Source organism: Scyliorhinus torazame, chromosome 5, assembly GCF_047496885.1.
Source record: "Scyliorhinus torazame isolate Kashiwa2021f chromosome 5, sScyTor2.1, whole genome shotgun sequence".
In the NCBI taxonomy this organism is placed as follows: domain Eukaryota; kingdom Metazoa; phylum Chordata; class Chondrichthyes; order Carcharhiniformes; family Scyliorhinidae; genus Scyliorhinus; species Scyliorhinus torazame.
In genome coordinates this window covers 179,946,457-180,004,769 of record NC_092711.1, presented here as the reverse complement: position 1 = coordinate 180,004,769, position 58,313 = coordinate 179,946,457, and the positions used below count along the sequence as shown (strand labels likewise).

The 58,313-nt window shown below is 48.1% G+C and overlaps 1 protein-coding gene, 1 long non-coding RNA gene and 1 other non-coding gene across 3 annotated transcripts; 2 read left to right on the top strand and 1 right to left on the bottom strand.

The window, feature by feature from the left end:
* Nucleotides 1-25,199: 25,199 nt before the first annotated feature.
* LOC140422548 (uncharacterized) lies at nt 25,200-29,742 on the bottom strand. The gene is made up of 2 exons (XR_011947514.1): nt 29,364-29,742; nt 25,200-28,539 (listed from the first exon to the last, which is right to left on the bottom strand). It is a non-coding gene; the product is annotated as an uncharacterized lncRNA (long non-coding RNA).
* Nucleotides 29,743-30,063: 321 nt separating this feature from the next.
* On the top strand, nt 30,064-55,685 carry LOC140418070 (uncharacterized). The gene is made up of 2 exons (XM_072501495.1): nt 30,064-31,579; nt 51,967-55,685. Exons 1-2 carry the CDS (start codon nt 30,716-30,718, stop codon nt 52,870-52,872), a joined length of 1,770 nt encoding a protein of 589 aa, XP_072357596.1. The 5' UTR covers nt 30,064-30,715; the 3' UTR covers nt 52,873-55,685.
* trnav-aac (transfer RNA valine (anticodon AAC)) lies at nt 32,826-32,898 on the top strand. Its single transcript has one exon. It is a non-coding gene; the product is annotated as a tRNA-Val (tRNA).
* Nucleotides 55,686-58,313: the final 2,628 nt, after the last annotated feature.

Genomic DNA, 58,313 nt, shown 5'->3' with positions numbered 1-58,313 from the left:
TACATGAGAGAATATCTTTCTGACAAATTTCCTTCAAATCCCTTTCGTCTGTCATCATTTCTCTTACAACATGAAGTGTATATTTTCCACAACAACATTTGCAACATAATAAGCCAACAGTATTCGCAAAACCACATCGAACTATCACTTTTCTTTTTCCAAGTAAATTCTCCCTATTGTTAAATACACAGTTAAAAATTAAGTCTTTTCTTAACACATTACTCATTACCTAACCACACAAATAGACTGTGTGTTACAACTTTACATATTTGCAAATGTTATCACAATTTCAACACTAAAAATAAAGTGCAATATCAACACATCCCTTCATGGCTTTGGGACCAATAGTCATTACATATAAAATATGGCGTGTTAACAACATCAATATTATTTGTGATGTTCTATGCAGTTAAATCAAGAAAACACACAAAACTACCACTATTCCCCTCTATTAAAATATTCACAAAGTTTAGAAATGCTGATCAAGTTTTTGAACGGCACACATACCCCCATTATCATACATACATAACAGTGCCTAACAATTTACATGACATTTCTTCCTTAATAACTATGCCAGCTCTTCAATGCAATATTGTTTGCTGCATTGGTAACAATTTTCCCGCCGTGGCATCAAGCTACAAAAATTCTTAAACTATTGTCATTTATCATGCTGGGGTTCCTCGTCAATCATTGCAGTCTGCCGAGACCCTTAATAACTCCACCGCGTAATACACACCCCGTGGAGACCGCAGACCATCCATCAGCTGATGTCCAGTTCGAGATATCTGACCGCAGGTTTCATTGCTCAGTAATAATTTGATATTTTGATTTGTTTCTAACCCGTAAAGTTTTCCTACGGGCTCTTGTCATTTAATTCTCTCAAATATGTAGCCAATTGTATCATTAGTCCCCCCCCCCCCCCCCCCCCGCCCCCAATCCAGTCTAAAACATTCTTCCCTGTAGTGTAGTTCTCTTCCTTCTTGTGAACTGCTTTGTCTGTTATTTATTTTCTTTTTTTTTCCCATCTGAAAAATCAAATGAACAGGTCAAGGGTGGAGAGGGCCCTATTCTTTAATTTGTACTTTCTATTTTCGTTTGGATACTCCAGAAGTGCCCTCTCCAGGACTTCCGGATTTCTTTTGCCACCATTTCTTTCCTTTTTCTTTTTGAACTGGTTTATTTTCCTTACCATTGATGTACATCCTACAATTGAGGCCTGTTAAGCCTCCTCCTTCTGTCATTGCACCCCTGAGTGAGATTCGAAGAATCTCAAACTCCTCCTCTTTTGCTCGCTCAGTGATCCAATCTGGTCAAAACCTTACCCTGATACATTTCGGGTTTTGCTACTGCTTTTACTTCAATTTCTTTATGTTTTATTATGACCGGATTTTTATGAAAGGTAAGTTCCGAACATGACATTTTAACTTTACCATCTGTCCTATCAATGCTGCTAACGGGTTTTAATTCGCTGTCTTCCCACCAATTGGGTCATATGTTATAATCGTGATACAATTTATTTTGCTCCAGACACCATGCTTCTCTAATTCAACTGTATGTTTACCCAGGTTCTGAATGATCTTACCTTTAAATTTTACAGCTTCAGTGATTATTTTTCCTGCAGTTTTAATTGGTAGCTTCACCCAAACTTCCTCTGTGTTATCAATTGGTTTTAATACCTTAATTTTACCTGCATCTATTTTTTATCAAATCTTTTCCTGCTATCAGATTCTCATTTCCTGATACTGCAAGAAATTCTCTTGATCTAACTGTCGGTCCAATATCTTTATTCTCCAAAGCTCCTTCTTCGATGTATTTAACATTCTAAACATCATTTTTTTTTTGCTGGTGACATTATTGTGATCATCGGGCACTAGATCCCTGCCGAGCCAAGCAATGTCAATTTCAACGCATCAGTTTCAAAGTAATTTCCTGCACACAGCTGACTGCTGCCCAGTACAAACTTCTTTATCTGTTTATTCTAAGACCAATTTCGTTCTGAACATACTGATTTACTGCCTCATAATACTGATCACATTTCTGCTTGCCATTTATAACTTCTAATTTGTGTGAAACTCGGTTCTGCAAAACACAATCATTTTTTAAAATACAAACACCAAAGGAAATTCACAAACCCTTATTGAACATACACACACACTCATTCATCCACTCAGATCTTGGTCTCTACTCTGTAGGGCTTCACAAATCCTTATTTTTTTTTTTTTTAATAAATATTTTATTGAAAATTTTTGGTCAACCAACACAGTACATTGTGCACCCTTTACACAATATTATAACAACACAGATAACAATGACCTATTTTATATAAACAAAAAACAAAAAATGAATAAATATTAAATAACAAAAATGAAAACTAGCCCTAATTGGCAACTGCCTTGTCACAAGCTACACCCCCCCGCCCCCCCCCCCCACCCCTCCCCCCCCCCAAAAACCTGGGCTGCTGCTGCTGCCTTCTTTTTCCCCCCATCTATCTATCCGCAAGATATTTGACGAACGGTTGCCACCGCCTGGTGAACCCTTGAGCCGACCCCCTTAGGACGAACTTAATCCGCTCTAGCTTTATGAACCCCGCCATGTCATTTATCCAGGTCTCCACCCCCGGGGGCTTGGCTTCTTTCCACATTAACAATATCCTGCGCCGGGCTACTAGGGACGCAAAGGCCAAAACATCGGCCTCTCTCGCCTCCTGCACTCCCGGCTCTTGTGCAACCCCAAATATAGCCAACCCCCAGCTTGGTTCGACCCGGACCCCCACTACTTTTGAAAGCACCTTTGTCACCCCCGTCCAAAACCCCCGTAGCGCCGGGCATGTCCAAAACATATGGGTATGATTCACTGGGCTTCTCGAGCACCTCGCACACCTATCCTCCACCCAAAAAAATTTACTGAGCCGCGCTCCAGTCATATGCGCCCTGTGTAATACCTTAAACTGGATCAGGCTTAGCCTGGCACACGAGGACGATGAGTTTACCCTACTTAGGGCATCTGTCCACAGCCCCTCCTCGATCTCCTCCCCCAGCTCTTCTTCCCATTTCCCTTTTAGTTCATCCACCATAGTCTCCCCTTCGTCCCTCATTTCCCTATATATATCTGACACCTTACCATCCCCCACCCATGTCTTTGAGATCACTCTGTCCTGCACCTCTTGTGTCAGGAGCTGCGGAAATTCCCTCACCTGTTGCCTCGCAAAAGCCCTCAATTGCATATACCTGAATGCATTCCCTTGGGGCAACCCATATTTCTCGGTCAGCGCTCCCAGACTCGCGAACTTCCCATCCACAAATAGATCTTTCAGTTGCGTTATTCCTGCTCTTTGCCACATTCCATATCCCCCATCCATTCCCCCCGGGGCAAACCTATGGTTGTTTCTTATCGGGGACCCCCCCAATGCTCCAGTCTTTCCCCTATGTCGTCTCCACTGTCCCCAAATCTTCAGTGTAGCTACCACCACCGGGCTTGTGGTGTAGTTCCTCGGTGAGAACGGCAATGGGGCTGTCACCATAGCCTGCAGGCTAGTCCCCCTACAGGACGCCCTCTCTAATCTCTTCCACGCCGCTCCCTCCTCCTCTCCCATCCACTTACTCACCATTGAAATATTAGCGGCCCAATAGTACTCACTTAGGCTCGGTAGTGCCAGCCCCCCCCTATCCCTACTACGCTGTAAGAATCCCTTCCTCACTCTCGGAGTCTTCCCGGCCCAAACAAAACCCATGATGCTCTTTTCAATCCTTTTAAAAAAAGCCTTCGTGATCACTACCGGGAGGCACTGAAACACAAAGAGGAATCTCGGGAGGACCACCATCTTAACCGCCTGCACCCTCCCTGCCATTGACAGGGCTACCATATCTCATCTCTTGAAATCTTCCTCCATCTGTTCCACCAACCGCGTTAAATTTAACCTGTGCAATGTGCCCCAATTCTTAGCTATCTGGATCCCCAGGTAACGAAAGTCTCTTGTTACCTTCCTCAACGGTAGGTCCTCTATTTCTCTACTCTGCTCCCCTGGATGCACCACAAACAGCTCACTCTTCCCCATGTTCAATTTATACCATGAAAAATCCCCAAACTCCCCAAGTATCCGCATTATTTCTGGCATCCCCTCCGCCGGATCCGCCACATATAGTAGCAAATCATCCGCATACAAAGATACCCGGTGTTCTTCTCCTCCCCTAAGTACTCCCCTCCACCTCTTGGAACCCCTCAGCGCTATCGCCAGGGGCTCAATCGCCAGTGCAAACAGTAATGGGGACAGAGGACATCCCTGCCTTGTCCCTCTATGGAGCCGAAAATATGCCGATCCCCGTCCATTCGTGACCACACTCGCCACTGGGGCCCTATACAATAGCTGCACCTATCTAACATACCCCTCTCCAAAACCAAATCTCCTCAACACCTCCCATAAATAATCCCATTCCACTCTATCAAATGCTTTCTCGGCATCCATCGCCACTACTATCTCCGTTTCACCCTCTGGTGGGGCCATCATCATTACCCCTAACAGCCTCCGTATATTCGTGTTCAGCTGTCTCCCCTTCACAAACCCAGTTTGGTCCTCGTGAACCACCCCCGGGACACATTCCTCTATTCTCATTGCCATTACCTTGGCCAGGACCTTGGCATCCACATTTAGGAGGGAAATTGGTCTGTAGGACCCGCATTGTAGCGGGTCCTTTTCCTTCTTTAAGAGAAGCGATATCGTTGCTTCAGACATAGTCGGGGGCAATTGTCCCCTTTCCTTTGCCTCATTAAAGGTCCTCGTCAGTACCGGGGCGAGCAAGTCCAAATATTTTCTATAGAATTCAACTGGGAATCCGTCCGGTCCCGGGGCCTTTCCCGTCTGCATGCTCCTAATTCCTTTCATCACTTCTTCTACCTCGATCTGTGCTCCCAGTCCCACCCTTTCCTGCTCTTTCACCTTGGGAATTTCCAGCCGATCCAAAAAGTCCATCATTCTCTCCCTCCCATCCGGGGGTTGAGCTTCATATAATTTTTTATAAAATGTCTTGAACACTTCATTCACTCTCTCCGCTCCCCGCTCCATCTCTCCTTCCTCGTCCCTCACTCCCCCTATTTCCCTCGCTGCTCCCCTTTTCCTCAATTGGTGTGCCAGCAATCTGCTCGCCTTCTCCCCATATTCATACTGTACACCCTGCGCCTTCCTCCATTGTGCCTCTGCAGTGCCTGTAGTCAGCAAGTCAAATTCCACATGCAGCCTTTGCCTTTCCCTGTACAATCCCTCCTCCGGTGCTTCCGCATATTGTCTGTCCACCCTCAAAAGTTCTTGCAGCAACCGCTCCCGTTCCTTACTCTCCTGCTTCCCTTTATGTGCCCTTATTGATATCAGCTCCCCCCTAACCACCGCCTTCAACGCCTCCCAGACCACTCCCACCTGGACCTCCCCATTGTCATTGAGTTCCAAGTACTTTTCAATACATCCCCTCACCCTTAGACACACCCCCTCATCCGCCATTAGTCCCATGTCCATTCTCCAGGGTGTGCGCCCTCCTGTTTCCTCCCCTATCTCCAAGTCCACCCAGTGTGGGGCATGATCCGAAATGGCTATAGCCGTATATTCCGTTCCCCTCACCTTCGGGATCAATGCCCTACCCAGCACAAAAAAGTCTATGCGCGAATAGACTTTATGGACATAGGAGAAAAACGAGAACTCCTTACTCCTAGGTCTACTGAATCTCCAGGGGTCCACACCTCCCATCTGCTCCATAAAATCTTTAAGCACCTTGGCTGCTGCCGGCCTCCTACCAGTCCTGGACTTCGACCTATCCAGCCCTGGTTCCAACACCGTGTTAAAGTCTCCCCCCATTATCAGCTTTCCCGTCTCTAGGTCCGGAATGCGTCCTAGCATCCGCCTCATAAAATTGGCATCATCCCAGTTCGGGGCATACACGTTTACCAAAACCACCATCTCTCCCTGTAGTTTGCCACTCACCATCACGTATCTGCCCCCGTTATCCGCCACTATAGTCTTTGCCTCGAACATTACCCGCTTCCCCACTAATATAGCCACCCCCCTGTTTTTCGCATCCAGCCCCGAATGGAACACCTGCCCCACCCATCCTTTGCGCAGCCTAACCTGGTCTATCAGTTTCAGGTGCGTTTCCTGTAACATAACCACATCTGCTTTAAGTTTCTTAAGGTGTGCGAGTACCCGTGCCCTCTTTATCGGCCCGTTGAGCCCTCTCACGTTCCACGTGATCAGCCGAGTTGGGGGGCTTCCCACCCCCCCCCCCTTGCCGATTAGCCATCATCTTTTTCCAGCTTCTCACCCAGTTCCCACGCAGCTGTATCTCCCCCAGGCGGTGCCCCCCGCCCATCCTCTCCCGTACCCGCTCCCCCCTTTCCCTAGCAGCAGCAACCCAGTAATTCCCCCCTCCCACCCCCCCCGCTAGACCCCCCGCTAGCGTAATTACTCCCCCCATGTTGCTCCCAGAAGTCAGCAAACTCTGGCTGACCTCGGCTTCCCCCCGTGACCACGGCTCGCACCGTGCGACGCCCCCTCCTTCCTGCTTCTCTATTCCCGCCATAATTATCATAGCGCGGGCGCCAAGCCCGCGCTTCTCCCTTGGCCCCGCCCCCCATGGCCAACGCCCCATCTCCTCTCCCTCCCCACCTCCCCCCATCACCACCTGTGGGAGAGAGAAAAGTTACCACACCGCAGGATTAAAACATAAAACCCCTCTTCGCCCCCCACATTCGCCCCACCACTTTGTCCAAACGTTCTTTTTAATAATCCACTCATTCCAGTTTTTCTTCTACAATAAAAGTCCACGCTTCATCCGCCGTCTCAAAGTAGTGGTGCCTCCCTTGATATGTGACCCACAGTCTTGCCGGTTGCAGCATTCCAAATTTTATCTTCCTTTTATGAAGCACCGCCTTGGCCCGATTAAAGCTCGCCCTCCTTCTCGCCACCTCCGCACTCCAGTCTTGATAAACGCGGATCACCGTGTTCTCCCATTTACTGCACCGAGTTTTCTTCGCCCATCTAAGGACCATTTCTCTTTCCTTAAAACGGAGGAATCTCACCACTATGGCTCTGGGAGTTTCTCCTGCTCTCGGTCCTCGCGCCATAACTCGGTATGCTCCCTCCACCTCCAACGGACCCGTCGGGGCCTCCGCTCCCATTAACGAGTGCAGCATCGTGCTCACATATGCCCCGACGTCCGCCCCCTCCACACCTTCAGGAAGACCAAGAATCCTCAGGTTGTTCCTCCTTGCGTTGTTTTCCAGTGCCTCCAACCTCTCCACACATCGTTTCTGATGTGCCTCCTGTATCTCCGTCTTCACCACCAGGCCCTGTATATCGTCCTCATTCTCGGCTGCCTTCGCCTTCACGACCCGAAGCTCCCGCTCCTGGGTCTTTTGTTCCTCCTTTAGCCCTTCGATCGCCTGTGGTATCGTGGCCAACAGCTCTTTCTTCATTTCCTTTTTTATCTCTTCCACGCAGCATTTCAAGAACTCTTGTTGTTCAGGGCCCCATGTGAAACTGCCACCTTCCGACGCCATCTTGGTTTTTGCTTGCCTTCCTTGCCGCTGTTCCAAAGGATCCGCTGCAATCCGGCCACTTTCCTCTCCTTTTTCCATCCGTGTCCAGGGGGAATTCCCTTCTGGTTTACCGCACGGTGTTTTTAGCCGTTAAAATTGCCGTTGGGGCTCCTATCAAGAGCCCAAAAGTCCGTTCCACCGGGAGCTGCCGAAACGTGCGACTTAGCTGGTCATCGCCGCACCCGGAAGTCTCCACAAATCCTTATTAAACACACACACACATTTATCCACTGAGATCTTGGACCTCTATTCTGTAGGGCTTTAGGTACTCTTAACAAAAATTGAGACCCCCACCTTGCTGATAAGTCTCTCTTATGCAAGAGTTTTTTTGCCTCTGTTAATCTTTTCCACTCTTGTTTCATTGCTTCAACTCTCTTGACCGTGTTTCAAAGCAAGAGGATTATATTTCTAACTCCTGTTCCTGGTTGTCCCTTTCAGGTCGACTCTGAAATGAAGGATAAGTGCACTTTCTAGGCCCTATCCAAGGCTGACTAAGGCACTATCTTCCTGTTTTAGTTAAGGGTCGATTGGTTATTGGTTTCTAAAAATTCCAGGCGTCCCTATTTCTCTAGGCTTTCCCTCATAATCTGCCTCACTCTAGGGATGATTTATTTTTTGGCCTCCTTTTACCAGTAATGGATGCAAGATTTTTAGTGCTGTCACCAAGATGTCTTGCAGACTTTTTCTCAGGGTCAGTATCTTCTAATCTACTGATTTTCACACCCAACCTGAGTTTTATGTCCCCTCGATCCACAGAATATCCTTACAAAAGTCAATCACATATGACTTTCCAAACTAAACTCAGCAGGTAAAGTTTGACTCACACATTGACTAGAAACTTCTAATATTCCAGCCTTTGTGCCGGTTAGAAACTTCTAATATTCTAACCTTTGTTTGGGAACTAGAAACTTCTAATATTCTAACCCCTGTGTCGGTTAGAAACTTCTAATATTCTAGCCTCCACTCTGCTTAACTAGAAACTTCTAATATTCTAACCTTTGTTTGGGAACTAGAAACTTCTAATATTCTAACCCCTGTGTCGGTTAGAAACTTCTAATATTCTAGCCTCCACTCTGTTTAACTAGAAACTTCTAATATTCTAGCCTTGCTTTACCTAGAAACTTCTAATATTCCAGGCCTCCACGTTGGCGCCATGAAGTTAAAAACTCACCACTATTCTTAGAAGTCCCCCTATACCAAAAAGGGTCGACATTCTAAATGGTGAACAGGGATTCTCACTCCCTGACTCCTGTGCAGGCTTAGGTGGGTGCTATTCAGGTCAAACTATGTTTTCAAGTTATCCCTCGGTATACCCCATACCTTCACAGAAGAAATTTACCTACTTACCACTTAGTAGCATCGATATCCTGGGTCCTGCGTTGCTAAGTAAGTAAAGTAGGCTTTGTAATAACCACTGTTTCAGGTTAAAACTTTAAAGTTATTTTATTATTTTATTTTTTCTTTTAAAAGATGCATTCACTGTCTTTACAGGGAAGTAAAACGATCTTGCTTCTGGATTCTCCTTGTTGGTTGAAGAGACCTTCAGGTCCACCTAGACAATCAATTTTCTTTAACTTTTGCTCTTCCTCAGAGGGATTCGCTGTTTTGCTCGGTTGCTGTGCTCTATCTTTCCCATGTACCGAGCTGTGAGAGCTGACTCTGCTGGCTCTGAGTTGATTCTGCCTCCTCTTTAAATTCTGGTCTTCCTTAGATGTATTCGCTGTTTTAGCTCGGCTGCTTTGCTCTTTCCCATGACCGAGCTGACTTTAAGCTGACTTTGCTTGCTTCTCTTGTTCCTTCTCTGCTTCTCTGCCTACCGTTCCCTTTCTCAGGGTTTATATATCTTTCTAACAGTTATTAGGTTTTTATGACTTTATTGTAAAGTAACTTTTATTTCACTTGGATTGTAAAAGGTACCTTTAATCCAAATTTTTCTAACACAACTAAGTATTCATTGTGAGCTTGACCTCATCTCATAGATCTCTGATTACATTGTTTCCTTTGTGATGTTCAAAAATACTTTGATTTCAAAGGTGGTGTGACTTCTGGTTCCTGTCATTTCTCTCGTTTGATTATTATCAAATTGTGTCCCCAGCTCATAATTTTGACTTTGATTTGGGTCTAATTTGTGTTCTCGTAGACACGTTGCCTCCAGCTTTCCATATTCACCTGGTGTCAGCAAAATTTCACACCTAGAATTGTCACTTAATTCAACTGAACCTCATCCATTCTTTTCCAGCTGCTTACTTAACTTCAATGAAGGTGAGAAATATTGCTTTTAGCTTTATACTAAAATTCACTCAATTGGGACTTGAAAGACCTGCTGTTTTGTTTGCTAAGCCTGCTTGACTAAGGCTATCTGCATTTTACAATCCTCTCCTGGCAGCTGCTGTTAACCCTTCGTGGGATTTTCCCCTACATTCTCCCATGTTTCTTAAATCAGTTATTACCAGACTTCCATGTTTCAAATGACATATCTTTCCATATTTTCAATCACAGTATGTCCTATGTTTTTTCATGTATGGAACGATCTGTCTGGACTGTACGCAGCATAATACCTTTCACTGTACCTCGGTACACGTGACAATAAATCAAATCCAAGGTGCTTCAAAATGTCGCAGGCACTGATGGAAAACCAGTGTATTCAAACTGAAGAGAGACCGTTTCCATGACATTGCTTCCAGTGGGCTGGTGGTCTTTCAGCCTGGGAGAGCACATTTCCACTGAAATGATCCACAAAAGCTGATGAAGGATATTTATTTTATCCTGGAGAGCAAATAGCGTTTTCCCCCGCCCCACCTTCAGATCGATCTAAAATAAATACAGAAAGTACTGGAAAACGCAGCAGGTCTGGCAGCATCTGTGGAGAGAGAAACTGAGATAACGTTTCACGTCTAATGTAACTCTACTTCAGAACTAAAGAGAGGGAGAAATGTGATGGGTTTGATGCTGGTGAGAAAGGGGGAGGGTCAGGTAGAACAAAAGAGAAAGCCAGGGATTGGTTAGAGGGTGGGTGAGATTAAATGACAAAAATGTCCTGGAACAAAAGGCAAAGGGAGAGGTAATGGTTGTGGTAAAGAAACAAGCAGCACGGTAGCATTGTGGATAGCACAATTACTTCACAGCTCCAGGGTCCCAGGTTCGATTCCGGCTTGGGTCGCTGTCTGCGGAGTCTGCACATCCTCCCCGTGTGTGCGTGGGTTTCCTCCGGGTGCTCCGGTTTCCTCCCACATTCCAAAGATGTGCAGGTTAGGTGGATTGACCATGATAAATTGCCCTCAGTGTGCAAAATTGCCCTTAGTGTTGGGTGGGGTTACTGGGTTATGGGGATAGGGTGGAGGTGTTGACCTTGGGTAGGGTGCTCTTTCCAAGAGCTGGTGCAGACTCGATGGGCCAAATGGCCTCCTTCTGCCCTGTAAATTCTATGAAAGCATTGGCCCAGAGTAAGTGTTGATGGCAGAATAAAGGACAGCTCCGCCTGGAAGCAAAAAAACATGAAAACAAGATGCAGACTGGCACTCGGCAAAAAAACAAATCTAAATGGAGGAGAGAGTTCAGGGTCTAAAGTTGTTCTGATCTGCCTGAAAGCAGATTCAATAGTATCTTTCCAAAGGGGAAATACTTGAAAGGGAAGAATTTGCAGGGCTGTGGGGAAAGAGCAGAGCAGTTGGATGAATCAGAGAATCTTTTCAAAGAGATAGCAGGAGCACGATGGGCTGAATGGACTCCTCCCGCACCCTGTGAATCTGAGCCTCCTGCTTTTGTGCAGGTTAAAAGGGACAGATTTCATTGCAGCCTCTTCCCTGTATATGTATTTAAAGAGACGGGTTTCTCTTTAGCTCTGAGTGACCGATGTAACAATTGGTTGGAGGCTCATTTCCCAGTCAGCCCTCCAGCACCTTCCTGTCTCTAATAGTGCGACGCCCATGGCAGTTTCCCAACTGGGGCACAGGCCCCGTTATTCTCAGTTAAATTCAGCCTCAGCTCCGTCGCCTGGCTGTCATTGACACGAGCAATAGAGACAGAAAGGTGCCCGAGGCTCAAATGGGAAGTGGAAACCTGTGGCTCTAAACCAACACTTCAACATTTGTCAGTCAAATCCATGTTATTTATACTGGGGTTTTTATTATTAGATTTAGGAGGCAAAGGGATTTAAAGGATAACGTTCCCTTTCTAACTTCGGATGTCCCGAAGCGTGGTACATTGACGAGACGATGCAGAAGCTGCGACAACGAATGAACGGACATCGCGCAACAATCACCAGGCAGGAATGTTCCCTTCCAGTCGGGGAACACCTCAGCAGTCAAGGGCATTCAGCCTCTGATCTCCGGGTAAGCGTTCTCCAAGGCGGCCTTCAGGACGCGCGACAACGCAGAATCGCCGAGCAGAAACTTATAGCCAAGTTCCGCACACACACACAAGAGTGCGGCCTCAACCGGGACCTGGGATTCATGTTGCATTACATTCATCCCCCACCATCTGGCCTGCAAAATCCTACCAACTGTCCTGGCTTGACACAATTCACACCTCTTTCACCTGGGGTTACCCCCATCTCTGGATCTGTAAAGATTTAATCACCTGCTAATGTTCGCATTCCAAGCATTGTCTGGCATCTTTGAATTTGTCTATATATATGTTTCTGGAACAGACCTCTTCATTCACCTGAGGAAGGAGCAGCGCTCCGAAAGCTAGTGATTCGAAACAAACCTGTTGGACTTTAACCTGGTGTTGTAAGACTTCTTACTGTGCTCACCCCAGTCCAACGCCGGCATCTCCACATCATAACATTGTATTGATTATAGTATCAGCCATGGCTCAGTGGGCAGTTTGGGCAGCATGGTAGCGCAGTGGTTAGCACTGTTGTTTCACAGCGCCAGGGTCCCAGGTTCGGGTTACTGTCTGTGCAGAGTCTGCATGTTCTCCCTGTGTCTGCGTGGGTTTCCTCTGGGTGTTCCGGTTTCCACCCACAAGTCCCGAAAAACGTGCTGTGAACATTCTGAATTCTCCCTCAGTGTACCTAAACAGGCGCCGGAATGTGGTGACAAGGGGCTTTTCACAGTAACTTCATTGCAGTGTCAATGTAAGCCTACTTGTGACAATAAAGATTATCACATTGCTGTGTGTAAATTGGCTGCTACTTTTCCTACATTACCTACATTTGGGCAGCACGGTAACACAAGTGGATAGCACTGTGGCTTCACAGCGCCAGGTTCAATTCCTCACTGGGTCACTGTCTGTGCGGAGTCTGCACATTCTCCCCGTGCCTGCGCGAGTTTCCTCCGGGTGCTCCGGTTTCCTCCAACAGTCCAAAGATGTGCAGGTTACGTGGATTGGTTAAGATAAATTGCCCTCGGTGACCAAAAAAGGTTAGGAGGGGTTATTGGGTGACAGGGATAGGGTGGAATTGAGGGCTTAAGTGGGTCGGTGCAGACTCGATGGGCCGAAGTCCCGCTGCTAGAATGCCTGTCCCGCCGGCATGGATTAAACCACCTCTCTTACCGGCGGGACAAAGCGGCGCGGGCGGGCTCTGGGGCCCTGGGGGCTCGCGGGGCGATCTGGCCCCGGGGGGTGCCCCCACGGTGGCCTGGCCCGTGATCGGGGCCCACCGATCTGCGGGCGGGCCTGTGCCGTGGGGGCACTCTTTTCCTTCCGTCTTCGCCACGGTCTCCACCATGGCAGAGGCGGAAGAGACCCTCTCCACTGTGCATGCGTGGGGATGCCGTGAGCGGCCGCTGACGCTCCCGCGCATGCGCCACCCAGCAATGTCATTTCCGCGCCAGCTGGCGGGGCACCAAAGGCCTTTCCTGCCAGCTGGAGGGACGGAAATCAGTCCGGCGCGGGCCTAGCCCCTCAAGGTTAGGGCTCGGTCGGTCAAGATGCGGAGGATTCCGCACCTTTGGGACGGCGCGATGCCAGACTGATTTGCGCTGTTTTTGGCGCCGGTCGTCGGACATCGCGCCGATTACGGAGAATTTCGCCCCTGATCTTGTTATCTGGATATTAATTGACTTCAGCCACCCCCAACTTACCATTTGATAAATTCACTTTGGTTCAGACAAGACTTTAACCAATTAAGGCAAAAACGGAATTCATTGGATAGTAAATTTAAAAATAAGTTTATTAAATGAAGGTTTACTGAACAACTTTAAGACATTGACTTTTCCAACTTCATGCGGGTGATCAGTCTGTAGAACCTTAACCCTCTCTGGCTCCTCCTTTGACAGTAATTCTTGTGGAATTCAGCCTCGTTCCTTAAAGCGCACTCAGTAAGCGTTGCACAGGTCAAAGAGACACAGCCTGAGTGAGTAAGTCACATCCAGAGAGGTAACCAGGAAAGTTTCGGGAGCTGTTCGGAGGAGGAGGAGCAGTCTCTGTGAGTATAAAAACCTAACGGTAACTTCCTGTTTTCCAGTTTTTTTTTTCAAAAGTGACATCAGAGGGAAGCTGTGATCTGATTGGTTGATAGCAAATTTGCCCCAAATTTAAAAGAAACACAGCTAAACTCGTAAACTTAAATTAAACTAATTAATTAATTAGCGATGGCTGATCAGGTGATGTGCTTGCGCTGCTTGATGTGGGAGCTGGCAGATCCCATTGCGAGCTGCAGCGACCTCATCTGCAGTAAGTGTTGGCTGCTCGAAGAGCTCCGGCTCAGAGTTGATGAGCTGGAGTCTGAGCTTCAAACACTGAGGCACATCCGGGAGGGGGAGACTTACCTGGACACTGTGTTTCAGGAGGCAGTCACACCTGTCAGAGTAAGTAGTTTAAATCCTGCCAGTGGCCAGGGACAGCAGGGTGTGACTGCAAGTCAGGCAGGTAAAGGGAACCAGCAGTCAGAAACTCAGGAGCCTCAGCCCTTGACCCTGTCCAACAGGTACGAGGCACTTGCTCCCTGTGTGGATGGCGAACAGGGCTGCAGGAAGGATGAGTCAGCTGACCAAGGCACCATGGTTCAGCAGGCCATTCAAGGGGAGGGAGTAAATAGGCAAGTTGTAGTTGTAGGGGATTCTATTATCAGGGGGATAGATAGTATCCTTTGTGAGCAGGATAAAGAGTCCCGCATGGTATGTTGCCTGCCTGGTGCTAGGGTGCGGGACATCTCTGACCGGCTTGAAAGGATACTAGAGACGGAGGGGGAGGATCCAGTTGTTGTGGTACATGTCGGTACCAACAACATAGGCAAGTCTAGGAAAGAGGACATGTTTAGACATTCTAAAGAGCTAGGATTCAAATTAAAAAACAGGTCCTGGCGGTGGTGCTGGTGAACGTATATGCCCCGAACTGGGATGACGCAAACTTTATGAAGCGTATGTTGGGGCGCATCCCGGACCTGGAGATGGGAAAGTTGGTAATGGGGGGGGGGACGACTTCAACACGGTGCTGGACCCAGGGCTGGACCGGTCCAGATCTAGGACCGGGAGGAGGCCGGCAGCGGCAAAGGTGCTTAAGGGATTTATGGAGCAGATGGGAGGAGTGGATCCCTGGAGATTTACTAGACCAAGGAGTAAAGAGTTTTCCTTCTTCTCCCATGTCCACAGTGTACTCCCGGATAGACTTCTTTGTCCTGGGAAGGGCGCTGATCCCGAAGGTGGCAGGAACGGAGTATTCGGCCATAGCCATTTCAGATCATGCCCCACATTGGGTAGATCTGGAAGTAGGAGAGGAAAAGGAGCAGCGCCCACTCTGGAGATTAGATATGGGACTGTTGGCGGACGAGGGGGTATGTGTAAGGGTGAGGGGATGTATTGGAAGGTACCTAGAGATCAATGATGACGGAGAGGTCCAGGTGGGAGTGGTCTGGGAGGCGCTGAAGGCGGTGGTTAGAGGGGAGCTGATCTCCATAAGGGCCCATAAGGGGAAACAAGAGGGTAAAGAAAGGAAGAGATTGTTGGGGGAGATTTTGAGGGTGGATAGGCAATATGCGGAGGCTCCAGATGAAGGGCTATACAGGGAAAGACGGAGATTGCACACGGACTTTGACTTGTTTTTTTAAAAAATATATTTTATTGAAATTTTTTTTCCCCAAACAACAATTTTTCCCCTCTTACAAAGCAAACGTAACAATAACAATACAGCAATATTTAACAATACACAAGTAACAAAACCCCATTATCTTTTGACCTAAACTAAACTAAACCACCCCCCCTCCCCCCGGGTTGCTGCTGCTGGTCATCTGTCTTCCCTCTAACGTTCCCCTAGGTAGTCGAGAAATGGCTGCCACCGCCTGGTGAACCCTTGAGCCGATCCTCTCAGGGCAAACTTTATCTGCTCCAGTTTAATGAACCCCGCCATATCATTTACCCAGGCCTCCAGTCCGGGGGGTTTCGCCTCCTTCCACATGAGTAGGATCCTGCGCCGGGCTACTAGGGACGCAAAGGCCACAACGTCGGCCTCTTTCGCCTCCTGCACTCCCGGCTCTTCCGCAACTCCAAATAGAGCTAACCACCAGCCTGGTTTGACCCGGGCCTTCACCACCCGCGAAATCACTCCCGTCACTCCCTTCCAATACCCTTCCAGTGCCGGGCACGCCCAAAACATATGTGCGTGGTTTGCCGGGCTCCCGCCACACCTCCCACATTTGTCCTCCACTCCAAAGAACCTGCTCAATCTTGCTCCCGTTATGTGTGCTCTATGTAGCACCTTAAATTGAATCAGGCTAAGCCTGACGCATGAGGAAGAGGAATTTACCCTGCTTAGGGCATCAGCCCACATACCCTCCTCTATCTCCTCCCCTAGTTCTTCTTCCCACTTTCCTTTTAGTTCGTCCACCGACTCCTCCCCCTCTTCCCTCATCTCTCGGTAAATCTCTGACACCTTGCCCTCTCCGACCCACACCCCTGAAAGCACCCTGTCCTGTATCCCCTGTGTCGGGAGCAACGGAAATTCCCTCACCTGTTGTCTAGTAAACGCCCTCACCTGCATATATCTCAAGAAATTTCCCCGGGGCAACTTATACTTTTCCTCCAATGCTCCCAAGCTCGCAAAAGTCCCATCTATAAATAAATTTCCCACCCTCCTAATTCCCAACTGGTACCAGCTCTGAAATCCTCCATCCATTCTTCCTGGGGCGAACCTATGGTTGTTCCTGATTGGGGACCCCACCAGGGCTCCCCGCACCCCTCTCTGTCGCCTCCACTGTCCCCAGATATTCAATGTTGCCGCCACCACCGGGTTCGTGGTAAACCTTTTAGGTGAGAACGGTAGCGGCGCCTTCACCAGCGCCTCTAAACTCGTCCCTTTACAGGACTTTCTCTCCAGTCTTTTCCACGCCGCTCCCTCACCCTCCATCATCCATTTACGTATCATTGCCACATTGGCGGCCCAATAGTAATTGCCCAAGTTCGGTAGTGCCAATCCTCCTCTGTCCCTACTACGCTGAAGGAACCCCCTCCTTACTCTCGGAACTTTCCCTGCCCACACGAAGCTCGTGATGCTCCTGTTTATTTTATTAAAAAAGGTCTTGGTGATTAGTATAGGGAGACATTGAAATACAAATAAGAACCTCGGGAGGACCATCATCTTAATTGCTTGCACCCTGCCCGCCAGCGATAGAGGCTGCATGTCCCACCTCTTGAAGTCCTCCTCCATTTGTTCTACCAGCCGTGTCAGATTAAGTCTGTGCAAGGTTCCCCAGCTCCTAGCGATCTGAATCCCCAGGTATCGGAAGTTTCTTTCCACTTTCCTTAGAGGCAAGCCTTCTATCTCTCTACTCTGGTCCCCTGGATGTATCACAAATAATTCACTCTTCCCCATGTTTAGCCTATACCCCGAGAAATCCCCGAAACCCCTCAAAATTCGCATAACCTCTATCATCCCCCCCGCTGGGTCCGACACGTATAACAATAGGTCATCCACGTATAACGAGACTCGGTGTTCTTCTCCCCCTCTAATCACCCCTCTCCATTTCCTGGAGTCTCTCAACGCCATGGCCAGAGGTTCAATTGCCAACGCGAACAACAATGGAGACAGCGGGCATCCCTGTCTTGTTCCCCTATATAGTCGGAAATACTCCGATCTATGTCGACCTGTAACTACGCTTGCCGTTGGAGCCCCATAAAGAAGTCTAACCCAGCTAATAAACCCGTTCCCAAACCCAAACCTCCTTAACACTTCCCATAAATACTCCCATTCCACCCTATCAAATGCCTTCTCTGCGTCCAGTGCCGCCACTATCTCTGCCTCCCCCTCCACTGGGGGCATCATTATCACCCCTAATAGTCGTCACACGTTAACATTCAGTTGTCTCCCTTTTACGAACCCTGTCTGGTCTTCGTGCACCACCCCCAGGACACAGTCCTCTATCCTCGATGCCAGTACCTTTGCCAACAATTTGGCGTCCACGTTCAATAATGAAATGGGTCTATAGGACCCGCACTGCAACGGATCTTTATCCCTCTTCAAAATTAACGATATCGTCGCCTCCGACATCGTCGGGGGTAGAGTCCCCCCTTCCCTGGCCTCATTGAACGTCCTTACCATCAACGGGGCCAACAAATCCACATATTTTCTGTAATATTCCACCGGGAACCCGTCTGGTCCCGGGGCCTTGGACTTTGACTTGTTGACCACGGGTAAGGCGGAGGCACAATGGAGGAAGGCACAGGGAGTGCAGTATGAATATAGAGACAAGGCGAGCCGGCTGCTGGCCCAACAACTTAGGAAGAGGGGGGCGGCGAGAGAGATCGGAGGGGTTAGAGACGAGGAGGGAAAGATGGAACGGGGAGCGGAGAGGGTGAACAGGGTGTTTAAGGTATTTTACGAGAGGCTATATAAGGCTCAACCCCCGGAAGGGAAAGAGGGAATGATGCGTTTCCTAGACCAGCTGGAGTTCCCGAAGGTTGAGGAACAGGAGATGACAGGACTGGGAGCGCAGATTGAGGTGGAGGAGGTGGTAAAAGGAATTGGGAACATGCAGGCAGGGAAGGCCCCGGGACCGGATGGGTTCCCGGTGGAGTTCTATAGGAAATACGTGGACCTGCTGGCCCCACTTCTGACGAGAACCTTTAATGAGGCTAGGGAAAGGGGGACACTACCCCCGACGATGTCGGAGGCGACAATATCGCTGATCCTGAAAAGAGACCAAGACCCGCTGCAGTGCGGGTCATACAGGCCTATTTCCCTCTTGAACGTAGATGCCAAGCTTTTGGCCAAAGTGATGGCGACGAGGATAGAGGACCGTGTCCCTGGGGTGGTGCATGATGATCAAACGGGGTTTGTTAAAGGGAGGCAATTGAATGCTAATATACGGAGGCTGTTGGGGGTGATGATGATGCCCCCACCGGAGGGGGAGGCGGAGATAGTGGTGGCGATGGATGCAGAGAAAGCATTTGATAGAGTGGAGTGGGACTACCTGTGGGAAGTACTGAGGAGATTTGGATTTGGAGAGGGGTTCATTAGATGGGTTCAGCTCCTGTACAGGGCCCCGGTGGTAAGTGTGATTACAAATAGGCAACGATCTGACCACTTCCGACTATGTAGGGGTACAAGACAGGGATGTCCCCTGTCCCCGTTACTGTTTGTGTTGCAATTGAGCCATTGGCCATAGCGCGGAGGGGCTCTAGGAAGTGGAGGGGGGTACTTAGAGGAGGAGAAGAGCATCGGGTGTCATTATACGTGGATGATTTGTTGTTGTATGTCGCGGACCCAGTGGAGGGGTTGCCTAAGATAATGCAGACACTCAGGGAGTTTGGAGAATTTTCAGGATATTAATTGAATATGGGGAAGAGTGAACTGTTTGTGATGCACCCTGGGGAACAGGGCAGGGGAATAGATGATTTGCCGCTGAGGAGGGTAATAAGAGATTTCCGGTATTTAGGGATCCAGGTGGCCAGGAACTGGGGAACCTTGCATAAGCTTAACTTGGCACGACTGGTAGAGCAGATGGAAGAGGACTTTAGGAGGTGGGACATGGCGCCCCTGTCATTGGCGGGCAGGGTGCAGGCGGTTAAAATGGTGGTCCTTCCGAGGTTTCTTTTTGTGTTCCAGTGCCTCCCTGTACTGATTACAAAGGCCTTTTTTAAGAAGGTGGACAAGAGTATTATGAGCTTTGTGTGGGCTGGGAAGACCCCAAGAGTAAAGAGGGGGCTCCTGCAGAGCAGTAGGGACAGAGGGGGACTGGCACTGCCGAGTCTAAATGATTATTATTGGGCCGCCAACGTGTCAATGATATGTAAGTGGATGAGGGAAGGGGAAGGAGCGGCGTGGAAAAGACGAGATGGCGTCCTGTAGGGGAACTAGCTTAAAAGCACTGGCGACGGCGCCGTTACCGTTCTCCCCGAAAAAATACACCACAAACCCAGTGGTGGTGGCAACTGTGAAAATTTGGGGCAGTGGAGACGACATAAGGGAGTGACGGGTGCCTCAGTGTGGTCCCCGATAAGGAACAACATAGGTTCGTCCCGGGAAGGATAGATGGGGGATTTAAATCTTGGCAGCGAGCAGGAATTGTGAAATTGAAGGACTTGTTCTTAGACAGGACGTTCGCGTGTCTGGGAGCACTGACAGAAAAATATGGGTTGCCACCTGGGAATGCATTTCGCTATATGCAAGTGAGGGCATTTGTGAGGCAACAGGTGAGGGAATTTCCGCAGCTCCCGCGCAAGAGATCCAGGACAGAGTGATTTCGGGGGCATGGGTGGGTGATGGTAGGGTGTCAGATATATACAGGGAAATGAGAGACGAGGGGGAGACGATGGTAGAGGAGCTGAAGGGAAAATGGGAGGAGGAGCTGGGGGAAGAGATTGAGGGGCTGTGGGCAGATGCCCTAAGTAGGGTAAACTCTTTGTCCTCATGTGCCAGGCTCAGCCTGATACAATTCAAGGTTCTACACAGGGCGCATATGACGGCAGCAAGGCTGAGTAGATGTTTTGGAGTGGAGGATAGGTGCGGGAGATGCGCGGGAAGCCCGGCGAACCACACCCACATGTTTTAGTCATGTCCGGTATTGCATGGGTTCTGGGTGGGTGTGGCAAAAGTGATCTCGAAGGTGGTGGGGGTCCGGGTCAAACCAAGCTGGGGGTTGGCTATATTTGGTGTTGCAGATGAGCCGGGAATGCAGGAGGCGAGAGAGGCCGACGTGTTGGCCTTTGCGTCCCTAATAGCCCGGCGAAGGATTCTACATATGTGGAAAGAAGCTAAGCCCCCGGGTGTGGAGGCCTGGATCAATGACATGACAGGGTTTATAAAACTGGAGCGGATAAAATATGCATTAAGAGGTTCGGCTCAAGGGTTCACCAGGCGGTGGCAATCGTTCCTCGACTATCTCGCAGAGCAATAAGGGAAAATAGGAAAGGTAGCAGCAGCAACCCGGGGGTGGGGGGGGCTCATTGGGGTCTTCAGGGGTTTTATGTGTGTGTTTATATATTAGTTATTTATATTTGATTTCACAAAGTTACTATTTTAGTTATTATTTCTGTTGTTTCTTATTTTGTAGTTGGCAGTTGCCGTTAGTTAGCATATTATTTATTTATTTTAAAAAACGATAAATGTATATATTATTACAAAGTTGTAAAATGGGAAATTTTTGTTTGATCGAAAAACTTTAATAAAATATATTTTTATACAAACAAAAAAAAAACAGATCCTCAAGGGTCATAATCTCCGGATTACTGCCCGAGCCACGTGCAAATTGGCATAGGGAGGCAAGAATAAAGGAAGTTAATACGTGGCTGAAAGAGTGGTGTGGGAAAGAGGGGTTCCTTTTCATGGGACACTGGCATCAGTTTTGGGACAGGGGGGTCCTATAGCGTTGGGATGGTCTCCACCTGAACCGAGCTGGGACCAGTGTTCTGGCGAAAAGAGTAAATAGGGTGGTCAATAGGACTTGAAACTAGAGATTGGGGGGGGAAGGGAAAGTCAGGGAACCAAGAGGTGAAGTAATCAGTGGGAAGCGTAGCTGCTTAGGAATACAAAAAAGCACAAAAAGACAGAACTCAGGAGAGGTTACGATAGTCCCCATCTCACAAAATATGACACAGTTTATGGAAAGGCTCAGTAAACCAAGGTCCACCACACTAAGAAAACAAAAAGGGACGGTCAATAGAGAATTAAAGGTGCTATGTTTAAATGCGCGCAGTGTACGGAACAAGGTAGATGAGCTTGTGGCCCAGATTGTGACTGGCAGGTATGATGTGGTAGGCATCACAGAGACGTGGTTGCAGGGGGTTCAGGACTGGCATTTAAACATCCAGGGATTCACACCCTATCGAAAAGACAGAGGTGGGCAGATGGGGCGGGGTTGCCTTGATAATTAGGAATGAAATTAAATCAATAGCACTAAACGACATAGGGTCAGCTGATGTGGAGTCTGTGTGGGTAGAGTTGAGGAACCACAAAGGCAAAAAAAACATAATTGGAGTTATGTACAGGCCTCCTAACAGTGGTCAGGACCAGGGGCACAAAATGCACCACGAAATAGAAAGGGCATGTCAGAAAGGCAAGGTCACAGTGATCATGGGGGACTTCAATATGCAGGTGGACTGGGTAAATAATGTTGCCAGTGGACCCCAAGAAAGGGAATTCATTGAATGTTTACACGAGGGATTTTTGGAACAGCTTGTGATGGAGCCCACGAGGGGACAGGCCATTCTGGACTTAGTGTTATGTAATGAGCCAGACTTGATAAAAGATCTTAAAGTAAGGGAACACTTCGGAGGCAGTGATCATAATATGGTAGAATTCAGTCTGCAATTTGAAAGAAAGAAGGTAGAATCAGATGTAAAGGTGTTACAGTTAAATAAAGGTAACCACAGGGGCATGAGGGAGGAACTGACGAAAATAGACTGGGAGCAGAGCCTCGTGGGAAAGACAGTAGAATAGCAATGGCAGGAGTTTCTGGGAGTAATTGAGGACACAGTACATATGTTCATCCCATATAAAAGAAAGGTAATCAGAGGGGGGATTAGGCAGCCATGGCTGACAAAGGAAGTCAGGGAATGCATCAAAGCAAAAGAGAAAGCCTATAATGTGGCAAAGAGTAATGGGAAGTCAGAAGATTGGGAAGGCTACAAAAACAAACAGAGGATAACAAAGAGAGAAATAAGGAGAGGATCAAATATGAAGGTAGGCTAGCCAGTAACATTAGGAATGATAGTAAAAGTTTCTTTAAATACATTAAAAACAAACGGGAGGCAAAAGTAGACATTGGGCCGCTCCAAAATACGCTGGTAATCGAGTGATGGGAGACAAAGAAATAGCTGAGGAACTAAATAAGTACTTTGCGTCAGTCTTCACAGTAGAAGACATGAGTAATATCCCAACAATTCAGGAGATCCAGGGGGCAGAGTTGAATATGGTAGCCATCACAAAGGAGAAGGTGCTAGAGAAATTAAGAGGTCTAAAAATTGATAAATCTCCGGGCCCAGGTGGGCTCCATCCTAGAGTTCTAAAGGAGATAGCTGAAGAAATAGTGGAGGCGTTAGTTATGATCTTTCAAAAGTCACTGGAGTCAGGGAAAGTCCCAGAGGATTGGAAAATCGCTGTTGTAACCCCCCTGTTCAAGAAGGGAACAAGAAAAAAGTTGGAAAATTATAGGCCAATTAGCCTAACCTCGGTTGTTGGCAAGATTCTAGAATTCATCGTTAAGGATGAGCTTTCTAAATTCTTGGAAGTGCAGGGTCGGATTAGGACAAGTCAGCATGGATTTAGTAAGGGGAGGTCGTGCCTGACAAACCTGTTATAGAGTTCTTTGAAGAGATAACAAATAGGTTAGACCAAGGAGAGCCAATGGATGTTATCTATCTTGACTTCCAAAAGGCCTTTGATAAGGTGCCTCACGGGAGACTGCTGAGTAAAATAAGGGCCCATGGTATTCGAGGCAAGGTACTAACATGGATTGACGATTGGCTGTCAGGCAGAAGGCAGAGAGTTGGGATAAAAGGTTCTTTTTTGGAATGGCAACCGGTGACGAGTGGTGTCCCGCAGGGTTCAGTGTTGGGGCCACAGCTGTTCTCTTTATATATTAACGATCTAGATGACGGGACTGGGGGCATTCTGGCTAAGTTTGCCGATGATACAAAGATAGGTGGAGGGGCAGGTGGTATTGAGGAGGTGGGGAGGCTGCAGAAAGATTTAGACAGTTTAGGAGAGTGGTCCAAGAAATGGCTGATGAAATTCAACGTGGGCAAGTGCGAGGTCTTGCACGTTGGAAAAAAGAATAGAGACATGGACTATTTTCTAAACGGTGACAAAATTCATAATGCTGAAGTGCAAAGGGACTTGGGAGTCCTAGTCCAGGATTCTCTAAAAGTAAACTTGCAGGTTGAGTCCGTAATTAAGAAAGCAAATGCAATGTTGTCATTTATCTCAAGAGGCTTGGAATATAAAAGCAGGGATGTACTTTTGAAGCTCTATAAAGCATTAGTTAGGCCCCATTTAGAATACTGTGAACAATTTTGGGCCCCACACCTCAGGAAGGACATACTGGCACTGGAGCGGGTCCAGCGGAGATTCACACGGATGATCCCAGGAATGGTAGGCCTAACATACGATGAACGTCTGAGGATCCTGGGATTATATTCATTGGAGTTCAGGAGGTTGAGGGGAGATGTAATAGAAACTTACAAGTTAATGAATGGCTTAGGGAATGAGTGAACGTAGGGAAGTTGTTTCCATTAGCAGGGGAGACTAGGACCCTTAGAATAAAATGGAGTCACTTTAGAACAGAGATGAGGAGAAATTTCTTCAGCCAGAGAGTGGTGGGTCTGTGGAATTCATTGCCACAGAGGGCGGTGGAGGCCGGGACGTTGAGTGTCTTTAAGACAGAAGTTGATAAAATCTTGATTTCTCGAGGAATTAAGGGCTACGGAGAGAGAGTGGGTAAATAGAGTTGAAATCAGCCATGATTGAATGGTGGTGGACTTGATGGGCCGAATGGCCTTACTTCCGCTCCTATGTCTTATGGTCTTACCTCACGTCAGAGTTGGGCCTGTTGTAACATGATAATTGGTCAATTTGGCCACTGTATTAATTTAATTGGATCCCCAATTACTGACACCACCTTAGAGTTTGAAGGTCTCTCGTCAGTACATTTATCTTCATTGCACATTCTTTACATACACAGCAATTAAGCTTTTACGTAACTCGTTTAATTCAAGACTTTTATTAAATTACAATTTCATCATCTGCCACAGCCGTGTTTTAACCCAGACGCCCAGAGCATTGACCTGGTGTTGCTAGATTACTAGTTCAGTGACAATACCACCAAGCCTCTGCCTTCCCCATATACTCTTGGTAGAATATGATATAATCAAAATGATAAAATAATTAATTTTTCAAGCAAATTCTGCTAGCTCTGCAGTTTCCAGAAATGTTTTTGTTGATATAGTGTTAATTGTTAAAATAAAGGTTGAGTCTTAACACTGGCGGCACGGTGATGCCGTGGTTAGCACTGCTGCCTCACGGCATTGAGGTCCCGGGTTCGATCCTGGCCTCGGGTCACTGGCCGTGTGCAGTTTGCACATTCTCCCTGTGTTTGCGTGGTCTCGCCCCCACAACCCAAAAGATATGCAGGTTAGGTGGATTGGCGACGCAAAATTGCCCCTTAATTGGAAAAAAATAATTGCGTATTCTAAATTTTTTGTTTTTCAAATTACCTAATACACCAATTCATTAATAATCAATGGTCACTGATTAGTAATTAGTTTAATGACTGGCTTTTGATATGAAATCAATACTTAATTAATATACAAAAGATACAGAACTTGAAATGGCTGCAGGCAGCTTCATGTTTGAGGTTAAAAGGGATTCCTCGACCTTGTTACTTATGACAATGAATACTCTTATGATTTAATTTTAAAACTTTTTGATTACACATGCATATGTAGTTTCTTCCATTACAACAGCGAATACGTTTCAAAAGTATTTAATTGGCTGCAACACACAGGTCCAATGGTCGTGAGAGGTGCTATAGAAATGCAGCCTTGTTCCAATTGTCTGCAAATTAGGATATATTACCCTCGCTGTCCTCACCAAAAATCATTGATGAAGATTGAATATTAATTTCGTGTAATAACCATGTCTTTGACACCATTTCGATCACTCTGTGAAACTCCAGATACACTTTTTCCAGAATTATTTGTTGTAAAACGCAACGAGGTGTTTTGATTAGGTATGCACTGTCTATATACAGTGCTGGGAGAGAATTGAACTGCAGCTACCAAAAGGTTATTCGAGACATTATTGAAAACAAAACAAAATATTCAGACAATGTGATTAACGGGGGAGTTTTACAAAGGGGTAGAATGGGTAAAATGGACCAAATGGATTCCTCTTGTGCTCTGGATCCTTTTGTACATGAAAAGCCAGTGGTGATGGCCTGGAACCGACTTCCTATGAGGGCAGCAGAAGCAGACATGATGGAGGGATTTCAAAAGGATATTGGATGGGCACTTGAGGGAAATAGATGGGTTGCTCGGCAGAGAGCCGGCAGAGACTCAATGGGCTGAACGGCCCCATTCCCCACCCGACAGACTGTGTTCTCAGGTGAGAAATTCCAGCTGCTCCAGTCCCTCCAACTCATTGAAGTCCCTTATCCCCGGTGCCATTCTCGTAAATCTCCTCCGCACCCTCTCTGAGAACTTCACATCTTTCCTAAAGTGTGGGGCCCACATCTAGGGCTCCATTCCCGAGGGATAGAATTGAAAAGCAGGGAGGTTGTGTTCAACTTGTTTAGAGCCAGGGTTAGACTACACTGGGAGCACCGTCAACATCTGTGATCTCCATTTAGAAAAAGGAAATAGAGGCTCTGGAGAAGGTGCAACAAAGATTCACAATAGTAACTGTAGACTCAATGGAACAGAGAAAAATGTATTTATTTTAGATCTACCTGTAGTGGGGGGAAAACACTATGTACTATCCAGGATAAAATAAATGTCCTTCATCAGCTTCTGTGGATCATTTCAGTGGAAATGTGCTCTCCCAGGCCCAAAGAGCATCAGCCCACTGGGAGCAAAGTTGTGAGACCAGCCAGTCCAGCAGAAAGAAACCCTCAGACCCTCCCACTTCACCAAGTGCCAGAATGAACATGGTTCAGTCCTGGATGTGATTAACAGCAGCAATAACTGCAGAATCCAACCCCTGTCATCACTTGTGAACTCGCTGGTGTCTTTGCAGGTGGGATAACTGAGTGAATCCCTTCCCACACTTTAAACAGATGAACGGCCTCTCCCCAGTGTGAACTCGCTGATGTCTCAGCAGGTTTGGTAATCTAGTGAATCCCTTCCCACACTGAGAGCAGGTGTATGGCCTCTCCCCAGTGTGATCTCGCCTGTGTAGCAGCAGGTGGGATAAGTGAGTGAATCCCTTCCCACACACAGAGCAGGTGAACGGCCTCTCGCCGATGTGAACTCGCTGGTGTGACAGCAGACATGAAGAATCACGGAATCCCTTCCCACACACAGAGCAGGTCAGTGGCCACTCCCCAGTATGAACTCGCTGGTGTCTCCGCAGAGTGGATGATGCTCTAAACCGCTTTGTGCAGTGGGAGCAGCTGAACGGTCTCTCCTCAGTGTGAATGCGCTGGTGGATCATCAGTTCCTGAGAGCTTTTGAAACCACTCCCACAGTCAGAGCATTTAAAGGGTCTCTCATTGGTGTGAGTGATTTTGTGTCTCAACAAGCTGGTTAACTGAGTGAATCCCTTCCCGCACACAGAGCAGGTGAACGGTCTCTCCCCAGTGTGAACGCGCTCGTGTGTCCGCAGGTGGGATGAAACACAGAATCCCTTCCCACATACAGAGCAGGTAACGGGCTCTCCCCGGTGTGAACCCGTTGGTGTTTCATCCATTGGGATGGAGTACTGAATCCCTTCCCACAGTCATGGCAGGTGTAAGGCCACTCCCTGATGTGAACCCATTGGTGCGTCCGTAGTGTGGATGACCTTCGAAACCTCTTTGTGCAGTGAGAACAGCCGAACAGTCTCTCCTCAGTGTGAATGCGCTGGTGGGCTACCAGTTCCAGAGAGCTTTAGAAGGCACTCACGCAGTCAGAGCATTTAAAGGGTCTCTCCTTGGTGTGAGTGATGTTGTGTCTCAGCAGGGATTTTAACTGAGTGAATCCCTTCCCACACATGTTACAGCTGAACAATCCCTCCCCAGTGTGAATTTGTTGGTGTCTCTGCAGATTGGGTAACTGAGTGAATCTCCTCCCACACTCAAGGCAGGTAAATGGTTTCTCCCTGGTGTGAACACACTGGTTTGTCTGCAGATGGGTTAACTGAGTGCATCCCTTCCCACACTCAGAGCAGGTGAATAGCCTCTCCCTGGTGTGAATTTGCTCGTGTGTCCGCAGGTGGGATGAAACACAGAATCCCTTCCCGCTCACAGAGCAGGTGAACGGCCTCTCATTGTGTGACTGCGTCGATGAATTTCCAGCACAGAAGGGCTCCTAAAACCTTTCCCACAGTCCCCACATTTCCACCGTTTCTCCATGGTGCTGGTGTCATCATAGAATTATCATAGAATTTACAGTGCAGAAGGAGGCCATTCGGCCCATCGAGTCTGCACTGGCTCTTGGAAAGAGCACCCTACCCAAGGTCAACACCTCCACCTTATCCCCATAACCCAGTAACCCCACCCAACACTAAGGACAATTTTGGACACTAAGGGCAATTTATCATGGCCAATCCACCTAACCTGCACATCTTTGGACTGTGGGAGGAAACCGGAGCACCCAGAGGAAACCCACGCACACACGGGGAGGATGTGCAGACTCCGCACAGACAGTGACCCAAGCCGGAATCGAACCTGGGACCCTGGAGCTGTGAAGCAATTGTGGTCTCTGGGTTTGATTATCATTTGAAGTCACACACAGAATACGTGCAAGTCTGTTCCCGCTGTGAATGTTGTGATGTTTTTTCAGGCTGTGTAGCTGATTAAAGCTCTTTCCACAATCAGTGAACTGGAACACTCTCACTCGGGTGTGTGTGTGTCTCGGTGCTTTTCCAATCGCAGATGGTCACAGCCTCCTGAAACAGATAGAACAGAAATGTCTCCTTCAAGATTTAAATATTCAGGTCCCAAGGAATTGAGCAACATTGTCAGATTGTGATGTGAAGCTTGGTTTGCGATTTCTGTCTGCAAATCCTCACTTTCCAATATCTTGCAAAAGGCGTTTACAAAATTCACCACTGTCAGCACAGGGTGGAAATACAGAACAGATAATTCTAGTTTCTATGGAACATTCTTTGCTCTCTTCACCAAAAGTTCTGAATCTCCATCCCGTACACCCCACCCCCTCTATTCTTAATCTTCTCTACCTAATAGAGATGTAGATAATGTGGGCGGCACAGTAGCAGTGTTTAGCTCTGTTGCTTCACAGCTCCAGGGTCGATTCCCGGCTTGAGTCACTGTCTGTGCGGAGTCTGCACGTTCTCCCCGTGTCTGCGTGGGTTTCCTCCGGGTGCTCCGGTTTCCTTCCATAAGTCCCGAAAGAGGAGCTATTAGGTAATTTGGACATTCTGAATTCTCCCTCTGTGACCCGAACAGGCGCCGGAATGTGGCGACTAGGGGCTTTTCACAGTAACTTCATTGCAATGTTAATGTAAGCCTACTTGTGACAATAAAGATTATTATTATTAATATGCACCCTCACAATTTTCCTTTTTTTCATTCAGTCATGGGCATGCATTTCGTGTCCATCCCAAATTTCCCTTGGTCTGTGAGGTTTGCTTGGCCATTTCAGAGGGCATTTATGAGTCAGCCACATTGCTGTCGATCTGGAGTCACGTGTTGGGCGGACCAGGGAGGGATGTTCACATCAGTGAGCCAATAAAGAAAGTGTTTTACTCACAGATGTTGGAGACAGGAGGAAGTTTGAGTCTGTGTGAAAATCAATCTTCATTCAGAGACAGAGGAGCAGCTGCAGCAACGTTTCTGGGCAGGAATGAGCAGGTCAACAAGACTATTGTCCAGCTTCCGCATTCAGACAATGGGGAGGAGGTAAGGATGAATGCATCTGCTAGAGAACCATAAACAATATATCTAATCTGTAGCATAGAACAACACCGGACACATCTCTGTTCTATATTAAATTACTGTCCCCTTAAATGCAAGCTATCTCCTGGGGAAACCAGCCCTTTAATTGTGCACATTAGGAAAGAGAAGCAGATTTTCCCTCCAGCCGGACGCACGCTGATCAATGCGCCGGCTTTGTCCCAATCCCCAGGCGCACATGCGCATTCCTCCCGAAAGGCGCACATGCGCATTCCTCCCGAAAGGCGCGCATGCGCATTACCCAACCGGCCCACAGGCTTGCTCCCGAAAAGCGCACATGCGCATTACCCAACCGGCTCACCCGCTTGCTCCCAAAAAGCGCACATGCGCATTACCCAACAGACACACCCGCATCCTCCCGAAAAGCGCACATGCGCATTACCCAACCACCATCCCCCGGGGGAAAGCCGCATCTGCGCAATTTCGATTCCCGGCTTCTCCCCGCCTCCGTCCAATGGGAAGTGTTGGAGGACCGGAAGTGACTAATAGTCTCTGATTTGACCAACCTCACAGGCAGGAAGTTCGAGGTCATGAGGCAGGAAGTGTGGGCTGGAGACTTACAGCTTTTGGGAAATTGAGAGAGGAAAGAATGTTCCATAGAAACTAGAATTGTCTGTTCTGAATTTCTATCCTGGATTGACAGTGATGTCTGTGGTGAATTCCTTTACAGGATATTAGCAGAAGTGGGACCGATAGACTGAAATCTCAATCGTCGCATCGAAATCTGATCTGAATATCATTGGCCTTAGAATTAGGTTGGAAAAAGGTTTGTCTGTGCTGTCTGCTTCAGAAGATTTTAAACGTCAGTGTGACTGGAAAAGCCCCGAGACACACACACACCCGAGTGAGAGTGTTCCAGGGCACTTGACTGTGGAAAGAGCTTTAACCAGTTACAGCCAGAAAATAAATCGCACCATTCACAGTGGAGAGAGACTGTACTCGTGTTCTGTGTTGGTCTGGTTCAGCTCTTCGTTGCAGCTCGAGTGACACAAGAACGCATTCACCATGGAGAAACCTTGGAAATGCGGGGACTGTGGGAATGGATTCATATCCCCATCTCATCTAGAAATTCATCGACGCAGTTACACTGGGTAGAGACCATTCGCCTGCTTTGTGTGTGGGAAAGGATTCACTCATTCATCCCACCTGATGAGACACCAGCGAGTTCACACCGGAGCGAGGCCGTTCCCCTGCACTGAGTGTGGGAAGGAATTTACTGCTTCATCCGACCTGCTGACACATCAGCGAGTTCACACTGGGGAGAAACAATACACCTGTTCTCTGTGTCGAAAGGGATTCAGCCAGTTACCTCATTTGCAGACACACCAGCGAGTTCATACTGGAGAGAAACCGTACACCTGCTCAATGTGTGGAAAGGGATTCAGTCAGTTATCCCACTTACAGATACACCAGCGAGTTCACACTGAGGAGAGGCCGTTCATCTGTTCAGAATGTGGGAAGGGATTCACTAATTCATCGAACCTGCGGACCCACCAGCGAGTTCACACTGGGGAGAGGCCGTTCACCTGCCCCAAGTGTGGGAATGCATTCGCTCGCACATCCAGCCTGCAAGCACACCAGCGGGTACACACCGGGGAGAGATTGTTCACCTGCTCCAAATGTGGGAAGGGATTCGCTCAGTTGTCCAGTCTACTGACACACGAACGGGTTCACACCGGGGAGGGGCCGTTCACCTGCTCCAAATGTAGGAAGGGATTTGCTCAGTTGTCCAGTCTGCAGAAGCACCAGCGAGTTCACACCGGGGAGAGGCCGTTCACCTGCTCCAAGTGTGGGAATGGATTCACTCAGTTGTCCAGTCTGCGGACACACGAGCATGTTCACACCGGGGAGAGGCCGTTCACCTGCCCAAAGTGCGGGAAAGGATTCATTCAGTTGCCAAGACTACGGACTCACCAGCGAGTTCACACCGGGGAGAGGCCGTTTACCTGTCCTGAATGTGGGAAGGGATTCACTCATTTAGGTAGTTTGCTGAGACACCAGCGAGCTCACAAGTGATGACAGGGGATGGATTCTGCTGTTATTACTGCTGTTAATCACATCCAGGACTGAACCATGTTCATCCTGACAGTGGGTGAAGTGGGAGGGTTTCTTTCTGCTGGACTGGCCGGTCTCACGACTTTGCTTCCAGTGGGCTGATGCTCGTTGAGCCTGGGAGAGCACATTTCCACTGAAATGATCCACAAAAGGACATGTATTTTATTCTGGATAATAAATAATGTGTTTCCTACCACTACAGGTAGATTTATAATAAATACATTTGTCTCTGTTCCATTGAGTCCACAGCACATTGCCAACACAGAGCCAAACCAGTCGGCTCAATTGGTCTCTGTCAGTATTGATGCTCCACATGAGCCTCCACCCACCCCTCTTCATCTCCCCCCATCAGCATCTCCTTCTATTCCTTTCTCCCTCATGTATGTCTCTCGCTGCCCCTTCAATGTATTCATGTTGTTCACCTCAACCACTCGCTGTGGTAGCGAGTTCCACATTCTCACCACTCGCTGGGTAAAGAGGTTTCTCATCAAATCCCGATTGGATTATTGAACCCCTTCATCATCTTAAAGATTTCCATCAGGTCACCCTTCAGTCTTCTCTTTTCTAGAGAAAAGCAGCTCCAGCCTTTCCTGAGGGTGAAATGCCCTCAGTTCTGGTATTATTCTTGTGAATCTTTGTTGCACCTTCTCCAGAGCCTCTATTTCCTTTTCCTAAATGGAGATCACAGTTGTTGACGGTGCTCCCAGTGTAATCTAACCCTGGTTCGAAACAAGTTGAACACAACCTCCCTGCTTTACAATTCTATCCCTCCAGAATGGAGCCCTAGATGTGGGCCCCACACTTTAGGAAAGATGTGAAATTCTCAGAGAGGGTGCGGAGGGGATTTAGAAGAATGGCACCGGGGATGAGGGACTTCAGTGAGTTGGAGGGACTGGAGCAGCTGGAATTTCCCTCTTTAGATCAGACAGCATTTAGAGTGAGGAATGGTGCCATTCGGACCATTGAGTCCATTTTGGCTCACTGCAGATCAAACCGTTACCCCATTCTATCCCGTATCCCAGTCAGTTTATTTCCCTCAAGCGCCCATCCAATTTCCCTTTGGAAACGTTCCATCATCTCTTCTTCTGCCCCCCTCTTGGGAAGTGGGCTCCCGATATTTCCCTCTTTCTTTAAATGCAAATGAGGTTCAGAAAGCACAGAAGGAGGCCATTTCACCCACTGTTCCCATGCTGACCATTACAGCGTTTCTGTAGTGTAGTGGTTATCACGTTCGCCTAACACGCGAAAGGTCCCCGGTTCGAAACCGGGCAGAAACATTTTTTGGGGCAGCATGGTAGCATTGTGGATAGCACAATTGCTTCACAGCTCCAGGGTCCCAGGTTCGATTCCGGCTTGGGTCACTGTTTGTGCGGACTCTGCACATCCTCCCCGTGTGTGCGTGGGTTTCCTCCGGGTGCTCCGGTTTCCCCCCACAGTCCAAAGATGTGCAGATTAGGTGGATTGGCCATGATAAATTGCCCTTAGTGTCCAAAATTGCCCTTAGTGTTGGGTGGGGTTACTGGGTTATGGGGATAGGGGGGAGGTGTTGCCCTTGGGTAGGGTGCTCTTTCCAAGAGCCGGTGCAGACTCGATGGGCTGAATGGCCTCCTTCTGCACTGTAAATGTTATGATCTATGACTCTTTAAACGGTGTAAGTAACAAGGTCAAGGAAGCCATTTTTAACTAACATGTGGGGATTTATTTTAAAATTAATACTGTAAATGCTTGTGGAAGATACACAGCAACAGAAATTGTTAAAACTAAGAATTTCTTCTCCCATTTGGTTAAGCTACACAACATCACATTCTGTCAAATCTGGCTCAAGAAAATGGCTGATTGTTCAATCCGATCATGATTAGTCAGGAAGAAAGCTATTGTCTGAAGATAAATGTGGACAAGAGAGACTTTGAAGCTCTGATTGGCCTCAACATTTGAAACTGTTTGAATAAGAGATTATATAGAATCAGATAAAGGGATAGTATGAAACAGTTCTATTGTATTCCTGTCTGAGATAATGAGAGAAGGTGGTGTCAGTAATTGAAGATCCAATTAAATTAATCCAGTGACCAAATTGACTCATGGTCATGTTACAACAGGCCCAGCTCTGACGTGAGGTAATGGTCACTTTGGGGATAAAAGGTCTTCCTTGCTGGCCAAGTACTGAAGATTCCCGAGGCCGAGTTCCAAGGAAATTACTGTGAAAGAAAGAGCCAGACTCCCGAGGCTGAATTCCACAAGAATTACTGTCAACGAAGGAGCCAGAGAGGGTTACGCTTCTACAGACTGATCACCCGCATAAAAGTCAATGTCTTAAAGTTGTTCAGTAAACTTTTTTCATCGAATAAATGTTTTTTAAATTTACTCTCCACAGAATTCTGCCTTTGTCTTAATTGGTTAAAGTCTTGTCCGAACCAAAGCAAATGTAATAAGTTGGGGCTGGCTGAAATAAATTAAGTTCCAGATAACAAGATCAGATAACAGAAATCTTCAATTTAGGAACTTGAAGGTGCAGCATGATGGCGCAGTGGTTAGCACTGTTGCCTCATGGCCCCAGGTTCGATACACGATCACTTTCCGTGTGGACTTTGCGCATTGTCCCCGTGTTTGCATGGGTTTTGCCCCCACAACCCAAAGATGGGCAGGGTAGGTGGATTGGCCACGCTAAATTGCCTGTTTAAAAAAAAAACTTTAAAACATTTAGTTTTAAAACTTGCATTTCTATAGCGCCTTTTGCAACCACAGGTCGTCCCAAAGTGCTTTACAGCCAATGGAGTACTTTTGAAGTGTAGTCACTGTTGTAATGTAGGAAACGCAGCAGCCAATTTACACACAGCAAGATCCCACACACAGCAATGTGATAATGAGCAGATGATGTGTTTTTAGTGATGTTGACTGAGGGATAAATATTGACCAGGACACCGGGGATAACTCCCCTGCTCTTCTTCAAAATCGTGGCTGTGGGAACTTTTACACCCACCTGAGAGGGGCAGACAGGGCCTCAGTTTAACATCTTATTTGAAAGACGGATGCCCTGACAGTGCAGCACTCCCTCAGTGCTGGGACCATGAATGTTGAATGTGATTTTTGTCCTCAGGTCCCTGGATTGGGATTTGAATCCACAACCTTGACTCAGGTGAGAAAGCTGCCCACTGAGCCACGGCTGACACTATCGACAATATAAAGATAGAAAGGGAAAGTTACCCTTTAAAACCCCTTTGCCTCCATTGTCTAAATCTAATAATAAACCCCCCAGTATAAATAACATGGATTTGACTGACAAATTTTGAAGTGTATGTTTAGAGCCACAAGTTTCAACTTCCTATTTGAGCTTCGGGCACTTTTCTGTCTCTATTGCTCGTGTCAATGAAAGGCAGGCGATGGAGCTGAGGCTGAATTTAGAACATAGAATATACAGTGCAGAAGGAGGCCATTCGGCCCATCGAGTCTGCACCAACCCACTTAAGCCCTCACTTCCACCCTATCCCCGTAACCCAGTAACGCCTCCTAACCTTTTTTGGTCACTAATTATTGTCGCCAATCTACCTAACTTGCACGTCTTTGGACTGTGGTAGGAATCCGGAGCACCCAGAGGAAACCCACTCAGACACGGAGAGAACGTGCAGACTCCGCACAGACAGTGACCCAGCGGGGAATTGAACCTGGGACCCTGGCGCTGTGAAGCCACAGTGCTATCCACTTGTGCTGCCCATTCGCTGAGAACAATGGGGCCTGCACCCCAGTTGGGAAACTGCCATGGGCGTCGCACTAATAGAGAGACAGGAAGGTGATGGAGGACTGACTGGGAAATGGGTCTCCAACCAATTGTTATATCGGTCACTCAGAGCTAAAGAGAAACCAGTCTCTTTAAATACATATACAGGGAAGAGGCTGCAATTAAATTTGTCCCTTTTAACCTGCACAAAAACAGGAGGCTCAGATTCACAGGCTGCAGGAGGAGTCCATTCAGCCCATCGTGCCCCTGCTATCTCTTTGAAAGGTCTCTTTGATTCATCCAACTGCTCTGCCCTTTCCCCACAGCCCTGCAAATTCTTCCCTTTCAAGTATTTAATCTTTGGAAAGATACCAATGAATCTGCTTTCAGGCAGATCAGAGCAGCTCGCTGTGTCAAAAAATAAAATCTCATCTCCCCTCTGGCTCCTTTGCCAATTATCTCAGAGGGACTCACTTTCTGTTAAAGAGCCAGTCAACCCCTCTCACCCACTTTCCCTAAAGTACATCAATCTCATCATAAGTCCAGAAAAATCAAATATTGTTACTGTTACGAACCCTGCTGATGTTAAATGTGAGAGTTTCCCCAAACCCAGAATGGTAGCTGGAACACCGGTTCTTAGTGGGGCATATTTTCAATTTGGTAAATTGTGAGAAAAATATGTGGACCAGGGAGGAATAGTCCAGTCGTTGTGTGAGCAATTCATACAAAATATTTATGAACTTGAGGAAAAAGAACAGGACAAGAAGGACTATAATACACTACAACACTTAATAACACTGATGGCTATAGACATACAGTATCACATGAATTTTCCCCTTCGTTCCCAACTACCTACGTTCCCTGAACTTTGAGATGCGCCTTTGTCCCTAAACATCCAATATTATGTAACTCAATGAGCTAAATGCAGCAAATAGTTACCACGCACATGTTATTTGCCACGTTTGGGATAAAAAAGATCTTCAGCTTCAGTAAAGGTGAAATCTGCGACTTCTATTTGGGAGACTGTTTCCGCAGCTGGGTGTGGTTATGATTGTAGCTTTCTGTCTCCCTTCCCCCAGTCATTGTGCTATGGATATATCATTCCTTCCGTTTGATGTTACCCACCCTGTGGTATCAGATCTTAGCATATACATGTCAATTTCCTTTTCTCTCTCTCTTCTATAGCCCATTGTTCTCATCTAGTCACAGAGGTAAACACTTCCTTTTCTCACTGTTATGCTAATTTACATCTCAAAATCTCTTCACACAATTGCACGTAACAACTCCATGTTTTCATTTATTTTGCCCCAATTTCATTATTTTAATCTTAATTTTCCCATAATTCTTAACGTTCCTGATAAAGGTTTATTAATGAAACAGAACATGGGTAAAAAAGAAACAGAAAATGACTTGAGGATCAAAGACAACCAAAGTAAAAGGATGTTCACAATGTTCTGGACCCAAATGGTTTCTCTTTAATTCATCTGTAGCCTGTTCCCTGCCCTCTTTGTGGAACACCTCCGCTCAGTCCACAAGCATGACCCTGACCTTCCACTTGCTGCCATTAGAATTCACCACCTTGCTCTCAGGCTCACATTTCTGTCCTCGGCCTGCTGCAATGTTCCGGAGAAGCCCAACACAAGCTGGACCAACAGCCCCTCACCTTCCCATGAGGCACTTTACAGCCTTCTGGACTCAACATTGAGTTCAACAACTTCACACCCTGAACTCTCTCCTCCATTTTGATTTGTTTTTTTGCCGAGTGCCAGTCTGCATCTTGTTTTCATGTTTTTTGCTTCCAGACAGAGCTGTCCTTTATTCTGCCATTCACACTTACTCTGGACCAATGCTGTTTTTTTTAACTACAACCATTGCCTCTCCCTTTGCCTTTTGTTCCAGGATATTTTTGACATTTAATCTCAGCCACACTCTAACCAATTCCTGACTTTCCCTTTTGTTCTACCTGACCGTCCCCCTTTCTCACCAGCATCAAACCCATCACATTTCTCCCTCTCTTTAGTTCTGAAGCAGAGTTACATTGGACGTGAAACATTGGGCGAAATTCTCCCCCAACGGCGGGATGTCCGCCGACTGGCGCCAAAGCCGGCGCCAATCAGACGGGCATCGCGCCGGCCCAAAGGTGCGGAAGGCTCCGCATCTTTGGCGGCCTAGCCCCAACATTGAGGGGCTAGGCCGACGCCGGAGGGATTTCCGCCCCGCCAGCTGGCGGAAATGGTGTTTGTTTCCCCGCCAGCTGGCGCGGAAATGCGGCGCATGCGCGGGAGTGTCAGCGGCCGCTGTCAGTTTCCCAGCGCATGCGCGGGAGTGTCAGCGGCCGCTGTCAGTTTCCCGCGCATGCACAGTGGGGAGAGTCTCTTCCGCCTCCGCCATGGTGGAGGCCGTAGCGGAGGCGGAAGGGAAAGAGTGCCCCCACGGCACAGGCCCGCCCGCGGATCGGTGGGCCCCGATCGCGGGCCAGGCCACCGTGGGGGCACCCCCCGGGGTCAGATCGCCCCGCGCCCCCCCCCCCCCCAGGACCCCGGAGCCCGCCCACGCCGCCTGGTCCCGCCGGTAAATACCAGGTTTGATTTACGCTGGCGGGACAGGCAATTCCTGGGCGGGACTTCGGCCCATCCGGGCCGGAGAATCCAGCGGGGGTCCCGCCAACCGGCGCGGCCCGATTCCCGCCCCCGCCCAATCTCCGGGAGCGGAGACTTCGGCGGGGGCGGGATTCATGGCGGCCAACGGCCATTCTCCGACCCGGCGGGGGGTCGGAGAATGACGCCCATTATCTCAGTTTCTCTCTCCACAGATGCTGCCAGACCTGCAGCGTTTTTTCAGTTTTCTGTATTTATTTCCGTCTGTCTGTAGTGGGGAAAAACATTATTTACTATCCAGGATAAAATACACACCCTTCATCAGCTTTTGTGGATCATTTCAGTGAAATGTGCTCTCCCCGGCTCAAAGAGCAACAGTCCACTGGAAACAAAGTTGTGAGACCGGCCAGTCCAGCAGAAAGAAACCCTCCGACCCTCCCACTTCACCAAGTGTCAGAATGAACATGGTTCAGTCCTGGATGTGATTAACAGCAGCAAAAACAGCAGAATCCAACCCCTGTCATTACTCGTGAACTTGTTGGTGTCTCAACAGGTTGCATAAAAGAGTGAATCCTCTCCCACACTCGGCACAGATGAATGGCCTCTCCCCAGTGTGAACTCGTCGGTGTATCCGCAGATTGGCTGAATCACTAAATCCTTTCCCACATTCAGAGCAGTTGAATGGCTTCTCCCCTGTGTGGATTCTGTGGTGCGTCTGCAGGTTGGAGGGATCATTGAATCCCTTCCCACACACTGAGCAGGTGGACGGTCTTTCCCCAGAGTGAACTCGCTGGTGTGTCCGCAGGTTGGGTACATCCATGAATCCTTTTCCACATTCAGAGCAGATGAATGGTCGCCCCCCGGTGTGAACCCGTTGGTGTGTCAGCAGGGTGGATGACAGAGTGAATCCCTTCCCACGCACAAAGCATATAAATGGCTTCTCGCCAGTGTGAACTCGCTGATGTCTCAGCAGATCACTCGACATAGTGAATCCCTTCCCCCACTCAGCGCAGGTAAAAGGTCTCTGCCCAGTGTGAATGCACTGATGTCTCAGCAGGGCAGACGAATGACTGAATCCCTTCCCACACTCAGGGCAGGTGAACGGTCTCTCCCCAGTGTGGACACGACAATGAGTTTCAAATGCAGACGGGCTATGGAATTCCTTCCCACAGTCCCCACATTTCCAATGTTTCTCCATGGTACGAGTGTCCTTGTCTCTCTGCAGATTTTACAGTCAAAGCTTCTTCCACACACACAACACGTGTATGGTTTCTCGGTGCTTGTCCCGTCACACTGATGTTTAAAACCTTCTGAAGCAAACGGAGCAGACAAACATTTTCCCTTCTGGATTTAAAGGCCGATTCAGGTCCAAATGGATTGAGTAACTGGCAGATCTTGATGTGACAATTGGTTTGAGATTTCTGTCTGCAAATCCTTGCCGTCTAATACCCTGTCAAAGGAGTTTACAAAAGTCATCACTGTCAGTACAGGATAGAAATTCTGAACAGACAATTCTAGTTTTGATGGAACATTCTTTCCTCGCTCATTCCCCAAAAGCTCTAAACCTCCATTCTCACTCTGCTGTACTGAATATACATCCTCTGAATTCTCCCAAAGGTGCTGATTAAAGTGGATCGACAGATCCATATGACTGTAAGACATAGGAGCAGAATTAGGCCCCTCGGCACATCGTGTCTGCTTTGCCATTCAATCATCTCTGATATTTTCTCATCCCTATTCTCCTGCCTCCTCCCCATAACCCCTGATCCCCTTATTACATAGAACATACAGTGCAGAAGGAGGCCATTCAGCCCATCAAGTCTGCACCGATCCACTTAAGCCCTTACTTCCACCCTATCCCCATAACCCAATAACCCCCTCCTAACATTTTTGGACACTAAGGGCAATTTATCATGGCCAATCCACCTAACCTGCACATCTTTGGACTGTGGGAGGAAACCGGAGCACCCGGAGAAAACCCACGCAGATATGGGGAGAACGTGCAGACTCTGCACAGACAGTGACCCAGCGGGGAATTGAACCTGGTACCCTAGCGCTGTGAAGCCACAGTGCTAGCCACGTGTGTTACCATGCTGCCCAATTAATAAGACCATAAGGCATAAGACATCCAGGCTCACTACTTCCTACACAGGACACAGAGACCTGGAAATAGGTAGGCAATATGGGTCATCATGTCCTGGAACCCGCTGCCTCGGAGGGTGGTGGAAGCGGAGATGATCAATCATTTGTAAATGAATTTGAATGGACGCTTGAAGGAAATAAACATTTTGGGGAATGGGGATATAGAGAGCGAATGGGGATGACTGGAATGTTCTACAGAAATCAAATGGACTTGAGTTAATCAATGGACTCCTGTGCTGTAATGATTCTATGACTGGACTATATAATGTAGCTCCAGTACAATATTAAACGTCTGGGAACAGTAATAAATGTACTTTATTACAGAACCATCAATAATATATCTAATTTGTACCATATAACTGATGCACGATCAATGACACAAAGACGAGAGTTGGATGAAATCGAGGCTTTATTACACTAAGTTGTGTGGCCTCCTACAGCAGCTGGCGAAATGGCTGCTGTACTGGGAGCACACATATTTATACTCTGCCTACTGGGCAGAGCCAGCAGGCAGGGAACTACCCCCCTACCTGTAGTACAGGGCCTTACCGTAAAGCACCTATATCAATATCCTATATTTACAATATATACATCGACTACCACATTCACCCCCTGTTAAAATTGAGTCCGGCGGGTGGGGGGGGCGGAGAACTATATACAGGTAGACGTTTTAAAGCGCAGAAAAAAAAAATTGAGTCCAGCGGGGTGGAGGGGAAAATTCTATACAGAGTGATGATGTTTTAAAAGTCCAGGTCATGTTACAGATTCAGTCGGTCCGGAGCCTTGATCTGCCGTTGGGAGCGCCGCAGTGCTGGCGGCGATTCCGGTGTCGGTCTGGTCTTCGGTGGCTCCGGGAGTGTGCCGAAGTCCTCTTCATCCCCGGGTGTGGGCAGGGGGAGGACAGATTGTCCTGGGGCGGAGGTTGCGGCTGGGTGCGCCGGGGGGGGGGTGTTGGTGGGTGGCGCTGTATCTTGGCGGCCGTCGGGGTGTGCTACATAGGCGTACTGTGGGTTGGCGTGGAGTAGCTGTACCCTCCCAACCAACGGGTCCGCTTTGTGGAGTCCATAAGACATAGGAGCGGAAGTAAGGCCATTCGGTCCATCGAGTCCACTCCACCATTCAATCATGGCTGATTTCAACTCCATTTGCCCGCTCTCTCTCCATAGCCCTTAATTCCTCGAGAAATCAAGAATTTATCAACTTCTGTCTTAAAGACACTCAACGTCCCGGCCTCCACCGCCCTCTGTGGCAATGAATTCCACAGACCCACCACTCTCTGGCTGAAGAAATGTCTCCTCATCTCTGTTCTAAAGTGACTCCGTTTTATTCCAAGGCTGTGCCCCCGGGTCCTAGTCTCCCCTGCTAATGGAAACAACTTCCCTACGTCCACCCTATCTAAGCCATTCATTATCTTGTAAGTTTCTATTAGATCGCCCCTCAACCTCCTAAACTCCAATGAATATAATCCCAGGATCCTCAGACGTTCATCGTATGTTAGGCCTACCATTCCTGGGATCATCCGTGTGAATCTCCGCTGGACCCGCACCAGTGCCAGTATATCCTTCCTGAGGTGTGGGGCCCAAAATTGCTCACAGTATTCTAAATGGGGCCAACTAATGCTTTATAAAGCTTCAGAAGTACATCCCTGCTTTTATATTCCAAGCCTCTTGAGATAAATGACAACATTGCATTTGCTTTCTTAATTACGGACTCAACCTGCAAGTTTACCTTTAGAGAATCCTGGACTAGGACTCCCAAGTCCCTTTGCACTTCAGCATTATGAATTTTGTCACCGTTTAGAAAATAGTCCATGCCTCTATTCTTTTTTCCAAAGTGCAAGACCTCGCACTTGCCCAGGTTGAATTTCATCAGCCATTTCTTGGACCACTCTCCTAAACTGTCTAAATCTTTCTGCAGCCTCTCCACCTCCTCCATACTACCTGCCCCTCCACCTATCTTTGTATCATCGGCAAATTTAGCCAGAATGCCCCCAGTCCCGTCATCTAGATCGTTAATATATAAAGAGAACAGCTGAGGCCCCAACACTGAACCCTGCGGGACACCACTTGTCACCAGTTGCCATTCCGAAAAAGAACCTTTTATTCCAACTCTCTGCCTTCTGCCTGACAGCCAATCGTCAATCCATGTTAGTACCTTGCCTTGAATACCATGGGCCCTTATTTTACTCAGCAGTCTCCCGTGAGGCACCTTATCAAAGGCCTTTTGGAAGTCAAGATAGATAACATCCATTGGCTCTCCTTGGTCTAACCTATTTGTTATCTCTTCAAAGAACTCTAACAAGTTTGTCAGGCACGACCTCCCCTTACTAAATTCATGCTGACTTGTCCTAATCCGACCCTGCACTTCCAAGAATTTAGAAATCTCATCCTTAACAATGGCTTCTAGAATCTTGCCAACAACCGAGGTTAGGCTAATTGGCCTATAATTTTCCATCTTTTTCCTTGTTCCCTTCTTGAACAGGGGGGTTACAACAGCGATTTTCCAATCCTCTGGGATTTTCCCTGACTCCAGTGACTTTTGAAGGATCATAATTAACGCCTCCACTATTTCTTCAGCTATCTCTTTTAGAACTCTAGGATGTAGCCCAACTGGGCCCGAAGATTTATCAATTTTTAGACATTAGTTTCTCTAGCACTTTCTCCTTTGTGATGTCTACCATATTCAACTCTGCCCCCTGACTCTCCTGAATTGTTGGGATATTACTCATGTCTTCTACTGTGAAGACTGACACAAAGTACTTATTTAGCTCCTCAGCTATTTCCTCGTCTCCCATCACTAGATTACCAGTGTCATTTTGGAGCGGCCCAATGTCTACTTTTGCCTCCCGTTTGTTTTTAATGTATTTAAAGAAACTTTTACTATCATTCCTAATGTTACTGGCTAGCCTACCTTCATATCTGATCCTCTCTTTCCTGATTTCTCTCTTTGTTATTCTCTGTTTGTTTTTGTAGCCATCCCAATCTTCTGACTTCCCACTACTCTTTGCCACATTATAGGCTTTCTCTTTTGCTTTGATGCATTCCCTAACTTCCTTTGTCAGCCATGGCTGCCTAATCCCCCCTCTGATAACCTTTCTTTTATTTGGGATGAACCTCTGTACTGTGTCCTCAATTACTCCCAGAAACTCCTGCCATTGCTGTTCTGCTGTCTTTCCCACTAGGCTCTGCTCCCAGTCGATTTTCATCAGTTCCTCCCTCATGCCCCTGTAGTTACCTTTATTTAACTGTAACACCTTTACATCTGATTCTACCTTCTTTCTTTCAAATTGGAGATTGAATTCTACCATATTATGATCACTGCCTCCTAAGTGTTCCCTTACTTTAAGATCTTTTATCAAGTCTGGCTCATTACATAACACTAAGTCCAGAATGGCCTGTTCCTTCGTGGGCTCCATCACAAGCTGTTCCAAAAAGCCCTCCTGTAAACATTCAATGAATTCCCTTTCCTTGGGTCCACTGGCAGCATTATTTACCCAGTCCACCTGCATATTGAAGTCCCCCATGATCACTGTGACCTTGCCTTTCTGACATGCACTTTCTATTTCATGGTGCATTTTGTGCCCCTGGTCCTGACCACTGTTAGGAGGCCTGTACATAACTCCCATTATGGTTTTTGTGCCTTTGTGGTTCCTCAACTCTACCCACACAGACTCCACATCATCTGACCCTATGTCGTTTAGTGCTATTGATTTAATTTCATTCCTAATTAACAAGGCAACCCCGCCCCCTCTGCCCACCTCTCTGTCTTTTCAATAGGTTGTGAATCCCTGGATGTTTAAATGCCAGTCCTGAACCCCCTGCAACCACGTCTCTGTGATGCCTACCACATCATACCTGCCAGTCACAATCTGGGCCACAAGCTCATCTACCTTGTTCCGTACACTGCGCGCATTTAAATATAGCACCTTTAATTCTCTATTGACCGTCCCTTTTTATTTTCTTAGTGTGGTGGACCTTGGTTTCCTGAGCCTTTCCATACACTGTGTCATATTTTGTGGGATGGGGACTATCGTAACCTCTCCTGAGTTCTGTCTTTTCATGCTTTTTTGTATTCCTAAGCAGCTACGCTTCCCACTGATTACTTCACCTCTTGGTTCCCTGACTTTCCCTTCCCCCCCAATCTCTAGTTTAAAGTCCTATTGACCACCCTATTTACTCTTTTCGCCAGAACACTGGTCCCAGATCGGTTCAGGTGGAGACCACCCCAACGGTATCGGTCCCCACTGTCCCAAAACTGATGCCAGTGTCCCATGAAAAGGAACCCCTCTTTCCCACACCACTCTTTCAGCCACGTGTTAACTTCCCTTATTCCTGCCTCCCTATGCCAATTTGCACGTGGTTCGGGCAGTAATCCGGAGATTATGACCCTTGGGGACCTGTTTTTTAATTTGAATCCTAGCTCTTTATAATCTCTAAACAGGTCCTCTTTCTTAGACTTGCCTATGTTGTTGGTACTGACATGGACCACAACAACTGGATCCTCCCCCTCCCTCTCCAGTATCCTTTCAAGCCGGTCAGAGATGTCCCGCACCCTTGCACCGGGCAGGCAACATACCATGAGGGACTCTTTATCCTGCTCACAAAGGATACTATCTATCCCCCTGATAATAGAATCCCCTACAACTACAACTTGCCTATTTACTCCCTCCCCTTGAATGGCCTGCTGAACCATGGTGCCTTGGTCAGCTGACTCATCCTTCCTGCAACCCTGTTCGCCATCCACACAGGGAGCAAGTGCCTCATACCTGTTGGACAGGGTCAAGGGCTGAGGCTCCTGAGTTCCTGACTGCTGGTTCCCTTTACCTGCCTGACTTGCAGTCACACCCTGCTGTCCCTGGCCACTGGCAGGATTTAAACCACTTACTCTGACAGGTGTGACTGCCTCCTGAAACACAGTGTCCAGGTAAGTCTCCCCCTCCCCTCAGTGTTTGAAGCTCAGACTCCAGCTCATCAACTCTGAGCCGGAGCTCTTCGAGCAGCCAACACTTACTGCAGATGTGGTCGCTGCAGCTCGCAATGGGATCTGCCAGCTCCCACATCAAGCAGTTCAAGCACATCACCTGACCAGCCATCTCTAATTAATTAATTAGTTTAATTTAAGTTTACGAGTTTAGCTGTGTTTTTTTTAAATTTGGGGCAGATTTGCTATCAACCAATCAGATCACAGCTTCCCTCTTACGTCACTTTTGGAGAAAAGAAACTGGAAAACAGGAAGTTACCGTTAGGTTTTTATACTCACAGAGACTGCTCCTCCTCCTCCGAGCGGCTCCCGAAACTAGGCAGCGATCCCCGGGTCAAAGTAGGTTTTTATACTCACACAGAGACTGCTCCTCCTCCTCCGAACGGCTCCCGAAACTTTCCTGGTTACCTCACTGCACCAAATTACCAAGTTTCAAATTCTCACTCTGTCTGTGTCTCACTCATTGAGGCTGTGTCTCCTTGACCAGGGCAACGCTTCGTGTTTACAGGGGAGGTCCTGGAGCTGCGAGCCAAGTCGGGAGGGACACCCCGGATGTGGACTTCCTAGGGAAGGCAAAGAGATGTTCATGGGGGGTTTCGTTGGTCGCGGTGCACAGGAGCGACCGAATGGAGTGCAGTGCGTTGGGGAGGACCTCCTGCCAGCGGGAGGCCGGGAGATTTCTGGACCGTAGGGCCAGCTGGACGGCCCTCCAGACCGTCTCATTCTCCCTCTCCACCTGCCTGTTTCCCCGGGGGTTGTAGCTGGTGGTCCTGCTCAAGACGACACCCGTGTTGAGCAGGAAATGACGCCGCTCATCGCTCATGAATGAGGGTCCCCTGTCGCTGTGGACATAGGTGGGGAAGCCGAACAGAGCGAAGATGGTGTTGAGGGCTTTGATGACGGTGGCAGACGTCATGTCGGGGCATGGGATGGCAAAGGGGAATCTGGAATATTCATCGACCACACTGAGGAAGTACGTGTTACGGTCGGTGGAGGGGACGGGCCCTTTGAAGTCCACGCTGAGGCGTTCAAAGGGGCGGGAGGCCTTCACCAGGCGCGCACGGTCTGGCTGGTAGAAGTACGGTTTGCACTCCGCGCAGACCTGGCAGTCTCTGGTGACAGCCCTGACTTCCTCGACGGAGTAGGGCAGATTGCGGTCCTTGATGAAATGGTAAAAACGTGTGACCCCCGGGTGACAGAGGTTGTCGTGCCGAGTCCGGAGTCGGTCCACCTGTGCGCTGGCACATGTACCTCGGGATAGGGCATCAGGGGGCTCGTTGAGCTTACCGGGGCGATACAAAATCTCGTAGTTGTAGCTGGAGAGCTCGATCCTCCACCTCAAGATTTTATCATTTTTAAACTTACCCCGCTGTGTGTTATTGAACATGAAGGCTACCGACCGTTGGTCAGTGAGGAGGGTGAATCTCCTGCCAGCCAAGTAATGCCTCCAATGGCGCACAGCTTCAACGATGGCTTGGGCCTCTTTCTTGACGGAGGAATGCCGAATTTCGGAGGCATGTAGGGTTCATGAAACAAACGGCACGGGCCTGCCTGCCTGGTTGAGGGTGGCGACTAGAGCGACGTCTGATACATCGCTCTCGACTTGGAATGGTAACGTCTCGTCGACCACGTGCATTGCGGCCTTGACGATGTCGGCCTTGATACGGTTGAAGGGTTGGTGAGCCTCGGCTGTTAAGGGAAAAAGAGTGGATTGAATGAGTGGGCGGGCCTTGTCCGCATAGTTTGGGACCCACTGGGCGTAATAAGAAAAGAACCCCAGGCATCGTTTGAGGGCCTTGGGGAAGTGGGGAGGGGGAGTTCCATGAGGTGGCGCATGCGGTTGGGATCGGGCCACAGAACTCCGTTCTGGACCACATAGCCGAGGATGGCTAAGCGGTTTGTGCTGAACACGCGCTTCTCCTTGTTATAGGTTAGGTTGAGGAGAGTGGCGGTGTGGAGAAATTTGGCAAGGTTGGCGTCACGATCCTGCTGATCTTGGCCGCAGATGGTGACACTGTCCAGGTACGGGAAAGTGGCCCGCAGCTCGTACCGATCAACCATTCAGTCCATTTCCCGTTGGAAAACCGAGACCCCGTTGGTGACGCCAAAGGGAACCCTAAGAAAGTGGTAAAGGTGGCCATCTGTCTCGAAGGCAGTGCATGGGCAGTCCGCCTTGCGGATGGGGAGCAGGTGGTCGGCAGATTTCAGGTCCACAGTTGAGAAGACCCAGTACTGTGCAATCTGATTGACCATATCAGATGTGCGTGGGAGGTACATGCGTTGAGCTGCGTGTCCCTATTGATGGTCTGGCTGTAGTCCACGACCATCCTGTGTTTTTCCCCAGTTTTCACAACTACCACTTGGGCTCTTCAGGGGCTGTTGCTGGCCTCGATGATGCCTTCCCATAGCAGATGCTGGACCTCGGACCTGATGAAGGTCCTGTCCTGGGCAGTGTACATTCTGCTCCTGGTGGCGACGGGTTTGCAATCCGGGGTTAAGTTTGCAAATAGGGAAGGTGGGTCGACCTTTAGGGTCGTGAGGCCGCATACAGTAAGGGGTGGTAGGGACCCGTCAAATTTCAGTGTTAGGCTCTGGAGGTTGCACTGGAAGTCCAGGCCGAGTAGCAAGGCAGCGCAGAGGTTGGGGAGGACCTAGAGGCGGAAGCCGCTGAACACCACGCCCTGGACAGTGAGAGTGGCGATGCAGTACCCCGGATCGCCATGGAGTGGGACCCGGAGGCCAGGGAGATTCTCTGGTTAGCGGGGTGTACCGCGAGGGAGCAGCGTCTTACCGTATCGGGGTTACTGAAGCTCTTGGTGCTCCCGAACTCCAGCAGACAGGAGATCTTGTGCCCAGCGATCTTCACGTTGGTAGAAACCGTTGCCAGGTTGTGTGGGTGAGACTGGTCAATCGTGACCGAGGTGCGACGCGGCTGGTCGGCGGCGGCAGCGGGCGGCGGGTGGCCAGATGAGGTGCCCGGGGGGCATGGGTCCTGGTAAGATGGCGGCGCCCACGGGCCGCACGTGTCGTGGGAAAAACAAGATGGCGGCGCATGACGATCCTGGAGAGAACAAGATGGCGACACGTGGTCCGGGAGGGGAAGATGGCGGCGGCCACTGGCCGCACGTGGGGGAGCTGGAACAATAGCGGCGACTGTGCGGGCCTGGCACACTGCAGCGAAGTGCCCCTTCTTGCCACTGGCCTTGCAAAGGGCCCTCCGGGCCGGGCAGCGCTGTCGGGATGTTTGGACTGCCCACAGAAGTAACATTTGGGGTCCCCGGGGTTGGTTGGCTGTCGCGCGGCACAGGCGTGGGGCTGGCTGAGGGCGGTCACTGGTGGGGTCCACAATGGGGCGGCCGTCTGCGGAGTCCACCATGCACAGGAGGGGTGGGCCGTGCGGTCGGGGGCGTAGGCCTGGATGTTGCGCGAAGCGACCATAAGCGAGAGCGGTAGCTTTTTGGTTTCCGCGAGGTCGAGCGTGGCCCTTTCTAAGAGGCGCTGGCGGATATAATCGGACCCTATCCCCGTCTCTCATGAGCACCTTCGAGTGCTCGGTGGCCGAGACGGCCTGACAGTCACAGTATCTAACTAAGGGAATCAGGGCACACCAGAAATCTTCCACTGACTCACCAGGAAGTTGACAACAAGTGGAGATGAGGTGCCTGGCGTAGAGCGTGTTAGTCCGTTGAGCGTAGTTTTCCTTCAGTAGCGTCATGGCGTCTGCGTAGGTCAGCACGTCCTGGATAACTGGAAAGATGTTGGAGCTCAGCCGTGTGTAGAGGATCTGAATTGCCTGAGCTTCTGGAATTGGGTCTGGCGCAGACCTGATGTAAGCTTCGAAACAGGCTAGCCAATGTTCAAAGTCCTTTTTGCCGTTGTCTGATTGCGGATGCAGCTGCAGGCGATCCGGCTTGATGCGGAGGTCCATCTTCTGAAAAATTCAGTGTAATAAATTGATGCACGATCAATTACACAAAGACGAGAGTTAGATGCAATCCAGGCTTTATTACACTAACATGTGTGGCCTTCTACAGCAGCTGGCGAAATGGCTGCTGTACGAGGAGCACACATATTTATACTCTGCCTACTGGGCGGAGCCAGCAGGCAGTGAACTACCCCCGTACCTGTAGTACAGGGCCTTACCATAAAGCACCTGCACCGACATCCTCTATATACAATATATACATCAGTGGTGACTACCACAATAACAACACTAGGCATATCTCTGTCTGATATTAATTTACTGTCCCCTTAAATGTCAGCCATCTCCTGGGGAAACCAGCCCTTTAATTGTGAACATTCAGAAAGAGACCATCCTTTTAGCCAGACAAATAACTGTGTCAAGCTGAGGGAGCAAAGGATGTCAATGTCTTTAAGAGAGAGAGACCTGGGCCAAGCTTTGCAGAGTCTGCACCCTCCCTGGATTCACTTCCTTTCCCTTCAGTTGCTGCAAGTGACCAATTGAAGGTCAGAATGCGAAAAGAAATGGAAAGGGGGAGAAAAGAAAGTGTTTTACTCACAGATGTATGAAAATGAAAATCGCTTGTCACGAGTAGGCTTCAATGAAGTTACTGTGAAAAGCCCCTAGTCGCCACATTCCGGCGCCTGTTCAGGGAGGCTGGTACAGAGGAAGTTTCAGTCGGTGTGAAGCTCAATCCTCATTCATACAAAGCCCGCGCTCTGATTGGCTGGAGGACCAGAGTCCTGTCAGTCCTCCCAGTCGTCAACACCTCAGTACCCCGCACACGCGCAGCTTTCCCTCGACCTTGGGCATGCGCAGTCCCGGACCGTGGGGGGAGGGGGAGATCACAGAGCGGCCGGTCGCCTGGAAAAATTGTCTCGAGGAGAAAGAGGGGGAGGGAGAAGAAATGGCGGGGGCGTGTCCGCGGGCGCACTGGAACCCGGACACGTCAACGCGCATCAGCGTGATTCCTTTTGGACGATTCAGGCAGGGCTCCATTGTGACGCAGAGGGGCGTTCCCAGCACACAGTCTCCCATTGGGAGCAGTAGCCCTGGTCACAGAAACAACACCCTGCGGGTTGGACACCTGCTCGGAGCGTCCCGTGGCCCACTCCCACGTGGGGCCTGTCCCCCCCTCCCCCTTCCTACTGACAAGTTGGAGATTGACCAATGGACAGCCGCGGATGATCGGTCGTGCTGTGTGCCGCCAGCAAATCAGGGTCCGGGCTTTGTGACAATGGCTTCCTCCACTGTCTGCCCAGCAAAGCTGCTGCTCCTCTGTCTGAGTGAAGATTGAGCTTCACACAGACTGAAACTCCCTCCTGTGCTCAACATCTGTGAGTAAAACACTTCCCTGTTTCCCCATTGCATTTATTTTCTTATTCTGGTTTTCCATTGTAGACATGTTTAAACCCCCAGGCCCAGATGAGATGTATCCCAGGCTGCTGTAGGAGGGAAGATTTCAGAGGTTCTGACAAATTTCAAATCTTCTCTGGTCACAGGAGCGGTGCCAGAGGACTGGAGGACAGATAATGTGATACTAAGGGAAGTGGGGGAAAAACATTGAATTACAGCCAGTGAGTCTATTCAGTTTCCTCCAACAGTCCAAAAATGTGCAGGTTAGGTGGATTGGTCATGCTAAATTATCCCTTAGTGTCCAAAAGGTTAAGTAGGGTAGGGGGTGTGGGCTTAGTCGGGTGCTCTTTACAAGGGCCCGTGCAGACTTGATGGGCCGAATGGCCCCTTCTGCACTGTAAATTCTATGATCTCTATGAGCATTCTGAGGGGCAAAATTAATCTCAAATTGGGGAGGCAAGGATTAATCAAGCACAGTCAGCATGGTTTGTCAGCGGGAGATCGTGTCTTTCAAATTTGATTTGAATTTTTCGAGGAGATGACTAGGTGTGTAGATGAAGGTTGTGCAGTTGATATAGTCTACATGGACTTCAGTAAGCCTTTTGACAAGATCTAACATAATAATCTTTATTAGTGTCACAAGTAGGCTTACATTAATCCTGCAATGAAGTTACTGTGAAAATCCCCTCATTGCCACACCATGGTGTTTTTTTGGGTACACAGGGAGATTTCTGAATGCCCAAATCACTCAACAGCGTGTCTTTCGGGACTTGTGGGAGGAAACTGGAGCACTCGGAGAAAACCCACGCAGACACAGGGAGAATGTACAAACTCTACATAGTTAGTGACCCAAGGCCAGAATTGAACCCCGGTCTCTGGTGCTGTGAGGCAGCAGTGCTAAACTCCGCAACACCCATAAAGGGGTTTGGGGGATAGTGTGGAAAAATGGTGCTGAGGTAGATCGGTCAATGACCTCGTTGAATGGTCGAGCAGGCTCGATGGGCCGAATGACCAACTGCTGCTCTTATTTGTTCGGATCTCTGTGCCCTGGACAGGAAGCGGTGAGCATGGATCTCTCAATCAGCCTGAATCAGCACCTTCAGGAGAATTGGGAGGGTGAATATTAGATACAGCAGAGTGAGAATGGAGGGAGAGTGTGTGGGATGAAGCTTTTGGGAAACGAGAGATGAAATTATGTTCTTAGAAATTAGAAATGTCTGTTTTGAATTTCTATCCTGTACTGGCAGGGATGCATTTTCCATATTGTTTTTGCAGGATATTAGAAGAGGGGGAATTACAGACAGAAATCTCAAACGTCACATCAAGATCTGATAGATATATTCAATTCATTGGGATCTGAATATCATCGGCCTTTGAATCTAGAAGGGGAAAGATTTGACTGATCTGTTGGCTTGAGAAGATTTTAACCATCAGTGTGACTGGAAAAGCACCGAGGCACTCACACCCGAGTGAGAGTGTTCCAGAGCACTGACTGTGGAAAGAGCTTTAACCAGTTACACAGACTGAAAAAAATCACTTTATTCACAGCGGGGAGAGACCGTACGTGTGTTCTGTGTGTGGTCAAGGGTCCAACTGATTGTCGAACCTGGAGATATACAAGGCGATCCAAAACATGGAGAAGCCATGGAAATGTGGGGACTGTGGGAAGGGATTCAGAGCCCCGTCAGAGCTGGAAGCTCATCGACGCAGTCACACTGGAGAGAGACCGTTCACCTGCTCTCGGTGTGGGAAGGGATTCAGTGCTTTGTCCAGCCTGCAAAGACACCAGCGAGTTCACACTGGGGAGAGGCCATTCAGCTGCTCTCAGTGTGGGAAGGGATTCACTGAGTTATCCGGCCTGCAAAGACACCAGCGAACTCACACTGGGGAGAGGCCGTACACTTGCTCTCAGTGTGGGAAGGAATTCACTCAGTTATCCAACCTGCATAAACACCAGCGAGTTCATACTGGGGAGAGGCCGTACACTTGCTCTCAGTGTGACAAGGGGTTCACTCAGTCATCCCACCTGCAAAGTCATCAGCGGGTTCACACTGGGGAGAGGCCATTCACCTACTCTCAATGTGGGAAGGGATTCACTCAATTATCCGACCTGCAGATACACCAGCGAGTTCACACTGGGGAGAGACCCTTCAGCTGCTCTCAGTGTGGGAAGAGATTCAGTCGGTTATCCAACTTGCAGACACACCAGCGAGTTCACACTGGGGAGAAGCCATTCACCTGCTCTCAGTGTGGGAAGGGATTCACTTTGTTATCCAACTTGCAGACACACCAGCGAATTCACAGTGGGGAGAGGCCATTCACCTGCTCTCAGTGTGGGAAGGGATTCACTCAGTTATCCACCCTGCAGATACACCATCGAGTTCACACAGGAGAGAAGCCGTTCACCTGCTCTCAGTGTGGGAAGGAATTCACTCAACTATCCCACCTGCAGAGACACCAGCGAGTTCACACTGGGGAGAAGCCATTCACCTGCTCTGAGTAGGGGAAGGTATTCAGTGATCTATCCCCACATTTGGAGACACCAGTGAGTTCATGCTGAAGAGAGGCCATTCATCTGCTCCCAATGTGTGAAGAGATTTTGTGACACATAGCAACTGCTGAGACACCAACAAGTTCACAATTGATTACAGGGGTTGGATTCTGCTGTTATTGTTTCTGCTCTCAATTACACCCAGAACAGCATTTTGTTCATTCTGTCAGTTGGTCAATGCTGAGGGTCGGATGGTTTCTTTCTGCTGGACTGGCCGGTCTCACAACTTTGCCTCCAGTGGGCTGATGATGTTTGAACCTTGTTGAGATCACCCAGTTGCGATTACCTGGTTCCAAATTTCATGAGGACCACAGAGTGAAAAGGGAATTTGGACATTGGTGCTTTGAAGGTATTTGTTTCCCATTTCTGTTTGGAACCCTGCAAATCATGCCACGTTGCCATGAAGATGGGCTGTGGTGGTTACACGGTTCTTTTCTTTAATTTATCTGGGTGTTTCTCACAGAAGGAAACTGACAAGGTCTGAGGGGAAAGTTGCCTGTGGCAGATTGGGAACTTAAAATGAAAAGTATGATGACAGAGTTGCTATCATTTAAGGAATTGTTACATATTAACATAAAATATAAATTCTTTTCAGAAACAAAATCCAGGGCAGCAGGGTGGCGCAGTGGGTTAGCCCTGCTGCCTCACGGCGCCGAGGTCCCAGGTTCGATCCCGGCTCTGGGTCACTGTCCGTGTGGAGTTTGCACATTCTCCCCGTGTTTGCGTGGGTTTCGCCTCCACAACCCAAAGATGTGCAAGGTAGGTGGATTGGCCACGCTAAATTGCCCCTTAATTGGAAAAAATGAATTGGGTCCTCTCAATTTGAAAAAAAAAAGAATCAAATCCAACAAGAAAAGTGATGGCCAACATATGAAAAGTTAAAGATATTATTAAATCAAAGGAAGGCTCAAAGTGGCCAAAATAGTGGTATGCCTGAGCATTGGGAACCAGTATTAGATTCAGCAAAGGAGGACCACAAAACTGGTAAAGAGAAAATAGAATATGAGAACAAACTGGCGGGAAACAGAAAAACCGACTGGAAAAGCCCCCGTGTGTGTGAAACAAAAAAGATTAGCCAAGACCACGTGGGTCCATTCCAGGCAGAGACAGCAGAATGTATTTAAAAAAAATAAATACATTTAAAGTATCCAATTCTTTTTTTCCAATTAAGGGGCAATTTAACGTGGCCAATTCACCTACCCTGCACATCGTTTTGGGTTGTGGAGGCGAGACCCATGCAGACACGGGGAGATTGTGCAAACTCCACATAGACAGTGATCCGGGGCCGGGATCAAACCCAGCCCTCGGCACCATAAGGTAGCCGTGCTAACCACTGTGCCACCCCGAGACAGGAGAGTTTATAATGGGGAATAAGGAAATGGCAGAGAAAGAAACTGTCTGTCTTCACGGAGAAGATACGGAAATTGTCGCCAAAACACTTGAGAATTAAGGGAATAGTGAGCACGAGGACTGAAAGAGATTAGTGATCGATTATTGATTCATTGATTTATTCATGGTTTTAGGTGCTAATTAAATGCATAGCTAAAGAGTGAAATTATTTCAAATGCCTTGACTGTGAAAATACAGTCTTTGTTTCAGATAATGAATCAACTATTGAACTCTAGTGTCTTGTCTATGGAAACGTAAACATTGTTTCAGTGAATGTTTCATATAATGAATAGACTATTGTATTTCAGTGCATTTAGCAATAAGAATGTATCAACTAATTAGTTACAGCAAGGTCTTTGGCCAGCAGTGGCGTGAGAAACCTATTCTCATGAGGCTGCGCAAATAAACGCTGAATTAACTTTGCTGGACACCAGTCAATCTTATGTAATGGCTCTTGTTTGATTAATAAATCATCCTCTAAGTAACAGACATCTATTTGAACAAATCAGGAGGTCTCAGCTGAGAATTAGAGACCAATGAGAGTAAATGAGGGATTAGATCATAGAGTTAGGGTTAGGGGTAGGTATAAATAAGGATTCCTTTAAAGTATGACCTTGTGGCCGAGATCTCTTTCTTGAAATTCTGCCTTCCTTAATTATTGAATCACCCTATTCATTTATTTTACAGTGATTTCTTTCTGCTTTTATGTTTGATGCTATTCTTGCCATGTATTTGATCAGCTCATGTATTGTTTGATATTTCATTTCTGAGTTTTGATTTCGATCTTATGCAATTGTATCAAAGTGAATAATTAGCAATAAAGTTGTATTTTCGACACCGCCAATCAACCGGACAATCGAATCTTATTAGAATAAGGTGAAACAAAAGTTCCTACAATTTGACAAGCCTGCAAGGAGGGAGAGGCCAAACACCACACCGAGGATCGGGTTGAGGATTGGCAGAACCGAGGTAAGAGACCCTCACATCTACGACCGTTTAGAGTTGGGTGTCCTCCTACACACCCCTTATGAACACGCCCGAGTTGAATTTTGCCCAAGTCTCAGTAACAGACAGGCATCTGACAATGGTATCTATGTATTGTACGGCATTACAGGGAGATAATATTGCATCCTTCCGATTAAAAGAATAATCTACGACTTGAGGCCCGGGGTTAGAAAAGACTATTTCAGAGTTGAAATGGCAGCCGAGGGTCTGCCTACGACGTCTAGGGGTGGCCGGAAATGCAGAAAATATGTTTCAGATAACAAAGAGTTACATAGAACAGCGATTTGATTTGACCAAAACCGGTATCGCGATGGAACAGAAATTTTTAAAGTACGATACATCTGAAGGACAATGGCCTCTTGATGATATAATCATAGAATTTACAGTGTAGAAGGAGGCCATTCGGCCCATCGAGTCTGCACTGGCTCTTGGAAAGAGCACCCTACCCAAGGTCAACACCTCCACCCTATCCTCATAACCCAGTAACCCCACCTAAGGGCAATTTTGGACACCAAAGGGCAATTTATCATGGCCAATCCACCTAACCTGCACATCTTTGGACTGTGGGAGGAAACCGGAGCACCCGGAGGAAACCCACGCACTCACGGGGAGGATGTTCAGACTCCACACAGACAGTGACCCAAGCCGGAATCGAACCTGGGACCCTGGAGCTGTGAAGCAATTGTGCTATCCACAATGCTACCGTGCTGCCCTATAAGGAGAGTATGGGGAAAAGCTACCCCTATGAGAGATAAAGACCGGACCAAACGGTCCCTGATTGTAATAAGTCAGCTCCGAAAAAGAGACAAGTCTATAGCAAGTACTAACTATGATCGCGAAATAAAAAAACAGAAGGAGCAATTCCGGGCAGTCTGTGTGGAGCTAAAGAGAGAAAAGCCTAAACTCGAAAAGCTAGAAAACTTACAGGAAGAAGTTGCGAGACTTAAACATGAGGCATTTGAGCTGAATTCAGGAAAAAAGAGCTACGATTAGGAAAAAGCGAGTTAGTATCGGAAAATGCGAAGCTTAAAATTAAAGTATCAGGACTTCTGCTTCAGAATCGGGAACTAAAAGGGAGAATACCGGAGGAATTCCTAACTTGGGGCGAACGTCTCTTCAATGGGTCCTCAACACCCATACAACCGAGGTCCGACCCTGGAACAGTAGATCTGACCCCAGAAGCCCTGCCCTTACCGCCGCCTCTGCCAGTTTGCGACGTAATACAGGCTGTTCCCAACGAAAGACATACCGTCCCAATGAGAAACAAGTCAGCTGCAAATGCAAACCTTTCAGCTGCAACTTCACTTAATTCCAAAGTTAAAATAATTAAACCAGAGCATTCGAAAAAGAAATCGCCAAATGGGAGTCATAGAATCTGAGTTTGTAACTGAGTCGGAATCCTATAGCAATTCTGGTGAAGAGATTATTTAGGAGGAGGAACACCCCAAAAAGAAAAAGACAAAGGACTTGCGGCGTACAGTTAGCCCTTTTAAAGTCAAAGCGGTATAAGACGGAGGCAGTAAGAACAGTCTCTTCGAACTGGGAACAAAGAGTTACCCGAGGCAAGTACGTCCAATGGATGGCCCATGAAGCAGCTGATCCGGAAAAGATTGATAGATGGTCTAAAGAGTTACTTAATCCCAAGAAAGAGGGTGTAGGAACATGGGAAGGGCTTGAGCGAATACGACATATTTACAATCTCCACCCATTGGACGGAATTCACGTTTTGTCAGTAATAATTCCGAGACAGGACAGCGGACAGCTTTCCAGAGATGTTAAAGAAGTTCGAGGGGATGACGAACAACAGTTAGAAGAGGGGTGGACTGTAGTTAAGCAGTGGCTGTTAAAATACAACCCACCAAAAACTGATAAGACGAAGGTCAACGCTTTTATTCAGAAGAAGACAGAGGAAGTATCAGAATATGAAGAAACGTTTAGGAACTTATGGATGGAGCACTCAGTGATGGAATTGCCAGAGGGGCAGGAGTCTTGGGCGACAAGTACTCTTGGGCCATTGAAAGTTGCCTTTGTTGCTGGTTTGAAAACGGATTTGTCTAATGCATTAAAATTGGTGTTTCCTGAGTGGGACCAAATATCAACGACATACGCGATATTAATAGGGTGGCCAATCCACCGACCCATACACATCTTTGGGTTGTGGGGGTGAAACACACGCAGACACAGGGAGAATGTGCAGACTTCACATGGACGGTGATCCGAGGCCGGGATTGAACCTGGGTCCCGTACCAGCCTCCCCGAACAGGCGCCGGAATGTGGCGACTAGGGGCTTTTCACAGTAACTTCATTTGAAGCCTACTTGTGACAATAAGCGATTTTCATTTCATTTCCTCGGCGCCGTAGGCAGCAGTGCTAACCACTGCGCCACCATGCCGCCCCAAGAGGGGAAAGAATTAATGAGAACCTGAGGAGCAACCTTTTTACACTTAGGGTGGTACGTATGTGGAATGAGTTACTGGAGGAAGTGGTTGAGACAGGGACATTGACAATGTTTAAAAGGCAAGATACATTGATAGGGAAGGTTTAGAGGGATACGGGCCAAATGCAGGTAAGTGAGGTTGGCATTTTGGTTGGCATGAAATGAAAATGAAAATCGCTTATTGTCACATGTAGGCTTCAAATGAAGTTACTGTGAAAAGCCCCTCGTCGCCACATTCCGGCGCCTGTCCGGGGAGGCTAGTACGGGAATTGAACCGTGCTGCTGGCCTGCCTTGGTCTGCTTTCAAAGCCAGCGATTTAGCCCTGTGCAGCATGGACCAGTTTTGGCCGAACAACCTATTTCTGTGCCGTTGAATCTATGATTCCATAAATGGCATTGGGCCAGGTCGTGCCCGGCGAAACCACAGGGGTGCCAGGGATATGACTCCACATACGGAGAGCCGTATAGAGGAGCGTACGGACCCCGCCCAGTGTCCCCATACAGGGAGCCATACAGGTCCGGCCCACTGTCACCGCCCAGAGAAATATATTATCGAGAGCTG

Coding starts and splice junctions, on each gene's coding strand:
- LOC140418070 (XM_072501495.1), top strand. CDS start 30,716: ATGAGACACCAGCGAGTTCACACCGGAGCGAGGCCGTTCCCCTGCACT. Junction 31,580..51,966: donor GACACCAGCGAGCTCACAAG/TGATGACAGGGG, acceptor GGGTCCAACTGA/TTGTCGAACCTGGAGATATA.